The 60948-nt window shown below is 40.8% G+C and overlaps 1 protein-coding gene across 1 annotated transcript; it reads right to left on the minus strand.

Annotated features, from left to right (window-relative positions):
* Nucleotides 1–24057: 24057 nt before the first annotated feature.
* On the minus strand, nt 24058–46468 carry LOC134075941 (mucin-19-like). Its single transcript, XM_062530968.1, has 11 exons — nt 46123–46468; nt 45114–45907; nt 35318–35653; nt 34766–34894; nt 33817–33899; nt 33503–33659; nt 31943–32104; nt 30861–30986; nt 30065–30285; nt 24880–29420; nt 24058–24610 (listed from the first exon to the last, which is right to left on the minus strand). The coding sequence occupies exons 1-11, from the start codon at nt 46466–46468 to the stop codon at nt 24534–24536; spliced, it is 6972 nt and encodes a 2323-aa protein (XP_062386952.1). The 3' UTR covers nt 24058–24533.
* Nucleotides 46469–60948: the final 14480 nt, after the last annotated feature.

Here is a 60948-nt window from a genome sequence, read left to right on the forward strand (position 1 = left end):
TTGTGTCTGGGTTTGAGAGAGAGAGATGAAAGCATTACTGAAAAATGAGCTGACTTCCTGTGATTATAGCACCCCCCCTAGTGGTCGAAAGAGATGACATGGGAGAGTGGGCGTGTGCAGATGGAACACCCCCCCCCCCCCCACGACCACCATAGAGGAGGGTGTGTGTGCTTGTGTCTGGGTTTGAGACAGAGAGAGAGTAGATGTGAAGAAAATAGCCAAAATTAATTTCAATTTTTTTTGTGTGTGTGTCCTTGGGATGTGTTCCTAAGTCCACTTACCAAGTTTGATTTCGATAGGTGAAAGTGTTGTTTATTATAGCGCCCCTAGTGTTCAAACGTCACCAAATTTAGTGTAGGTCCTCAGGATGTGCTCACAAGTCCACATACCAAGTTTGGTGTTGATACGAGAAAGTTTTGCTAATTATAGCGCCCCTAGTGTTCAAACGTCACCAAATTTATAGTAGGTCCTCAGGATGTGCCCACAAGTCCACGTACCAAGTTTGGTGTTGATCCGAGAAAGTTTTGCTAATTATAGCGCCCCTAGTGGTCAGAGTACGCCAAATGTATTGTGCGTCCTCAGGGTGGGGTCCCAAGTCCATATACCAAGTTTGGTTTTGATACTTGAAACCGTTGCTGAGATATGAGCCTACTTCCTGTTACTATAGCGCCCCCACAGTTGTCAAAGGGCACCAAAGTTATTGAGGCCTCTCTTAATTGGGTTCTGAGCCCATGTTCTAAGTTTGGTCTTGGTACATGAAAGCCTTGCTGAGATATAGGTTCACTTCCTGTGTGGCGGCTTCGCCGCCAATTTGGATTGGCTGTTAGAGGCGAGCACTTCCGTCAATTGTTCCACAAAGCAAGGCAATAAGAAAGCATGGTCTGAAGATGATGTGTGCAAATTTTGGTGAGAATCGGTTGAAATTTGAGACCTGGGAAACTTTTTGGAAGTTTTGACCTTGGTCTGTTGGTGGCGCTACAGCAATCATGGAAAAGTCTTGTTAATTGGTGGGTGGGGCCTTGACTTTTGCCTTAATACACTGAGCAAGTTTCAGCTTGATAGGTTCAAGCATAGCAGAGATATTTGCATTAATGTTGTTGCTTGGCTCCCAATAAACTCTTTGGGAGGGATTTACCCACAATGCTCAGCTCCCACCGTCGCAGAGAAAACTGTGGCGAGAGTGGGCTATATATAGAGAATGAACCAGCAGGATGTTTAACAGTGAGTAAGTCCCTCTATCCCTTTCGAGGCTGTGGCATTGCTAAGATTCACATGGCCTCCGGCTTAGGCACAGCAGCGGAAAATCCCAGGTGTCTTACCACCCGGTAGGTGGAAAGACGTAGTGGTCATCCAGGAAGTCCATGGGAAAATGTGGGAAAGCTACCCCCCCCCCCCCCCCCCATATCCACCATAGAGGAAAGTGTGTGTGCTTGTGTCTGGGTTTGAGAGTGTGAGATGAAAGCATTAATGACAAATGAGCTAACTTCCGATGAAAGCATTAATGAAAAATGAGCTGAGTTACTGTGAATATAATGCCCCCCCTAGTGGTCAAAACACATGAAATGGAAGAGTAGGCATGTGCAAATGGAACCCCTGCCCCCCACAACCACCATAGAGGAGAGTGTGTGTGCTTTTGTCTGGGTTTGGGACAGAGAGAGAGTGGATGTTAAGAAAATAGCCCAAATTAATTTCTAATTTTTTTTTTTTTGTGTGTGTGTGTCCTTGGGATGTGTTCCCAAGTCTTGATACGTGAAAGCCTTGCTGAGATGTAGGTTCACTTCCTGTGTGGCGGCTTCGCAGCCAATTTGGATTGGCTGTTAGAGGCGAGCACTTCTGTCAATTGTTCCAAAAAGCAATGCAATAAGAAGGCATGGTCTGTAGATGGTGTGTGCAAATTTTGGTGAGAATCGGATGAAATTTGTGACCTGTGAAACTTTTTGAAAGTTCTGATCTTGGTCTGTTGGTGGCGCTACAGCGTTTGTTGAAAAGTCTTGTTAATTGGTGGGTGGGGCTATACCTTTTGCGTTAATACACTGAGCAAGTTTCAGCTTGATAAGTCTAAGCATTTTAGAGTTATTTGCATTAATGTTGTTGAGAAATTGATGAATTTTGACCTGTTGGTGGCGCTACAGGTTTGAGGTTAAGAGTCTGTATATTGGGGAAAGTGGTCATTGGCCATAGAGGAATATGTATGTTGAATTTCAAAACGTTTAACTGTATGGTTCTATGGCTTCCATAGAGATTTAAGATTAATGTCTGTGTGGCGGCTTCGCCGCCGATTTTGATTGGCTGTTAAGGGCAAATAATTTTGTCAATTCTTCCAAAAAGCAATGCAATAAGAAGGCATGGTCTGAAGATAGTGTGTGCAAATTTTGGTGAGAATCGGATGAAACTTGTTACCTGTGAAACTTTTTGAAAGTTCTGATCTTGGTCTGTTGGTGGCGCTACAGCGTTAAAGGAAAAGTCTTGTTAATTGGTGGGTGGGGCCATACCTTTTGCCTTAATACACTGAGCAAGTTTCAGCTTGAATGGTCTAAGCATTTTAGAGTTATTTGCATTAATGTTGTTGAAAAATTGATGAATTTTGACCTGTTGGTGGCGCTGCAGTTTTGGGCTCTGGGGTCTGAAAATTGGGGTAAGTGGTCATTGGCTCAGGGAGAATACGTGTACCAAATTTCCCAACTTTTTACTGTATGGTTCTTTGGTTACATAGAGATATAGGTTCACATGCTGTTTTTTGCTGCGTTTTAAACTTCGATTGGCTGTGACAGGCAAACGCTTTTGAATATTTATTAACAGAGTGATAAGTCTTGAGTGGCCTTGTCTGAAGGTCACGTGTGACAAGTTTGGTAAGAAATGGACAAAATTTGAGACCTGGGTAACTTTTAGAAAAATTCAGCCTGACCTGTTGGTGGCGCTGGAGTTTTGGGGTTTGTTGTCTATAAATTTAATAGATTCGGGCAAATTTGAAGTTGAATGAGTGTGCCAAATTTCAGAACTCTGGAGTGTATGGTTGGCTGGGAAATGGGCAATGTGTAATAATAATAATAATAATAATAATAATAAGAATACGTACAATCACTATGGGTTGCCTCGCAGCTTCGCTGCTTGGCCCCCAATAATAAGAATACGTACAATCACTATGGGTTGCCTCGCAGCTTCGCTGCTTGGCCCCCAATAATAAGAATACGTACAATCACTATGGGTTGCCTCGCAGCTTCGCTGCTTGGCCCCCAATAATAAGAATACGTACAATCACTATGGGTTGCCTCGCAGCTTCGCTGCTTGGCCCCCAATAATAATAATAATAATAATAATAATAATAATAATAAGAAGAAAACTAACAAACACAATGGGGTCTGCGCAGCTTCGCTGCTTGGCCCCCAAATATAGCTGCAAGCAGCAATGAGGGGGCCAAGCAGTAGGCCGGAGTAACTACGGCAACTCGACACTGTTGGCTCAATGCCGCAATGAGACATATGGCCGTAAGCAGTCAGAACAAGTTTCATGTCTAACACGTCAAAAGTTACAAGCGAACTTGCATTTTTGCTAATTGAAGCTATCCTAAAGGTCAAAGGTCACCAATTTTCTTGAGAGTCCTCGCGATCTGGTCACGAGCCCATGCACTAAGTTTGGTTTTGATAGATTCAAAGGTTGCTGAGATATGAGCTCACTTCCTGTTTGGCGGCTTCACACCCTAGAGGTCAAAGGTCACCAAATGTATTGGGTGTCATCCCGATTAGGTCACAAGCCCATATATTAAGTTTGGTGTTGATAGATGCAAAGGCTGCTAAGATATGGGCTCACTTCCTGTTTGCCGGCTTCGCCGCGAATTTCGATTGGCTGCGACGGGCAAACGCTTCTGTCAATTGTTACAGAAATCAGAACACTAACAAGGCATGGTCTGAAGATGGTCTGTGCCAATTTTGGTGAGGATCAGTTGAAATTTGTGACCTAGGGAAATTTGTTAGTGTTTTTGATTAAATCCAATATGGCGGCCGAATCAATTACGTTGATGTCACAAGTTGTCATCTGTCAACATAAGTATCTTCCAAAGTATTACTAGACATCACTAGTACATTGTAATTCTAAGCACAACAGCAGTTATAGGCCAAAAAGCCTGTTTTTGAATAACAGCGCCCCCTAGAGGTCAAAGGTCACCAAATTTCTTGAGGGTCCTCCAGATGGGGTTATGAGTCCACGTACTAAGTTTAGTTTTGATGCGTGAAAGGGTTGCTGAAATATGAGCCCACTTCCTGTTTGGCGGCCTTGCCGCGAATTTCGATTCGCTGTTTTGGGCGAACGGTAATACTTCCGAAGACAAAAAGCAATGCGTTGGTAAGGCATCATCTGAGGATGCTCCATGTAAAGTTTGGTGTCGGTCGGACAAAATTTGTGACCCCTGATACATTTTGAGTGTTTTTGACAAAATCCAAAATGGCGGGAAATCCATCATGGCGGAAAATGACGTCACAGGGTGCGTTTAACTCGGGCTGGTCCAAGGATTCTAACGATACTTGACTTTTGAAAATCGGACCAACGAGTCAAAAGTTACGTGTGTGAACGCACGTCCAACTTTGACCTGTTGGTGGCGCTAGAGCGTATGAGGTGCCGACATGAAACTTGGTCACATGAATCAATTGACTGTTCCCAATCAGTGTGCCAAATTCCACAACTTTTCACCAGTCGGTTCTATGGGCTGCCATTGACTCCCATGACAGAGGAATAATAATAAGAAAACTAACAAACACAATAGGTGCCTTCGCAGCTTCGCTGCTTGGCCCCTAATAATAATAGTAAGAAAACAGAGTAACACAATGGGGTCCTCGCAGCTTCGCTGCTTGGCCCCCAATAAAGCGTTGAATAAAATATGCCTCACATCTGTTCAGTTCTGTAGGAGTTGACAGCACATGTGCCAGACCCTGTGGTTATTCTCTCAGACGCACTGCATGCACATCATCTTGGAAGATAGAAGATCAGATCTTGGCGCTAGACTAGACGCTATACATTCCTGGGGCCTTCAGGCTGATTATTTTGTGCTTCAACAGCCAAAGAATGTTATTTTGTGCTTCAACAGCCAAAGAATGCCTTTAGGTTTAGCAGGCCTTGGGGAAGTGCTGAGACAATGATTTTTAGATATCACCCCCTCAAACAGCAGAAAATGCTGCCCTGGTAGAAGGGCTTAAAAACATGTTCCGCAAGCAGGAAGAGTACGAGGCACAAGTGAGGGGAAAGACATGTACCCTCTGGAGTAGACTAGACCATAGGTGTGAGTGCCACGCCCACATCAACTAGTTCAGACAGGTACCCTCTCAGTGGTTCTCAAACTCCTACCACCTTAGAGAACAGATGGCTCTCCAAGTACCATCATTATGATCAGCATTAAAATACGGTAGTGTAGGCCAGTTTAAATAGTTTGTCTTGCGGGGGGGGGGGGGGTTATCCAGAAAGATAGAAACTAGTTTAAATATAGCCTATAGTCAGTATATATTTCAGGATATAGAAATATATATAATTTGAAGTGATTATTTTGTAGACATGAAATAAAACATCTTGGGGACTCCCAGAGTACCACAACAGAGTGTCTGCGTACCACCAGTACCCGTACCACCGTTTGAGAACGACTGTACTAGACCATCAGTGTGAGTGCCACGCCCACATCAAGTTCAGACAGGTAGCGCCATTAAACAATCGGCCATGTTGCCTCACACACTTGGGATGTCATCCTGCATGCGTGCCATGCCACACCATCTTCTTGGCTTCCATCTGGGGATTAAGACACCAAAGAAATACATTAGAGTGTGTGTGTGTGTGTCCACGTGTGTGTATGGGGAAGCGCCGTGGCATGTCACTTAGCAAGTAACGTTAGGTTTGTTTACACAACAATTGGTTGCCTACAGCAGTTCGTTGCCATGGCAACCCCATCACAACATCCCAACAAACCTGCAAACCTGTCAGCCCTCTGCCAGTGCCCTGATAACCTTTTTACTGCGTCCCCTGCACTCAGGGGTTTATGGCTTTATTGGATACACGGTGGAGGCACTGGTGTAGGCCTGTGTGTGTGTGTGTGTGTGTGTGTGTGTGTGTGTGTGTGTGTGTGTGTGTGTGTGTGTGTGTGTGTTTGTGTGTGTGTGTGTGTGTGTGTTGGGGGGGGGGGGATAGATTAACACCCTTGACAAGAGAAAACCTTCCACAAACAGGCCCACACACCTCAAAGTCCACCGATATACTGTATATGTCTGTGTGTGTGTGTGTGTGTGTGTGTGTGTGTGTGTGAATTCACGGATGAATGGCAGCGACCACCCACTGACCGGCGCTGAGTGGAACGCTAGATTGAGTGAAATGAGTGTTTAGCAAGCATATCCTACCTTGTCCTGCATCTGCTCAAGGTCACAGCCTGCCCCATGCCAAGAGCCACAGCTGAGTACAGCGGGGGCTGTGTCTGTAACCTGGGTAAAATGGCCTCCTCCTCACACCACAAATGCAGCCTTCTGAATAATTCAAGGCAAGGTTATGATTCAATGTTCTTTACTGCAACAAAAGCAAAGAACAATCATTAATAAATGCATAAAAGGACAATCGTTAGGTAACTTAGTTAACTAAAGTTTTCAGAGAGCATCTGTGGGATATAAAAAATGAAACCAATTTCAAGGTTGAATGTGGTCCATTTCATCTTAAAAACTGATAAGCTATGGGATGTTAATTGGCTTGTAGGCAAGGATGCATGTCCCACACATTGCACAATGTGTCAGTTTTAAAGTAATAGGGAAAAGGTCGTTTGTACCTCCTTCAGCACAACTGCATCTTTATTTGCCCTCACAAATGATCTGAACTAAACATTTAGTGGCCTGTACATTTCATGTGGTGATAATTTGTATTTGTCAAGGGGTGGAATAAACAATTATTATCACATATAACATGACTTTTATTACACACACATACACACACAAAAACACACACACACACACACACACAGAGAGAGAGAGAGAGACTCCCACCTGGCACCTCCCACCTGCATCCCAGGCACATATCTTCTTTACGAGATCACAGGTCGTTGGGGTCATAGAGAGGGAAAGCTGGTGGGTGTTGTAGGCTGTACCAGGAACGTTTGATAGTCTGAGTGACGCAACAGCCTGTAGTGGGATGGGTAACTCAGGCTCTGATGGTGTTGTACTTCTTTTCATCATCTAATAATTCTGCCAATTAATTCACATAGAACTCTGTTTCTCATTTTTAAAAACGTTTTTACCGGAGATTTACTGTATGTGGAAAATCACAGGGTATTCCTGGAATTCCTACAACTCGCAAGCTATACTGTGTCTAGGAAGCAAACACCACCAAGAGACCAGCAGACACATAACAAAAGTAAATCAGGTTTCTATTTGTGTATAAGGAATTTGGTCTCTGCATTTATCCCATACGGGAATTAGTGAATACACACAGCACACAGTGAACACACAGTGAGGTGAAGCACACCCTAACCCGAAGCAATGAGCCGCCTTGCTACAGCGGAGATGGGTGAGCAGTGAGGGGTTAGCCTACAGTAGGAGCCTTGCTCAAGGGCACTTCAGCAGTGGATGTGGGCATGGGCGTGTGTGTATGCTCAGGTGTGTGCATATGGGTGAAACTATGTGTGTGCATGTGTCTCTGCTCATTTTTGCATGTATAGTGCTACTTTACATGTTCTCTGTTCTCTAGTAGGATTGTGTTGGTCATATGCATGTATTTCCATAATATGTATTTCCACCAAACATCAGTGCTCTGCCATTAACTTAAGTGAAGAAGACAACATTTAAACATTTAAACTAAAGTTAAGCTGCGTGGAAAAAAAAAAGGATACCAGCGTCCATAATTAGTCTATCACTGGATATTTTATGGTGCATTTCAAACCTTGACAGATGCTGGTTAACTTCCTGAGTTTGCCTCAGGCATGCTATGAGCAGGCTATGTGCTTTAACAAACAAAGAATGTTCTTTAGGGTTTTCAAACCTCGAGATGGCATCGAGCCAAAGCTGACATCATTTAGACATCACCATGTAACAGTGGAATTTTTTACCCTGTTAGAGGGCTTTAAAAACATTTAGCAAGTTGTCACATCGATTAATCCATAAATATTGCATGCACATTAGCCGCTATGGTTAGTGTAGGGTAGCCAGTACTATCATGCTATCGCTATCAAAACATCTAATTCTAAGTTTCTTTGCCTGAGCACCTTATCTTCAAAGTGACACTCACAGAGGTCTGTATCAGCCATGATTATCTGGCCCTGCTGATACGCCTGCTCCTGCACCAGTCCGTTTATCGCAGGTGAGGTGATGAAGTGGTAGGCTACGTGAAGACACCTGGCTCTCTTCGCTGACAATTGGGTAGGAACAACATGTCATCGGTAGGGTAAAACTAAGCTGTCTCACGCGACCTGTCTAATCCCAGCTTGCGTTCCCTATAGTGGGTGAACAGTCCAACGCTTGTGAATCGAGTGTTTACATGCACTCTAAAAAAAAACGGATTAGGTCTATACTGGCTATGATCGGTTAACTGGAATAATCTGTTTGAGGTTTGTATACATGTCTTGAAGAAATCAGAATATTGACAGAAACCTGTGTTTCTGACAGATATTTCGTAAACCGATGAATATCGGTTTATTTCGTTTACACAAGCACTTGAATTACCAGCAAACTACAAAACCCCAATAATAATCAGGTTTTAAGTGTGCAGGTAGACGCGGAAGAGCTTATATGAGGTCGGGATGGAAATAGAACAAGCAGTGTAATAGACATTCCCCTAAATATACTGTAAACCAGATGCAGGCCATGACATCTGATGTGTTGTGCCAAGACTACTGCCTACAGTATATATCATTTTTAGTCTGTAAATCCAGACTTTGTGGAGTTTAAACTGAGCAAGAGTAAATACAACATTGTTCTGACTTTTTCCGTGCAGTGTTGGCCTGTTATTCTCCCCTGCTCAAACCAGCAGCTACATACCGGTTCTAATGGGAACACATCAATCACAAGAGAACTGAATAGTTCACTGATGTTTGCTAGAACAACACTTTTATTGCATACCGGGAGACCATTGAACAGTAGGTAATGTATTCAGAGCTAGGAACCGGTGTACGGAACCTTTTATTGCATGCAGGGAGACCATGGGGCAGTAGGAAATGTAGTCAGAGCTAGGACCCGGTGTACGGAACCTCAAGATATTTTCTTAGTGCACATCCAGAAATTGTGCGCTAAATTGTACTCAACTTTTACTAAATTCTTATGAAATTCCAACCTTCATTGAAATTTGTGTGAGACCATCTAATTACCTCCACCAAGGAGGAAATGTTTTCACCTGGGTTTGTTTGTTTGTTTGTCTGTCTGTCTGTTTGTTCGCAAGATAACTGAAAAGTTCTGGATGGATTTCGACGAAATGCTCAGGGAATGGGAGCACTCGAAGTGCTTTTCTAGTTTGCACTGTTTTTATTGCATGTGATAACCAAATTAGAGTGAACGGCAGAGGGGGCCAATCTTTTGCTGAAATCTTATACTGTATAGTATGCTGATCTAGCTGGGTGGTTGAAGCGCAACATCCGGCACACACCCAGACCCCTCTGTTTCACATGAAGAGAGGGTGTGTCTGCTCAGCGTCAGTTGGGCAACAGCTTCAAGGTCTCCTCAAGGCCAACATACTTCACTCATATTTGCTCTCTCTCACAATTACTATAACTTCTTCTCCTTCTCCTGCTCTCTCCCTCCCTCTCTCTCTCTCTCTCTCTCTCTCTCTCTCTCTCTCTCTCTCTCTCTCTCTCTCTCTCTCTCTTTATTGGTATGACAAGTACAGGCAAGTATGCTAGGAGGTTTATCTACCTAGCCCCCATCAATCAATTAATCACTCTTTCAATAAGTAAATAAATCAATGTCTTTAAAGTATGTGAACTATCTGCTCGGGAAGGTTAGTATCTGACATCCTCATGTGGTTCTTATATTTATTGCAGTAACTCACTCGAAACTTCAACAAACACTCTGCAGTGATATTCAACATGCAGTGCCATTCATCTGAAAAACTATTTATTCGTATTTTGGCTGTGAAGTGACAGTTGCCACAGAAATTCCTCACTGATTCAGCTGTTGAATACAGGAGGGGCAGACATTCTGCAAAGCTTACAGGGCCTCAGAGATGGTTCCAGAACAGACAAGCCAGAGAAAGTTCCAGCCCTTGATTTCGAAAAAAAAAAAAAACAGAAGAGAAAAAAAAGAAAAAAGCAGGTGCCCTAAAGCGAGTGCCGAGTATCTGTTTTGACACGGCTGCATGCTCGCCATTCAGGTGAAGGGCGTGTCATGACTCGCGTCTCCTCCTTGGCCTCAGGGAGGCTGTCACATGTGTCACTCACTGCAGGGCTTTTCATGTCAAGCCTGTGACGCTACGCTAGCTGTTCAACCCAAAATATCAGCTCTCTATTGTCACTCACTTTCTGCAGGGTGGGGCCGGATCCTTCTCACATTACTATCTTACAGTTTATAACTATTAGAGAGCACTGCAAAGCTATAAAGGCATTCATTATGTCAACATGAATTGCTCAGTCATTGTCTTCATCTGATGATCTTTCCAAAGTCCAGTTAAAAGTATACCCTACATGAGAGGAGTACAGTATATCAGAGAGAGATATGATTCATCCCATTTAATGCGGCATTGATACCATTTTAATGATCATTCAAGCTTTCTGTAGGTGAAGGGGCAGGTTTTTCACAGCAAAACAACAAGGTTACCATTATTCCAGTGCATTACGTAAGGGATATACAGTAAGGGATCTGTTGTTCTCAATATAGGAAACTAAATCCTGCTGGGTGGATGGTGCCCCATGCGCATAAGAAGAGTTTTTAAACAAATTTGCAACTGTGTCCTGGCTTCTGCTGAGATAAAAAAAATAAATAATAATAATGCTAAAAGAAGGTTTGAGGTCTTGCATATCAGGGAAATATCAGGCCTCCTTGACTTTGAAGGGCATTCAGGTCATGGAATGTCCTGCAGCATTCTGAAGTGCCATTTTATAAGGCGAAGAAGTATATTATAGGCTGTCAGCTGAATCATCTGTGTGATACTGGTGCTGTTACAAATAATAAGTTATCATTTAAGAATTCACAATGTTGCTTTAGTTGTGCACATGTCTAACCTTATGCTTGTAGTTATGCCACATGTATTAAAGCAGCAATTTTGGTTTGGAGCCAAAGCATAATTACCTCACGAATATGCAAAACCTGGCCAGTTGGAACCAATAGCATACAGTAATTACCAACATTAGCTTAATTACCTCATAGCCAAAACTTAGCCATGCTTGTTGGCGCACTAGTGGTTAAGCTGCACTTATTTTATATGGGGAAAGTGGTGAAACAGCCCAACAGATGTTACAGACGAATCCTGCTGGAAAAAAATAGCTAGAAAGCAGCTTGTGCTGGTAACTGGTTTTACCTGGTTTTAGCTAGTCTTTTCTGAGTTCTTTTCCAGCTCTCGTTGGTCTTTGCTAGCTGGTTGGGCAACCAGTTGGTCATGCTGGCGTGACCATCAGAGCAAGCTGGTGATGCTGGCGTGAACAGCCTGCCATGTGAGATACAGCTGGTGTAAGAAGGCTATGCTGGTGACCAGCCTGCCATGCTTGACATTGTTTGTGTAAGATGGTCATGCTGGTTTGCCAGAATTACCAACATAAGCTGGCATGGCCAGCTATCAGCAACACCAGTTAAAATGACCAGCTTGGGGTGGTACGACAAGCAAAACCATCTGAATTACCATCATAACCTGGGTAAACCATCTGAAGATATCACAAGGATTTTGCTGGTCTAGCATGTCCACTATCATGGATGGTCAAACAAGCTGGTAAACAGGCTAACATACACCTCCCATCCCTTCCTCCTCTTTCTTCTAGCATGTGCTCCCTCAACTACACTTGTACTTGTATAGTACTTCACCTCTGCACTCTGATCTTCTGCTAATAGTATTTATTGCTGTCGTATTGCGTGTTATCTACGGTCTCCTCTGGCTTGTACAGTAGCTTCCTCATTTAGTCGTGTTATACAGTAATTTCCTGTGTATTAGCTGCATTGTGTATAAGCCGCAGGACAGTATTTTATGCAAGTTAAAAGAAACAAAACCATATTAATTGCCCCCATGAATAAATTGAGCAAAATCACTGTATAAACCACGGTTAATAGCAGGGAAATTACGGTAGCCTAAGTTGCTTTGGATAAGAGCTCCTGCTTAAAGAATGAATGTCAATGCAAATTAATCTGACCAATGTGCTGCATAGTGTGTATCCTACTGTATGCGGCTAGTGGAGACTACAGGTGTGTTGCATTCTTGTAAACTGCTGCTTTTGGGAAATGCTCCAAAACTCTAAGATCACCATTCACCATTCATCAAAAGGGGGATTTCACGCTGCTTAAGCTCACAATCCTCTCCGGAGACTCAGCCCTAGCTTTTTATTCTCCCTGCCTGGCTATACGCCCTCAGTCACATCGGAGGGAGGTGCACAGCGTTGCACTATTACATAATCCTCCATAGACCTTTTTCACTGCAGCCATTTTGTGAATAATTTGAAATAGAAGGGCAAGCACAGGTGTTACTAAGTACATCAGTGTAATTGTTCAGTTCTGTTCAGTTTCAATGGAGCAGAATCAGAACCTTTATTACTGTCAGTTCTAACACCTGAAACATTCCTACATGCATGTCAAAATGGCTGCTGTGAAAATGGTCCATTGCCTCCAAAGTGGGGCTCAAAAATCCCATTCTTCATTTGATGTGCTTCTTTTAGGGAGATCGTCAAGGGCTTTTATGAGCACCAGCGTGGGACAGTTTGAGTCTCACATCAGACACTATCACAGATTTCACTTTGTGACTAGCTCGAGGCCAGAAACCGGTTTCAGGAACTCGGCATGTCTACAGTTACGTTCTCAAGCACATTGCCAACACATTTTTTTTTTAGATTTTTCTTTGTGAGTGGGAAACAATGCACACACAGTTTTTTATATATATATAAATCCCTGTTTCATAGCCACTGAACAGTACTTTGTGATGCAGATGAAGAAGTGCCATTTTTTTTAATCAGAAACGTACATTCCTAAACATCCCAAAGATTACTGTAGAATGGAGCACACAAACGCTCAGTGTGCGCTTACTGTCAGAGAAAACATACATAAAACAAATAGGTAAATAACGAGGTAATTAGTTTCCTTAAACATTTTTTGAGTTCACTCAACTTGTCGGGTATGGTGCACTTTTATCAACTTTAAAATGGCCCTTTTTATTCCCTGCCATTAAATTAAATTAAATTAAATAGTTGAATAGTTAAATAGTTAAATAGAAACTTGTGGGTGATTTGTGGGACACAAATGAGTTCACTGGAAAATATTGCCAGATTGTTCATAATGTCGCTAAAGGCAAACGTCTAGCAAAGTTCTAGCAACAATGAAAAGTTTGCCTCGAGTGGCAGGGGTGTTTGCCAGTGATTTGCCACTTAGCCAATAAAGGCAATGTTCTTGTGAACTTCTGTTGACAAACATAATTTGCATATGGGGTTGTTGCAAATTTGCCGCAACTGTTCGCCAGAAATCGCATATTAATAATCGTATATTATGTGTACCTATAAAATACCTGCACATAAAGTAGCAGTAGCACAACATGGCCAACTAGCATGTAGACCGTAAACTACATCTAGGGACGTCCTCTGCATGCTTAGACCTAATAACTGATCAGTATCAGTTCATATATAAATCATATTGGCTGCATTTCCCAGATTCGGTAAGAAGCTCTTAAGTGCTAAGGACATCTTAGGAGCGTTCTTAGAGCGCACCTAAGAAGTTCTTAGCACTCAAGAGCTTCTTAACGAATCTGGGAAACCCAGCCATTGTTGTTAATGACTTTCTGCTTCTACAGTAGTTATTATTCCTGCATGTCTTTATGGATCTTCCTCGACGCACCAAGAGAAAATGGTTTATATTTCTCAGTGTGCCAACTGCTCCGGTCTCCAACTGTCTCCAGCTTTCTCAGAAGTTATGCAATCTGGATCAGGCCATAGCATGTCTGAGCTGCAGCCCCAAAGGGGGAATGTGAATAGCAGGGGAGAGGGCAGCCAGGGCAAGGTATGAGATATACAACCCTGCCATGGAAGATGTCTGAGGGTTTAATGTTGCTGCGTGTCTAAAAAGTGTTATGAGTTGTTAAAAGTCGTTGGGGCAATTGCTCTGTTGCTAGTTTGGAGTTTAAAACGGTTTTAAGCTGGAGTTGGAGTTGGAAGTTGGAGTTTAAAAACATGTTAAACTCCAAACTAGCGACAGCAATTGCCCCATAATGATTATTCATGTTCCTTCAGTAAAGGAGTTTGTGTATTCTTTGACTAGTAACCAAACCAAAAGAAACTAAACAAACTTTCTGATCTCAATACATACTGTATAAAGGTGGAATCAGTTGTCATGATTGCTATAGATCTCTAATGTTTGCCTATAAAAAGCTACCATCTTTGCCCAAATAAAGAGATCCGGTATCTTGAGATTTATTTATTTATTTTTTTTTTAAAGAACAGGAGGATTTTGAATTATCGCCCCTGTTAAACTCTCACAAAGACGAAGAAATTGTAAATGCAGACGTTTTGCTCTACACAGTTTTATCCTCTGCCTTCCTGTTTTATCCTCTGCGATCCTGTGATCTTCGGTATGTGAAGACGGCACACTTTGATATTTGCTACCCCAAAGCTAACTTACAGTACAATGCAACTTGCCATAGGTAGTTAGCTTCAATGAACACCACACTTTGGTTCCTTTTTAGCGAACTTCAGAGGCCTATTGCCACTTGTCTCCAGGACCACAATGATATGTTATCTGATCAACTGAACATGGATTTAGATTTTTTTTTTAAAAATAGCTCAGACACAAATATAGCCCCACTTTCAGTCATCAAAATGTGAAACATCAAAGAGGCCTGCAGTATACTGCACTGTATGTGTAGGGAGATACCTTGACGTTACATGGAGATAGCCGGAGGTTAAGCTGCCATTAACTCCTGATGCATACATGCAGGCAGGCACCTGTGAAGCAGACAGACCTGTTCTCCATTTCATAAGCTCGTAACGCTGCCAAGTTGTATGGGAAGATTTAAATGAGTGATTTATGTGAGTGTACAATTTTGCTTTTTCAAACACCCACAGCCACACACACAAACAGTACACCCACCACATGCACACACGTATACACGCACACACACACACACACACACACACACACACACACACACACACACACACACACACACCAACACACACATATTCATAGTCACAAACACAGACATACTGTATGATCACACACATCCACACTCAAACACAAACACCCACACACTCTCCCTCTCTCTCTCTCTCTCTCTCTCTCTCTCTCTCTCACACACACACACACACACACACACACACACTCACACACAGACTCACATACTGTATGCATTCTGACAAATACACACACACACACACACACACACACATCACTCTCTTGCACACTCTGTTCTCAGCATATTTTCTTTCCTAATCAGCCACACCTAGCCCTCTCCTTTCAGCAAGCACAAAGAGACCATTGTGGTCATTTACAGTAATGATCGCCTGAGCGGCGACATGAGAAATCAGAAAGTCCAGCAGAGGACAAGAACCTGACCTAATTAACCCACGCTGGTTCGTTCTTGATAAGGTAGTCATTGTGAGAGGACAAGAACCTGACCTAATTAACCCACGCTGGTTCGTTCTTGATAAGGTAGTCATTGTGAGAGGACAAGAACCTGACCTAATTAACCCACGCTGGTTCGTTATTGATAAGGTAGTCATTGTGAGAGGACAAGAACCTGACCTAATTAACCCACGCTGGTTCGTTATTGATAAGGTAGTCATTGTGAGAGGACAAGAACCTGACCTAATTAACCCACGCTGGTTCGTTATTGATAAGGTAGTCATTGTGAGTTCCATAGACAAGAACCTGACCTAATTAACCCACGCTGGTTCGTTATTGATAAGGTAGTCATTGTGAGAGGACAAGAACCTGACCGAATTAACCCACGCTGGATCATTATTGATAAGGTAGTCATTGTGAGTTCCATAGACAAGAATCTGACCGAATTAACCCAAGCTGGTTTGTTATTGATAAGGTAGTCATTGTGAGAGGACAAGAACCTGATCTAATTAACCCACGCTGGTTCGTCATTGATAAGGTAGTCATTGTGAGTTCCATAGACAAGAACCTGACCTAATTAACCCACGCTGGTTCGTCATTGATAAGGTAGTCATTGTGAGTTCCATAGACAAGAACCTGACCTAATTAACCCACGCTGGTTCGTTATTGATAAGGTAGTCATTGTGAGTTCCATAGACTTTCCTAATTAACCCATGCACGCTGGTTCGTTCTTGATAAGGTAGTCATTGTGAGTTCCATAGACAAGAACCTGACCTAATTAACCCACGCTGGTTCGTTATTGATAAGGTAGTCATTGTGAGTTCTATGAACCCACGCTGGTTCGTTATTGATAAGGTAGTCATTGTGAGTTCTACTGTAATTAACCCACGCTGGATCGTTATAGATAAGGTAGTCATTGTGAGTTCCATAGACTTTCCTTATCAGAATGAATCTGTGTGCACAAATACTACTGCATGCGCACGCATTCTCTCTCTCTATCTCTTTCGAAACCATGGGTAAACCACAAACACACACACACACACACACACTAATATATACAGTATATATATATATATATATATATATATATATATATATATACTATATATATATATACTATATGTATATATTCAAAATCATTCCGGTACCACGCACTGCCTGATAAGGTGCGGGTAGATTGCAGGAACGTGTAAATTATATCAAAAAAGAATCGCTCTACCGCACACTAACTTTTTACTCACATTTCATTCAGAGCGAACCTGAGGACGCTTTGTGTGAAACGTGTTGTTCGCTCTGAATAAAATGTGAGTAAAAAGTCAGTGTGCGGTAGAGCGATTCCTTTTTTGTTATATATATATACTGTATATATATATATATATATATACAGTATGATTATGATTACAGAAACCATGGGTAAACCACAAAAACACACACTTGCACACGCCCACACATTCCACACTCTGGAGGTTCTGAGATTGTGCAAACACATCCCCGACTCAGAGGCACAGTCACGGATAGACGAGTGCAGATAGGAGCCGTGCACTGCATGGGCCTTAGCCAGAGAGGAGCGATGAGCAGAGATCTAGCAGCAAATTGCATACAGTAGGGCAAGGGTGGTGCATCCTGCATGCCACAACGCTACATTACACAATTGCGGTATACAGTATAGTAAAGCTATTTCAATTTGAATGTCAGTTTTATTTCACTTGTAGAGCACCAAAACATTACACCTGTCTCATGGCGCTTTGCAGAGTGTTAAACATTCATAGAGGGCCCTTGAGTAACAGGGACGAGGATTGGAGATACAAATAGGAAGAAGACTCGGACAGATCCACGACTCATCTGCCAATGAAAGGAGTTTGGCGACTTGCCTTTGTGACCTCTGAGTACACTCAGAAAAAAATAAAGGTGCTCAAATGGTTCTTTACATCTCTGGATGGTTCCGTGGAGAGTCAGAACTCTGTGTTGAACCATTACATCAGGCAAAAAGGTTCTTCACATTGGTTATGGTTCTTCAGAGCCTCAGATCATAATGGGCTAGGCCTATTATGGCATGTCATGTTGCCATTCACTAAATGATTCTTTTAAGAACTGTTGCCTCGATGGTTCTTTGAAGCACTGAAATAGGGTCTTCTATGGCATCACTATCTGCGAAAAACAGACTGTTCAGTACTGAGTGTCCTGCTCTATCTGGTGGTCTTGGCCCTGCTTTACTGCCTTAGTCTGGTATGTGGAGGCAAGGCACTCATAGCCAGCTTAGGGAGAGGTGTGGAAAAGCAAACATGAACGTCAGAGACCCACCTCAATATAACTGCCTCCACCCTCCATTTTACAACTCGCCATGCTGTCGACAATTTCACAAGCAAGATAAGTGACTCATTTTGGCATGGGGATTTAATAATAGACGAGACACAAGATGCTGGTGCCTCAGAAGGTTGCAACATATTGACAGATAACATGCATGACACACACACACACACACACACCCACACACACAACCACACCCACACACACACACACACACACACACCCACACCCACACACACACACACACACACACACACACACACACACTAGGTAAGCTATGTGTTACTCTGTGATAGCCACAGAGTTCGGGGTCGACAGCCCCTTGTAATGATAATTAGGCCCTAAAACCTTCATTTATGAGGACAACACACATTCTTTAAAATGTCTGTAAAATGTGCCAGTCTTCTGCCAATATAGCCAGTCGGCTAATTTTCAACTGTTGTCCCTCAAAATTAATAGACAGCATTTCCACGTCTTATCTAAAGGGATCTCAGACCAAACAGGTTATGGTGTGCCAAGCTGACAGTGCACATTACTATAAAACAATGAACATCATTATCAAAGACACACAAGACCTATCATCACACCTGTGGTAGAGGTTTCCTAAGCCAAGTATCAACATTCAAGAAACTCAGCCGTCTCGTTCATTTCCGTCCGATGGGCCACACGTCCCTAACCTTACAGGGAGGTGCTGTGGGGTTTGTGTTGAGCAAACTGGATAGAATCTCAGCAGACCTGTTTCTACTCTCATGGTTGTCAGTCCCTTGTTTCCACAGAACTCATCTGGTCAGAGAGAGAGAGAGAGACAGAGAGGGAGAGAGAGACACACACACAGAGAGGGAGAGAGAGAGAGAGAGGGTGTTAGCCGAGACTCAACTGTGCCAGAGGCCTTGGCAGGTACAGTAGCCTGTCAGAGCATCTGAAAAATGAACCTGTTTTTGTTCATTCATCCATCCATCCATCCACCCATCTATTCATCCATCCATCCATCCATCCATCCATCCATCCATCCATCCATCCATCTCTCTCTCTGTTGTGTCTCCACATGACCTCTGTGTCATGGTAACAACAGGATTCAATTAACGTACAGAGGACAGCAACAGCAATAGCATCCCATTATCCCAGCAGTGACATAGTAAAATAGCTTAGCATGGTTTTTAGCATGTTAGTAGAATAACCTAGCATGGTTTTTAGCATGTTAGTAAAATAGCTTAGCATGTTTTTCAGCATGTTAGTAAAATAGCCTAGCATGTTTTTATGGTGACAGAAAAGCACCCTTGTCATCATCAATAACGTCCCAATGAATACAAGTCTCATTTGAATAGTTATCTTTTATCAGACACTACTAGGTCAAAGGTCAGTCACATTGCTGGGGTTGCTCTATAGTGTATTTACCTATGAGCCCCACATTGGTGCTGTGAGCCAGCATTGAGAGGGATGTGTCAGGCCTGGGTGGAGTTGGACACCTGGGGGCAAACCTCACTCCTGCCACCAGGGGGCAGACATCAAAGCCACCTGTGGGGATTCAAACTCATCTGGCTCTAGTCCTTTGACCTATGCGTAAAGCCTACCTTACACTGAGTCTGACAGACTTTAATAAGATTCTTGAAAGATTGTAGTCTTTTAACTAATGCTCCTCATTCAAGCTTTACTCAAAAGACTACAATCTTTCAAGAATCTTTCCCAAATCTTGTCAAAATCTGTCAGTGTAAGGTAGGCTTTAGACTTAAAGGAAAACTCCGGCCATTTTTCATACAGATCCCTATTTCTGGTTGCCCAATAACAAGAGCAGCCAGGCAGCTCTACAGTGCTCTCAGTACAGTACACTTTGGGCGCATCTTTAAAATCAAGTGTTTTTTGTACCAACAGTACTCTGTGACCTTGAGAAACCGCTAGATGTGAAAAAATGCCATGCATAGGGATGAGGAAACACACTTGATAGAGTAACACTCTCTAATACCTCTCTAACAATGAACTGCTTGTCTTCTCTGCCATGAACCCGTACATCACAACATCAACATCAAACCTGACTCCCTCTCTCTTGTTCCCACCAAAGTTGCAAGAAACGTAGGCGTCATGATTGATGACTAGCTAACCTTCTCTGACCATGTGTGGGCTGTTTCGCTACTCAATATGAGGGCAATCAGACCACACCTAACCCAAAATGCCACTTCACACTATTCAATATAAGGGCAATCAGACCACACCTAACCCAATATGCCACTCAGCTCCTGGTGTAGACCATGGTCATTTCACGCCTTGACTACTGCAACCCCTCCTCATGGGCACTTCCAGCTAGTGTGGTGAGACCACTGCAGATGGTTTAGAATGCTGCAGTGAATCTGGTCTTCAGTCAGCCGAAAAGGTCACATGTTACCCTGCTGTTCATTGACCTCCACTGGCTCCCCTCAGCTGCCCACATCAAATCAGGCCACTGATGCTCGCTGTGTCTGCACCCACTTACTTTTAGCGCTCTCAGAATACACTTATGTTACCCCCTCGCCGCAGTGCTCCTCCAGGGAGCGTTGTCTGTCACTGCCACTTCTACACCCACGGCAATCTAGACTGTTTTCCTCTGTGGTCCCCCAATGGTAGAATGACCTGCCAAGTGATGCTCTTGAAGACCCAATTCTTCCAAGGATACATCCTCTCTTAACACTTCTAACAACACGTACCTAACACATGCCCACCATGCTCTTCCCTCTCTTTCCTCCTCTAACCCCTTCTGCCACTTTGTCCTCCCACCACAGCTTGACTAGCACTCTCAATGTCTGCCAAATGAATACATGTAAATGTAAGCGCTTCAGTGTTCAGTGAGGAGCACATGTTCTGTGTCTCCACCTACTGGCTAAACAATAAAAATGCACCACTTTTGCGCCATTTTGGTTGGGTTTCCATTGCTTGTCAGGGATGTAAGGATTTAAATATTCATGTTTGAAGAAATGGACCAACTTTCATTTTGACTAATTAGACCAAGGCACTCAAACAAGTTAGCTCGCCAGCTATCAGTAGCTCCTCACCTGCCTCTGAATAGCTCTCCAAAGTGTTCAAGGAAAATATTCTTAAATCTGCATCTTACAGTAAATCTGCAAATACCACAGTCACTATACAAATGTGCGCACACAGCTGTCTTGAATCTCCCCTTGGGGATCCATAAAGTATCTATCTATCTATCTTTGGGTGGAGATCAGCGATGTGACTACATTCTGCCACTAATACAAAACATCAGTGGCTCTTGGCCATAAGGCTATTCATATTGTCAAAGTAGCTAAGGAAAAAAGTTTGGAGACTTCTGAATTAGACCATTTTCAAACACTTTGCCCTTACTGCTTTCTGAAAAGTCTGCACACACAGAGAAAACATCAGAACAGATGAAGTGATAGTTGCAGTCACTTCACTAAAGACTCTCACAAGTGCCATCTGGTGTCCCTTGTTTTGTATTTCAGTTAGGCATTTATCTGCAGCATCTCTCTTTTAGTGACTGACTTGCTCCCTCTAGTTGTTAATTTCCACTCTGCAGTTGGCTTTCACCAGCAGCCAGCCAGTGGTCTCGCTGTGTGCAAATTGATGTACATAGACTGTGGGAGAAGAGGTACTCCTGCACGTCTAAACACATAGAAATTAAATACTGTTCCACAGTGAACTTTGAAAAAGCAAACATTCATGCAGCAGTGTTACGATCTGAGCATCTGACTCCTGATGGATGTCTGGCAGATGTCCACCTCACTGAGCTTGTTCTCATGCTCCACGGAGATTAAATTCAGAGCCATCTGAGTCATCTCGGGGAGAGGTAGAAGTTTCATTTATTTTGCCAAAGAACAGATACATTGTCTGTTCCAGGCATTTAGGCCTGCTATGGATTCCTTAGCAAGCCCCACTGGATAGGCTACTGGCTATTCTTGCTTCCATGTGTAACAAGGAAATGCAACAGACATCCCATGAGCAAAAGTGATAGTGTAATCGATTGTTTCTTTACTGTAAACACAGTATTAGTGGTATTCTACAGAGTAATGATAACAATTTCAGCGAGTAGTGAATGAGTCACTTTTGGGTTTCATAGAGTCAGTCAGCTGGCTAATACAAAACTCTTATCTTATCTTATGATTGGTCTGATATTAAGAAACATAGCATTATTTCCTTTCAGTATTGGCCAGATGAAAATGATTAAACCATGGGGAAAGATATACTCAGAAGAAGTGTATGATACTGATGATTGGAAGTGTACTTGAATCTATGCAGTTGCGACATTATAGGCTACCAGCAGCTGGCAGCACCTTTTGAGATACTGTATGTAGGTACTGTATGTGTCAGTCCCAGTAACACCATCACCTGTCCATGGTGGACCAATCAGAGGCCCAACACAGTTTTTCACAACTGCTGTGATGCATTTCTCAGATTATAATTAAAATTCTCAAACCTGTTTGTTCAAACTACTGTACATATCATCCTCTCACTTGTGCACATCATAAAGGCAATTTCTCATTTCTGTGAACAAACAGCAAATATTTTAATATATCTATACAACTGATTGTGTACAAATGTCTGAGTTTTTTTTACATTTGTACTAATGCCATGTTGGTCAAAATGTATTGATGTAATGGTTCAACTTAAAGGGATAATCCGGAGTGAAATGCACTTTAGATAAATTTTTCGGACTATTGGGAGTACATATGTTGAGTTGACACCAAAATCATGTCATTCGGATGTATTTTGAGAAAGTTCGAGCTCACCGTTTTTAGCCAAAACTCGTTAGCCTGGAAGTGACGCGGGCATGTCCTTTCGCCGCTACAAAACACTATTTTTATACCTCTTCTACTGTTCCAACCAACACTACACTTACGTGGTAGTGAGTAGAGGGTCCCTAAAGCCAAACCGAAGTATCCCCACGTCTTTATGTGGTCGGATAGAGAGTCCAGAATGAATTTAATCGAGTCCGTACCTTTCCGGAAATGTTATTAAAATGTTGATAACGCGTTGCTAGATGCAGCAGTGACATTTCCGGAAAGGTACTGACTCGATTAAATTCATTCTGGACTCTCTATCCGACCACATAAAGACGTGGGGATACTTCGGTTTGGCTTTAGGGACCCTCTACTCACTACCACGTAAGTGTAGTGTTGGTTGGAACAGTAGAAGAGGTATAAAAATAGCGTTTTGTAGCGGCGAAAGGACTTGCCCCGGTCACTTCCAGGCTAACGAGTTTTGGCTAAAAACGGTGAACTCGAACTTTCTCAAAATACATCCGAATGACATGATTTTGGTGTCAACTCAACGTGTGTACTCCCAATAGTCCGAAAAATTGATCTAAAGTGCATTTCACCCCGGATTATCCCTTTAACTGGTTCAATGCTGAATACTCTTAGCAAATAGGCCTCATTTCATTGCTTGAGGTATCATAACTGGTTGTATAATCTGTCAAGCATATTTTATGTGACCCGACAGACAGGGGCGTCAGGATGTATGGAAAGATGTACAGTACCTGCAGTATACAGTAAATCTGTCTTACTGCTGTGCACAGCTCTGCCCGAGGGGAGTTCCCCACGTGAGACACAAACTAAGCATTTTGAGCAAGATACATGCTTTTGCAGGTAATCCACTGCGCAAAAGCTGTTGTGCAAACATTAACGATGATTTGAGAAATGCACTGAAGTGACTGAGAACAACTGTAATCGTGTCAGAGTGTAATCGACGCTCTGTCCAGTACTGGACTTAGACCTGCAGGCTTGGGCACTAGACAATATAAACCTTGAGTGCTAGTAGGAGTCAAAGGAGCAGATGAAATGTCATGGTGCAAGGTTTATACAGGCCTGGACCTGCAAGCCAAATTTACATATTACACTCTGTTGCTGAGAGCACTTTTATAAGGTCAGTCTCCAGTGTTTTGAGACACACAAGTACCAGGCTGGGCATAAATGGGCAGTGTTGAGAATGGGAGCCAGGTGGACAGGCAAGCATCGATAATAAACAACCCTGAGGTACTAGCATGAGGTGGGGGGACCTAATTATGTATCCAGTTACAACGATGAGCGGACATGCTATGTCTTGAAGTATAAGGTTCTTGTTGAGACATGAAAGCAGTTAATATTCCAACTTTATTTTAAGACAATTCCACACTTACAATATTATAGGATTTGTATGTTTCAGCCATGCAACAGTAACAGTAATTGTGACCCTGAAATGCCCTATGTCTGAAAATATCATCAATTACATTATATGGTTAACCAAACTGTACATTACTTGTCTTATCCATTGACCTTTAGTCAATTTAAGATTAACGTTTTAAAGCAATGGATATATAGAAAACAAAAACATAATAAGACTCTCATCTATATCAAATATATAAAGGTATTAAGAACAAAGCAGTGCAGTATATATAAAAAACATGACATAAAGCTTATGATTGACAGTCTTCACAACAGATTTGTGTTCTAGAAAACAAAAACTACACTGACACACAATCCAATATCCATGAAGTCACATTCACATTTCGTTATAGTAAGTAGTCATGTGCGGAATAATAATTAACAGACAAATGCGACCTCCTAAGTCTTATGGAACAGCTGGTATGTTCAGCTCCTCATCTGGATCAATTGTTTCCAGGCTCCCCAACTTCAACTGCAGCAGACCTAGGGGTTGGAGGAGGAGCAATAAGTACAACATGAAAATCATGCAGCCAACTGGTGAATCCTCATACAAATGTGTTCTTCCTGGTACATGTAGCTTAGTTAAGTGTAATTTAAAAATATATACAGTATACAGTATACTGTTTTAATGAAACTACTTCTAGAAGGTGAATTTTATGTTTAACCTGTATTCTGGATTTAGCTCTTGATCAGGTTTCCACACACACTGTGAAGGTGATCAGTATTTCAATGGTTTGTCTCCTGTAACTTACCCTGGCTCTCCATGGTTTTCTCCTTTACTGCAGCCGCTTTGGAGAGGGCGGCCATCTTGCAGACACTGATTCGGTCTCGGTTGCTCCCTCCGCCAGAGCTGCCGGTGCTGCGGATGACCGTCCTGTTGGCCGAGCTGCCCATGGGAGTGCCGCTGCTGATCCTGGTGTTCCCAGTGCCAGCACTGCTGATCCTGCCACCACTTCCTGCACTGCTGATTCTATTACCACTTCCTGCGCTGCTGATTCTATTTCCACTTCCTGCACTGCTGATTCTATTTCCACTTCCTGCACTGCTGATCCTCCCTCCACTTCCTGAGCTACTGATCCTCCCTCCACTTCCTGCATAGCTGATTCTATTCCCACTTCCTGCGTAGCTGATTTTATTCCCACTTCCAGAATTGCTGATCCTCCCACCACTCCCTGTGCTGATTCTATTTCCGCTTCCTGTGGTGCTGATTCTGCCTGAGCTCATTCCGCTCCCATAGGTGGTAATCTTATCCCCACTGCCTCTGCTTCTGGTGCTGATGGTGTATGGACTATCATTATCTGAGCTCATGATCCAGACACCAGTGCCGGCGCTAGTGGCCACTCCGGGCTTGGCGGGACTGGAGAAGCTGCCCAACCCTATACTGCCTATTCCCGAGTCCGACCCCACGCTGCCAGTGCTATTCAACCTCGTTCGCTGAGAGCCTGGACTGCTATACACATTTCTGTTGGGACTAGTTTTTCTCTGGCGAGTCATTCCCTGTTCTCTACTTGGACTGATGCTTTTGCCCTTGGCTCTTCCCTCTGTGTTGGTTGTCTTTCGCGGCTGACTGATCCTGGCTTCTCGTTGGGAACTGCCAATAATGACTTGACTGCTTCTACCACTATTGCGAGGCACGCCATCCAAGGTTAACCCCTCAGTACCTTCACCAACAATGGGCATATCAGTATGTCCTGCGGAAGCTGACTGATTGAGGTATGGATTCTGTCTTGTTGTACTCGCACCTGACCCTACATACAGGAGCTCAAACCTGTTCTTGGTTCCATTGGACAACCGATTGTCTCTATTGCTGAGATTCTGACTATTCACTGCATTTTTCGCAGTGGCTAAGGCCTCAACACTGCCACTCTGAGAAATATTCAACTGAGCAGCAGGATCAGGGATGCTCACCTCAGCTATGCTCTCCAGTACACGGCCTTCGGCCATCGTGGTATTTAGTAGAGTGTCTGGACTACCAGAGTCACCTACTATTCCGGTGGCCTTGCTCTCTGGTGCAACCACCTCATCTGTCTGGACTGTTGATACGCTTTCAGTGTTTGTAGTCTCGATCATCTTTTCACTTGTCTTTACTTCCATTGTGCTTCCAGAAGTGGCCACCTCAGCTACAATCTGAAGTTTAGCCGACTCTACCACACCCTCAGAAATGCTTGTCTTCTTATCAACTACATCTTCAGGCACAGGCATCAAAACTACACCCTGAACCGTGCTATTTTCATTTTTAGTAGTCTTAACCTCAACACTGCTTTCAGGAGCTGATGTCTCAACTTCACCTTGGACGATGTTAGACAAAACAGCACTAGTAGCTATGCCAGCATTCAGCAAACTTTCCATAGCACTTGTACCAACTGTAAATCTACTGGTGTTCACCTCAACTGTGTTTTCAGGAGCTGATGTCTCAACTTGACTTTGAACAATGCTAGTCTCAACAGCACTAGCAGCATTGCCAGCATTCAGCAAACTTTCCATAGCACTTGTACCAGCTACTGTTCTAGCAGTCTTAACCTCAACACTGCTATCAGGAGCTGATATCTCAACTTGACTTTGGACAACATTAGACTCGACACCACTAGTAGCAATGCCAGCATTCAGCAAACTTTCCATAGCACTTGTACCAACAACACTTCTAGTAGTCGCAACCTCAACTGTGCTTTCAGGAGCTGATGTTTCAACTTCACCTTGGACGATGTTAGACAAAACGGCACTAGTGGCAATGCCAGTATTCAGTAAACTTTCCATGGGACTTGTACCAACTATTGTCCTAGTAGTCTTAACTTCAACAGTGCTTTCAGGAGCTGATATCTCAACTTGACTTTGGACAGTGTTAGACTCGACAACACTAGTGGCAATGCCAGTATTCAGCAGACTTTCCATAGGACTTGCCCCAATTACTGTTCTAGTAGTCTTAACCTCAACACTGCTTTCAGGAGCTGAAATCTCAACTTGATCTTGGACGATGTTAGACAAAGCGGCACTAGTGGCAATGCCAGTATTCAGTAAACTTTCCATGGCACTTGTACCAACAACACTTCTGGTAGTTGCAACCTCAACTGTGTTTTCAGGAGCTGATATCTCAACCTGACCTCGGACAACATTAGACTCGACAACACTAGTAGCAATGCCAGTATTCAGTAAACTTTCCATGGCACTTGTATCAACTATTGTTCTAGTAGTCTTAACTTCAACACTGCTTTCAGGAGCTGATGTCTCAACTTGACCTTGGACGATGTTAGACAAAGCGGCACTGGTAGCAATGCCAGCATTCAGCAGACTTTCCATAGCACTTGTACCAACAACACTTCTGGTAGTCGCAACCTCAACTGTGCTTTCAGGAGCTGATATCTCAAGTTGACTTTGGACAACATTAGACTCGACACCACTAGCAGCAATGCCAGTATTCAGAAGACTTTCCATAGGACTTGCCACAATTACTGTTCTAGTAGTCTTAACCTCAACACTGCTGTCAGGAGCTGATGTTTCAACTTCACCTTGGACGATGTTAGACAAAGCGGCACTGGTAGCAATGCCAGCATTCAGCAGACTTTCCATAGCACTTGTACCAACAACACTTCTGGTAGTCGCAACCTCAACTGTGCTTTCAGGAGCTGATATCTCAACTTGACTTTGGACGATGTTAGACAAAGCGGCACTAGTAGTAATGCCAGTATTCAGTAAACTTTCCATGGGACTTGTACCAACTATTGTTCTAGTAGTCTTAACTTCAACAGTGCTTTCAGGAGCTGATATCTCAACTTGACTCTGGACAATGTTGGACTCGACAGCAATAGTAGCAATGCCAGCATTCAGAAGACTTTCCATAGGACTTGCCACAATTACTGTTCTAGTATTAACCTCAACACTGCTTTCAGGAGCTGATGTTTCAATTTCACCTTGGACGATGTTAGACAAAACGGCACTAGTGGCAATGCCAGTATTCAGTAAACTTTCCATGGCACTTGTACCAACAACACTTCTGGTAGTCGCAACCTCAACAGTGCTTTCAGGAGCTGATATCTCAACTTGACTTTGGACAACATTAGACTCGACAGCACTAGTAGCAATGCCAGTATTCAGTAAACTTTCCATGGCACTTGTATCAACAACACTTCTGGTAGCCGCAACCTCAACTGTGCTTTCAGGAGCTGATATCTCAACTTGACTTTGGACAACATTAGACTTGACAGCACTAGTATCAATGCCAGTATTCAGTAAACTTTCCATAGCACTTCTACCAACAACACTTCTAGTAGTCTTAACCTCAACACTGCTTTCAGGAGCTGATGTTTCAATTTCACCTTGGACGATGTTAGACAAAACGGCACTAGTGGCAATGCCAGTATTCAGTAAACTTTCCATGGCACTTGTACCAACTATTGTTCTAGTAGTCTTAACCTCAACAGTGCTTTCAGGAGCTGATATCTCAACATGACTTTGGACAATGTTAGACTCAACAACACCAGTACCAATGGCAGTATTCAGTAGACTGCCCATGCCACTAGAAACAACATTTTTAGTGGACTTTACCTCAACGGTGCTTTCTGGGGCTAACACCCCAATGTCCCTCTCTTCTATGTTCATATCTGCCAGATCTTGTGGAGCATTCCACGCCATGACCTTTTCAAAAATGCTTGTCTTTGTTCGTTTTTCAGGAGTGTTCTTTCCTGATTTAACGACCTGTTTTCCAGTAGTAGCCAGGTTTGCTTGTGTCTCTGATACTGACTTAACTTCAACGGATGTCCCTTCAGGCTTAGCATCAGCTACATGAGCAGTATTCTTGATCTCTACAGTCTTAGTGGTGTGAATGCTGATAGCAGCATCTTTTGCTTGACCAATTTGGTCAGACAAGCTTTTAGAAACCTTAGATTCTGCGCTGGCCTGACTGTCAACATGACTGGTCTGAGATGTGGTTGTTGCTGTGTTATAAAGGTCACTAATGGTAGATTTTTGGACACTAGAGGCACTTTTTGTAAGTCCTGATTGTTCCCTCTCACTGGCAACTGGTCTGTTCTGTTTTGAAATAATGATCTGTTCTTGCACCACCAAAGTGCCAGTTGACCCTTCACCCAGGAAGCGGCTTTGAATGATCTCTCTTCTCGTCTTTCCTGTCCGTTCCTCGACAAGGGAGGAGACCACCTGTGCTGAGCTAGATGTCTGTTTGTGGTCATGTGAGCCATTTGTTAAAGCACTGTAGGCTGTGGTACTGGCTTTAAAACCGGTCTCGATGCTGGAGGTGTGCTTAGAGGTGACAGCACTGATGTTTGAGCTGGAAACATATTCACTAATGGAAGAGAAAGATAAAATAAACATATTTGTTAATTACATTATAGAAATATAAACAAAAGCTGTTGTTAGTATATATCTATTTTTCTGCATTAACATGTATTATTTCTAGTATACTTTGCTATTTTTAGGCTTTAGGCTTTTAGCATTCAAAGATGGAGATACGGATTTTACGCAATTTCAAGCCCATAGTATGGGCTTCAGAAATAATCTCCTAGTGACCCATTCCATGATCACACTGTAAAAACAACCCAATCTCTGTAGGCAGGCCCTGCTCCAAAGATTGGGTACAGACAAAGTGGGGACAGCCTGTCCCCCAAGCAAAAACTAAACCCTGCGTGGAGTTTCTCTGAGAATACTGAAGGTATAGGGTGAGCTACTCTTTGGTGTGTTTTGTTTGGTCCTTGGTTAAAAAAGAATATATGTTTTTTTTGCACAAAAGCATCTGCAAATACATTTTTAAATATAAACATAAACACAAACAAACAAACAAACACAACTTCTTGAACAACCCCTAAATGCACCTTTAAATTAAGATTCCAAAAGAGTGTTTTTTCTTCTATATAAAATGTAAATTTAAACATTGACTGTGTAAAAAAAAAACCGATAGGCACCATATCTGTTATTTGCCTGTGTGGTTACCTGATGCCCTCTCCATCCAGGGTCTTCTTATATTGCGCAATCTCTTGTTCCAGGTGAGTCTTGATGTCAAGCAGCTGCTGGTATAACGCCCCCTGCTGGCTGATGTCTGAGCGAAGCCTTCGAAGCTCATATTCCACGCTGTTCACCCTCATCTGATACTGAATGAGACACTGGCTATACCTGGTGGTCCTCTCCATCTTGTTCTGCTCTAGGATCGACATCTGTGCGGGGGGGGGGGGGGGGGGGGGGGGGGGGTTAATGAAGAGAGAAACGGGAGATGCAGCTGAAGATAAGGACTCAGGGCACAACGGACCACCCCCCGCCCCAGCCCCTGCCCCAACCACGCACACACACACACACTTACAACTACTACTGTAACCAATACTAAATAGGCAACAGAAAGAAAACCAATACTAAATAGGCAACAGAAAAGAAAACAGCTTTTTGCAACTTTGCAACTTTGTGAAAATTAAGAAATGCAAGTATGAAAAGGAACAGTGGTATGTCCCTTGTACCCATTTACATTTACAGGAGAAGGCTCAATCACAATCATAATGGCAAGCAACATTGTTAGACTACTCCCGATGGTAATCAGACCAAAGTCAAGACAATCATGCACTTCAGCAGCAACATATCAGGTTTAACCTGAGTAAAACAGTCATGTTCTTTTGAGCAGTTCATAGTTGCGTTGCATAGTTTCTGAAATGTCTTGGGCCTCGAGGTCAGACAGCCAACTTTGCTGTGAGGGACAATTACGCAACATGGGTTCCTGGGGAAGTGATATATGACATTTTACCTGTAAGTGCAGCTGTTGCAGCTCAATGGATAGATTCTGGAAGGTTTGCTTGAGCTCACTCAGACCAGTTGTGCTGGATTCAGTCTCTGTGGAGTGGTGCGTCTCTTGGGCCTGAAGCTCAGTCATCTTCAAAGGCAATTAAGTTCAAATGAATATTGCACTCTGCATGCATGCATGTTGTGAAACACAGATTGAGGCATAATCGCACACTTGACTCAGACCCAAAGCCTACAGCATGGGAGGTGAGCATTCTACCCAAAGTGCAAAAACACATGGCAGCTAGATGCTGGCACATCTCTACAGTATGCCATCTCTATCTATCTATCTCTCTATCTCTCTATCTATCTATCTCTATCTATCTATTCATCTATCATCTCTATCTATCTATCTATCTCTCTCTCTCTATCTATCTCTCTATCTATCTATTCTTTTATCTATCTATCATCTCTATCTATCTATCTATCTATCTCTCTCTCTCTATCTACTGTATCTATCTATCTATCTATCTATCTATCTATCTATCTATCTGCACAATACACAGCAAAGTATTCATTAGCTTCCACTTGCTGGACCTTTACTATGTCCTTAATAACAGTACTCAAATTGGACCTGAATCTTCAGATGTGTTTTTGTTTCAAATAAATAACTCAATAACTCATCTCTAATACTTCCCCCTGCTAAAACCTTCACAGGCTTGTGAATCATGCACATTCCAAATCATGCAACATTTCAAATCAGAGCCATATAAAGAGAGAGTTGCGACAACTCCATTGACACTAATGTTCCATATTTTCTCAACAATAGTTCCCGGAAGTTAGGATCGAACACTAATAGCGTTCTCGTTAACAGACAGTAAAAGACGGTTATTCTAACGAACAGTCAATCGCTTCCGGGAACTATTTTGAACTATTTGAAGTTACACGAACCACGTCACAGACAAAATTTTCTGTACCCGGGTTGTCGCAACTCTCTCTTTATATGGCTCTGTTTCAAATCATGCAACATTTCAAATCATGCACATTCCAAATCATGCAACATTTCAAAGTATGCAATATTTCAAAAGTCGATTAGCTATGACCCACCTTCTTGTCAAACCATTTCTCGACTTCCTGTTGGTTTTTCTGGACCACAGCCATACACTCCTCTCTGATCCGATGAATCTCCTGAATCAAATCTGCAGACCCTTTGGTGACTAGTTCCACATTCACAGAACCAGACTCCAGTGAGCGGACTTCAAGAAGTCTCTGTGAAGAGTAAACGAGAGTAACATAATAAGAAAAATAACAAGAAAAACTAGATGTACTGCAAAGCGGTACAGCATATGCCCGCCGCTCAGACCTGCACATTCTCTCTGAAAAGAGAGCTTGTCGAGAGAAACGCTTTTCAATTCATCTTCATCTCTTACTCTTGCAGCTTTTGTGTATAAAAGTGTACATGCAGTGTGTGTTTTTGTGTACATGTGTGCCTCTCTGTATGTATTCACTTGGGAGTGTGTGTGGGTAAGGGGGTGTGCGTGTGTGTGTTTACAGTATGTGTGTGTGTGTTTATGTGTGTGTGCATGCGTGTGAGTATGTTTATGTGTGTGTGTGTGTGTGTGTATGTGTGTGTGTATGTGTGTTTATGTGTGTTTATGTGTATGTGTGTTTATGTGTGTGTGTGTGTGTGTGTGCGGCGAGTGGACGATGGATCAAAACGAATGGCCATTGACCAAACACAATGGCTCCGTGTCATCCTCACGGGGCTACATGCCAACCAAGTTTCATGCATCCCGGTCTTTCAGTGTCCTGGCAATCATTGACACAAATTTACTGAAGAAATGAAAAAGAAAAAGACATCCGGAAGAAAATAAAAACTGATTAAACCTATATGACCGCTGTGATGAACACGCAGGGTGTTACAGCAGAGTCTTAAACTGCTATGCTAGCTAGCACTTAGCACAAACACAGCCTCTATGCAACTCCATTTTGGATTCACTTATAAACACTTCCTGTTTACGCTGCACACAGTTAGCTATGACAGAAAATTACAGATAGGCTATTGCTAGTTGAACAAAATAGCTATAGTTATCTAACCAGCTCAGTAACATCAGTTGCTTGGTTAAAGTTAAGAACATTTTAAACCCTTTGCCCGTTTGCTGGAGGGAGTGGCACACAACATTTCCATAAAGTCAGTCTTCATTACTGAGACAAGGTCTTGAAGACAGTGACTATAGAAAAGAGCCATATCTGCCAATGCATTCATGTAAACAGGAAGTTGATATGCCAGTATAAGCGAACCCAAAATGGAGTCGTGCATAGAATAAGCTGTTGTGAACACTATCACAAGCCAGTTTTCCTAGCTTCGTGTCTCCAGTTGACCCCATAGAGGGGGCAGATGTTGTACTGTAGTGTGTAAGAAAGAATGGACAGCTATCTGTAATCACAGACTCCTTGGGTATGGTCTAAGTTAGTGTCTGATCCGACAGGAAGAGAATCAGAGAGAGAGAGAGAGAGAGAGAGAGAGAGAGAGAGAGAGAGAGACACACACACACACACACAGGGAGCGTCAGATAGAGAGGGAGAGAGACAGAGAGAGAGAGACAGGGAGAGAGATAGAGAGGGAGAGGGAGGGAGAGAGAGCGCTACTGATAATGGTAACCTCACCTCCTGGTGCTCTGTACTAAGGTAGGCCATCTCCTCTTCTTTCTGACTGAGCTCAAACTCCAGCTCTGCCTTCTGGGCCTCTCCGTGCCTCTGGAGTTCCTGCAGCATGCGGACCTCCATCTCAGAGGACAGGCCCATCTTGGCCTCCTCCTCAGTCCTGCAGGACACACACACACACACATGGGTCAGTGTGTACAGTGTATCTGCATGTTGCATGTTGTCTTATTCATGATTTTTGAATAAGAACATTTGTGAAATAGGACATTGTGTGTCTGTGTGTTTGTTTGCGCACAAGAGTGTAAGAGTGCACTGACTTGATCTGATAGTCTTGAGATTCAAACTGGGCATGTTGAATCTGCAGATTTAACTTCGTAATTGTACAGAAGTAGTCACCGATCTGTATCGAGAGAGAGAGAGAGAGAGAGAGAGAGAGAGAGTGTAATGACACAGGGGTTAACTTAACAAATGATAACAAAACCAACCATACCACACACAGCAACAAATACAACGAATAGCACGCTTAACATTTGAAAGACAGTAACAATATTATAGGTACAATGTTAAATAGGGGGACAGTCAGGGCTGTCCTATTGATGAAACCACATCATGATAGAATTGCAAAAACCAGTAATTTTTTTTGTAAACAACATCATTATGTTCAATCTGACTGTCCGTTTCCCTGCACTTATCTGAATGGAATCAAGTTAAATATACATGGCAGGTGCTTGTATAAAATAACTTACATTATAATAACAGTAAACTATAACAGTTATGAGTTAAGTTATTAAGTATTTGGTAAACCGCTGAAAGCATAAACAAAGAACAACAAATTCCAAAGTTGGGGTGTTGCCTTGAATGATGTCCAACAACATGTCAAGGGGATTTAAGTGGCGTTCTCTTCCCGTAACACATGACGTTGCCCGGTGGGCTGCTTTAATCTGGGTGCAGTGGGCCCAGCCCTGACTTGCAATCTGCTCTTGGGTGTTAGGCTACTGACCTACATCTGGGAGGCACGTTCTGCGCAAGTTTTGAACAGGTCATATCCGAATAGGTTAAAATGTAGGGTATATGCACATATTTGTCACATGACTACTACCTGGTTCATTTGGCTTTTCACTGTCTGGTACAACTCACACTGCCTGTTACTGATGTTTTCACATTCAAACAGTATTTTCATGATTTTCTAGACACTGACAGCTGAGAGTTAGACAGCCTAATAGTTTTATTTGTAAAGTCACCCATTGACAGACAGGGCTACTGTACCTGCTGGCGAAGCTCACTGATGGTTTGAAATTTTGCCGTGAAGTTTCGGTGCTCCTCAGGTGCCTTCTGGTTGAGATACTCGTGGATCTGATGCTCAAGTTTCTGGTTTGATGCCTCTAACTCGGACACCTTTTTTTAGAACACACACACACACACACACACACACACACACACACACACACACACACACACACACACACACACACATATATATAGAACTTGAAGAATTAATTTTAACCTGCTGAATCTCAAACAGAAAATAAAAATGGACTACAGATTCATTGAAAGGGGGTAATTGTTTGGGTTGCAGATTATGGTTGTCAACACAGAGCAAACATGTAGGTATTACACCTGTCTTGTCAAACTCAGTGTTTTCTGCTGACTGATATCTTACAGATTTGTAAACATTAAAAGGTCAGCTTTGCTATAAAGTTTACTTAGCATAGCCTAATACAAGCCAAGATATGACATGAGGCTATCGACTTTATGATTATCTCTCTATCATTACGGTAGTCTTACATCTTATGCATTTTCCCCCAGTCCGGTTCTTACCTTGTCCAAATACGAGGCTAGGCGCTCGTTTAGATTTTGCATGGTGTCCTTCCCTCTGCTCTCCGCAGAGAACTGACGCGCAGCAACTGTGGGGACTGCTGTCGGAATGTACGGACGAGCTGAGTAGAAAGCGCCGCCCGAAGCGTTCCTGAAACGTCGCGACCACCATCCCTGCGAAGAAACGTGGCCGCGGCGCCAGATTTGGTTAGGAAACATGCCGCTGCTCGCACGCAGCGATTTTCGCTGCTCGGAACGACCGACGCGGTGCGAGAAGTGCCAGTGGTAACGGAGTGGTGATGCTCTTGCCCACGGTGTCACCAAGTCAACAATTAAGATCTTCACAAGGCGTAGAAAAAATCTGATAGGTCTAGGTTGAAATGTGTCACCAAACCGTCCCAAAGATAATCTCCTGCAAAGCCGGTTCAGCTGACATATATTTTGAAGTTCAATTACATAGCAAAACCGTTCCCATTTAAATATGCACACGCAAACTATGCTGACATATTCCCCAGCGTTTGTGCGCATTCACAACATCTGGGTCAGGTATGTCAGTAAACACTTAAGATGTAGCCTATATATTTTAAATCCACAGATAGAGTGAAGCTCAATAGCTCAATAGCTCACAATAGTAAAGGTCTGGTGTCTACTCAATCATATGCAAACAAACTAATTCAACCAAATCTACATCCATTTCAAAATGTTTTCACTGTGTTGTCATCATACCTCAGATATAGCCTAATGACCTACATCAACTTTCTTTGTTTACTTATTTTCTAGGGATGGTATGGACATACATGCAATAAACCATATAAAAACCAACAACATATTTATATTATATATATATTAGGCTATATTTTATTTTCCTTTTCTTTTTTTAAGTTGAGGTACATCTAGAAAAGTGAAAATGAAGTGGAGTGAATTTGATAGGCTGAATAACTCAACCTGAAAAGGTATTTTTAAGTTGAAGCCAAAAGATTCTTTCGTTGATTCTCATACATTATCCACAGCACCGAAAAATTTTGTAGGCTTACACACAGTGTGTAATGTATACAGCATTAGTCCAAGTCACTTTGGATAAAAGCGTCTGTTAAATGATTAAATGGAAATGCATAAGAACAATTTTGATACAATGATTTGAGGATTATGTTAAACATGTACAGTATGTAAAGACACAAACTATCTATCTATCTATCTATCTATCATCTATGATAATATAACATTCGCCTACCTATAACAAATGTAATATAGATAGATAGATAGATAGATAGATATACTTTAAATACTTTATAAAGACCCTGTATACAGTATTTGAAAGGCATTATGTTCCAGCTCCCAACAAACAATTCTCTGGCCATGTGCATGGATATATCATCGTTAGTAAAGACATGCTGAAAGTATAGCAATTGTTTATTGCTTGGAAGTTCACTTTTGCCGCAACCATTAAAAATGTTGAGAAATTGAGAAAATGTTAAAAAAGCCTATATGCATTGTATGCTTGTTTGCATGTATACCCAGTTCAGTTAGGCAGTCAATCAGTACTAATGTGAATGAGTGTAATGAGAGCATAAGTATTTGTTCATGGATGACACGGTGGTGTGACTCTTCCGTTTATATGACACGGCACATCAGCTATGCAATAACAACATGGCCACACCTGTGGCTTTGCCATTTGTCTTCCTTTCATATAATGGCAGAGTTTGCTCTAATCTCTTCTAATTGTTTTGAAATGTCAAGGTGACCTTTAGGAGATGAACGGGCTGTTAGTCGCTCTCCTGTTCCCATCCTCATCTGGAACTCAGTCACCTTTCTTTTCTTTTCAGTTGAGTTTTCATGACTTTTTCAGAGCTGAGAGTAAACAAACAGTGATTCTGGTAAAAGGGCTAAAGGATTTGAGTTCACAGTGTGAACTCAAATCCTTTAGCCCTTTTACCAGAATCACTCCCTGCTCCTGAGTAATGTCTGAAATAGTGTATGGGCGCTTTGCTTGTTTCCCATTCACAGAAGAGGATAGTAGAAGAGAATATACAGTAGCCCATGATTATAGCCTTTATTATTTACAGAAGTGGATAGTAGAATAGCCCTTGATTATAGCCTTTATTATTCACAGAAGAGGATAAGATAGGATTGCGTATGATTAGCCTCTACTTTCTGTGTTTATCCCTCACTGAATGTGTTAGCTTACCCCTTGTTGTCGTCAATGAGATTTTTTCAAGGCACTCAGAGGAGCACATAGTCATCTGGTCCACATGCACACACATGCAAACTACAGTTGGTCTTCATATTCACAACTAACATACATTCATCTTTTTCGTTACCATATTCCCTACAACAACCACACACCCTCTCCACATGCGCCCCTCCTCCGGACATACATGACATGGTATTGCACAGTCGTCACTTTGGGGCGCACACGGACAGGACTACAAGGAACAACCTGCTGAGCTTGAACAAAATTGGAATCAAGGACTCCACCTTTAAATACACTCTTACAGGGGAGCTACACGAGGCGCGTGTAACTGAAGCGTTCTGTTCTTGGCGCGTATGCTGCAGCAGTTAATAATCACTGTAATCAATGGAAGTAGCTACACCAGACGGGACAGTGGGGCGTATACGTTCTAAAAAAAATAGAGCAGTCTTGTAAAAGGGATTTTACGCGTCGCAAACGAAACGCTTCAGTTACGCGCCTGGTGTAGCTCCTCTGTTGGACAAAAAGTTGCCATATGAACAATTTTGAAGGGTCCATGAAAGGAACCCCTAAGGGTTCTTGAAAGCGTGCCTGGTTCTATATAAAACCCCAAGAACCTTTTTTTTTCTTTAAGTGTGGAAAAGGAGCACTGACGGCGGAGTGGTAGACTAGGACACAAGCTATAAATGGCATGTTGAGCCTGTTGACAGAAGTGTGTCCTAACTGGGCAAGCACAGGCAACAGGTCATGGCTGTACGCCTTGCTGCTTGGTATCTTCTTTATGGTTTAAAGCAAAGAATTGATCCTGTTTACACAACAAGGTTCACATTTAGAACTTCAAAAGTCTTAAGTTATACATTTAAAAAGACTGCAGGGAACATTTTGTCGCATTTGAACGCACATCAGGTTTTATGCTTAACATACCACTTATCACACACACACCACTATCACCTGGAGGGTCTCTGACATTCCAGTCTTTGAGTGGCCCCCTCTCTCCCCCTTACATAACAAGATGAGTGAATCATCTTCACTGTACATATGCATGCTGTGAGTGTACCTCTGAACCATGCGTGTAGGGGGTGCACCTGTGAACCATGCATGCAGTGAGTGCACCTCTGAACCATGCGTGTAGGGAGTGCACCTCTGAACCATGCGTGTACTGTAGGGGGTGTTCTTACCATTAACGATGAAAGTACTAACTGAATGAAGGAGGCAGTGGAAAATACCTACCTCACAGAAATGTAATTACATCTGCGCGCTGTGAAAGACACACGCCGTCCCACCCTGGACTCCAGCGTGGGAGCCTCGGACACAGGAAGTAGGAGGTCTATAGATCAGGCTAAACCCAGGTGTGTAAGCGGATGTCATCAGAGCCTCTCTTCAAGGCGTAGTTCTAATCCTGGGGAATTACAGTTGTTTTTTGAACTCAGTATCCAATCAAAGATCTCCTTTCCTCCAGTGCGTACATAAACACTGTTATTGATTGGTTGGAATATCATTATTGGCGACAGCCAATTTGTCTCATTTAGAGAGCCAGGACTGTGCATAAACACCTGTGGTTTTACTATGATTTTGTTTTCATGAGCACACACGCACATAACTAAGAGCTCGTCAACAGTGAGGCGAGATTTGGTGAATTGGATAAAAACTCAATTTGATCAGAAGGTAACTACTTCATGTCTTCAGCTCTGGACCAGTTAGTCATCATTACATACTGTATGCTCAACTTGTCCCAGTGCCCTCTACTTATGAAAAGAAAAACCCAATGACACTTATTTGGGCAGACATCTACTAATGTCTCCACTTGCTTCATCTGGAACAGTGAGCAGTGTTCAGTGCTTAGAGAGGATAAAAAATAGCAACTCAAGTTTAATGCAAAAACAACAAGGCGCTAGGTTAGGTGTGTATGAATAAGAAACAAAAATGCAACATGAGTGTTTTTCTGAACACTTTTAAAATCAAAATCAAATCAAAAAGGAGACGCTGTAATGAGAATGGTGCCACTCACAAGCCTGCACTTTGTTCTAGAGAAGACAAGACCGGATTTTACACATAGGTGTACGTTAAATGTCAAACAGCACCAGAGGCAAAGGGCTCAGCTTTTTTATCCTTACGCTAAATGCCACTTTCTCACATGTCGAAACCACGGCTGAGGGAACTGAAGAATGACTGGCCTTGGCCTAAACTTGTTTCAACTCCTGACTGCGGATTTGCATTGAGCCCTCTCTGCTCAGTTAAAGGTCAAATACAAGTGGATTAGTCCCTGTTAGAAGGAGCTGCTTTAGTTCAAACCGCAAACTGCCTGTCAATGATTTGCATATAAATGTGATGTTCTGAGCGGCTCTTGAGGGATACAAAACGTATATATCACGTGTACAGCACATCAGCCTAGTCATTGTCAGATTGTTAAAGTGAATTCCTTTTTTAAGGACCCTACTCAGCCCTCAGACCCCAGGGCTCAGTCCACTGTGTAGGGATATGAGAACGCAATACTAAGCAAACATTTGAGGATGCACTGAAGAGAAGGAAAGAGACATTTAATCTTAAAGTAACTCATTAAATAACTAACTACCAGCCGACTGACTTGATGCATTTTGGTTATGGATTTGAAGAAACATTTAAAATATATTCTTCATGTATAAAGCACAAAGCAACTTTGTGAACTGCCTGCATGTCTGTGTCAAGGGCTTACAGTAGGTCCTTTCCATGACATACTGTATACCATCAAAACAAATGTGCTGATGTCATGCAACAAAATACCTTAAAAAGCAGTAAGGACCTGAATAACGTCACCTTCATTTATATCATATGTTACAAAGGCAACACTGCAGTGAAATAAACAAACCTTGCTTAAGCCTGAAAATAGTGATCTTACGGAACTTGCATAACTATATTTTTGCATATCTATACCTAACAATGAAGTGATCACTTTTGTTAAGGATACTTTGGGTCTTGGGTTGAGACTTCCCCTAAAGACGTTGTAAGATAACTAACTCCCATCTTCTGTCTGGGACAGGACTGCAAATAAGCTCTCTTTAGAAGTATGTCCAGTGCAACACAATCATAGCCTGACAAGCCAGACAACCACATCGAGATGTACGGTCTGGGAACTCACAGGGCACAATCGGAGGGGTGGGATAAACGGTCGTCTTTCAAATTCCCTCTCCACGCAATAGGAGAGTGCCAGCTAATTTAACAGGAAGTCGCTGTTCCCAAACTCTGTTTGTGTGCACATGTGGGTGGATGTGTTGTGTGGATTTCATAAAGGTAGCAGATTGCCCTGTTTTAATTACACTTTAGGAAGCACAACAATGGCCAAGTGATATAGCTCTGGGGGTAATAGGATTAAAGCAAACAGTTATTTCGAAAAACCAGTTTGATAAACAAGAGTCTTATTGGATGCAACCTAAAGGTGTGCCTCACTTGTGTCAAGTTTGGCACCAGGTTTGGCCTAGTATAACAAATATGACTGCCTACTGTAACATTCATTATTGTCATGATTGGAGGAAGCAAAAGCAAGATGACCGTTTAAAACTGGAGGGCCTACTGCTCTGGACTGCAAGCCTCAGGTAAAAATCCAAATGTGTCCGTCAGATTAGGGTTTATAAGGTACTGCTTTAGTTCAAACTGCAAGCGTCCATTATCTGCATATAAATGTGATGGTTTGGAGCAGCTCTTGAGGCATTCAGCACGTCAGCCATAATCACCATCAGATTATTGTCAAAGTGAAATCCCCTTTTATTAGGAATTGAAGAAACCAGAGGAGGAATAATTAGGAGGAGTGTTTGTCTTAAAATAGGAAACAAACTAAATAACTAACTAACTAACAGCCAGCCAGCCGATTTGATATACTGTTTGTTGGTGATATATTTGGTAACATATTTAAAATTAATTTCGGGAAAAAAGCAACATTGCAAATAGCCCGAAATGGCTATGGGGGATATGGGTATAGGTCCTTTACATGACATATACCATCAAAAAGATTGTGTGGATGTCAGCAAAATACCTTGAAATGCGGACCTGCATACTGGCAGCTTCATTTATATCACACGGCGGCAACAAGAGAAACATGGAGCCTGTAAGTCAACACACATCCAGGGACATAGTGACACCTCTAAATTTATGTGTATAATCTATTTGTGTATATGGTATTGCAGCAGTTTTTTTGTAATGCACTTCAATTTGACCAACTGTTTGTAATACATATTTTTTTAAATAAATTATTTGTAATGTTCCTTTCTCTGCTTATTTGTAAAGCACGTTGTATTACCACGGTGTATGGTGTGTGAAATAAATGAACTTGAAAAATAATGATCTAGATTTTTTTTTTCCAGTATTATATGTTTATATTCACTGGCAATATACTGATGTGTGTGTGTGTGTGTGTGTGTGTGTGTGTGTGTGTGTGTGTGTGTGTGTGTGTGTGTGTGTGTGTGTGTGTGTGTGTGTGTGTGTGTGTGTGTGTGTGTGTGTGTGTGTGTGTGTGTGTGTGTGTGTGTGTGTATGTGTGTGTGTGTGTGTGTATAAATACTGCTTTTGTGGATAGCCTACTTTGGGTCATGGGTTGCTGACTCAAAATCACACATCTTAAATATATTGAGGATGCTAAAAGTGCTTTCTAGAGACAATAGAACCCATAAAACAAAAATATATCCTCAATGACAAATAGTAAGAAGCTCCCCCTAAAGGTTAAATTGGGCATTAAACTCCTATTTCCTGTTTCAGATGGGATTGCAAATAGGCTTTCCCTTCAGTGGTATGTTCAGTGCAACTAATTGACTCATCCTAGATGATGCTAACATCACCAGTTATGTAAACCCTACAGTATACTACATACCTCTGTTCCCAAATGGCTGTGTTCTGTAGCTTTAATAAAGATGTCCTGTTTTAATTATGCTTTAGGAAGCACAACAATTGTCAAATGACTAGATTTGGGTAAAATACTATGACTGAGTATTACTGTAAAGCAAACAGTTCCTTGATAAACTCTTTTTTTTTTGCTTATTATAGTACACATTGTGCTGCCTACTGTAACATATTCAGTGCTGTTAAAGAAGGTTAGAAGAAGCAAAAAGCAAGATGGTTATTTACAACTGGATGACCTACTCCAATGAATTGTCCATGAAGCCCCAGGTAAAAATCAATGTTTCCACCAGGTTAGAGCTTTTCATACCTGTACAGGATCATCCCCAAGTATCTCTCGTAGTTGCAGGATGCAGAAGTCACTCTGGTTCAACAGAAAGCGGAAGGATGTGCTACAAAACATGCATTGATCGCCCCCTGCTGTATGTTGAGGGAAATTACATCCTTGCAGAAAACAGGGATCAGAATGAGGCAGGTGGCTGTTGGTGCTTGTGTATGTGGTGAGTTTAGGTGCCTCTTTATGCATGTGTGTCCATGTTCGTCAGCGCAAAGCTTCACACCAAACGATTTTCCTGGTGTTTTAAATGAGGTATTGAATCATTCCATGTCTTTTTTGCTCATCATCTTATTTTACTGTACATTGAATTGTGATACATGGAAGTTTTTATATAGTGTATTACTTTACTCACACTATGCTGTTATTCTCATGCGTAAGTAATGTTTTCACTCTTAATTTCACATTTGAGTTAGTACAGGTACACTATAGGGGGAGGTCTAAGTGCCCGGTACTCTGGCTGGACTTTATGCTGAGGTAAACTACTGTATAGAGAGAGGTCTGGGTGTCCAGGACACAGGTTGGACTCCATGCTGAGGTAATTTCCTGATCTCGACCTCATTGTCCTTCCCACACAAATGTGAAAGGTGCCCTGACCCACAGAAAGGCAATGCAATGCTGATGTAAAGTCTCCAGTTTAATAGATTCTGATGTTTTCACAGATGAAGGACTTCCAGATAATGGAGTGCAGAGAGAGGCCTAGATTGAACCCTACACTAATCTACTACATAAAAAACATTTAATAGTTCATCTACTACAGAAAGAAATATGATAATGAATCTATTACATAAAGAAATGTGATCATTAATATACTACATAAAAAGTTGATCATCAATCTACTGCTTAAAGATGTGATAAAATATCTACTACAGAAATGTATGTGATAATTAGTCTAGAAATGGGATAACAAGTCCACCATGGTTTGCTGTGTCATTTTGCTACTAGTCTTCTGATCATTGTAGCAGCAGGAATCAAGAGACTAGATTGTACATTAAAGAAGCGGATTGAATCTACTACAGCAGAATGAATCTACTACATAAAGCTATGTGATAATTAATCCACTACATAGAAACATCTGATAATAAATCTAAATAAATGTGATAATCAATCTAAACAAATATGTGAAAATTAGTGAATTAGTCTCGAAGAAATGTGATCATTATTCTACTACATAACGAAATGTGATAATTAATCTACTACATAAAACATTTGATAATGAATCTAAAGAAATTTGATCATTAATCTGCTAAATAAAGAGACGTTATAGCTAATCTACTGAATAAAGAAATGTGATAATTATTCTACTACATAATGAAATGTGATTATTAATCTATTACAAACCAACATTTCATAAATCATCTAATACATAAAGAAATTTGATAATTAATTTAGTAGGCTATATAAAGAAATGTGATAACTTATTCTACTACATAATGACATGTGATCATATCTACTACAGAAAGAAATGTGATAATTATTCTACAACAAGGACATGGGATAACCAGCCTGCATTGTGTGCCATTGTGCTTCTTCTGTCTTCTGCTCATCATGGCAGCAGGAATCAAGAGACAGTTTTATTAGCACATTAACTGGATGTTGATTATTTCTGTAGTTCACTGCATAGAATACACGGACAATACTTGGTTAGGAAAACATTTCAGGCAGACGATCATAATCAGAGGATGACACAGCTCTTGGACTCTTTTTTCAGATTTTTAATTTCTTCCTGATGCTTTTTCTTCAGTTTTTCTATTTCTTCTTTGTTGAGGTTTAAGCATTCTTTTTCATGGGCCTCTTTCATTTTTCTCATAACTTCTTCCTTCATTCGTTCAATTTCCTCCATGTGTTCATTTACCATACTGTAGCTGCAAAATCTTCAGTGTATTTTTCTTTGAATTCATTAAGTTTTTCAGCTTGTTTTCTGGCCTCCTCTTCAAATTTCTGCTTCTCCATTTCAATTTCTTTGAGTTTTGTCTGATGTCTTTCCACTAAATCTTTTTTCTCTTTTTCCTCTTGCTCCACTCTGATTCGATCTTCTTTTCTTTTGTTTTCATGTTGGAGTCGTTCTTGCTTATAGTCATCTTGAAGCTTTTTCATTTTTCTTCTTCTGTCTTTAGTCTTGCTTCATCTTCTTGACTTCGATTGTCCCACCATTGTCTTTGTTTCTTCTCCCAGGCTTCTCGTTTTCTCATCTCTTCTCTGATCTGCTCCAGTTCCCTGTCAATGTTTTCTTTTTCCACTGATTCACATTCTATTTTTTTCTCCGAAGCAGACAGTTTTTGTTCCCACTCCTGACGCTTGTGTTCTTCCTGTTCTTTTCTCTTCCTGTCCTCTTCTTCTCTCTTTTCTTTCTCTTTCTCTTTTTCCATTCGCTCCTTTTTAATGTTTTCTTCCTTTTCCTGAAGTTGTTTGACTCTCAGCTCTTTCTCGTGCTCAGTTTTTGCACTCTGTTCTTCTAGTCTTGTTTGTATTGCTTCCATCTCCTCCTGATGTTTCCTCTCAAGTTCCTCTCTCTCTCTCTGCATCTGTTCTTCCTTCTCTTGTAAGATCTTCTCCATTTTCTTCTGTATCGCAGCCTCAGCCTCCTTAAACATCTCATTGCTGTAGCAACTGCCTCCATTGTTCTTCACCATAGTCTCAATCTTGGCTATCAGCTCACTCACTTGCTTACGGTTCCCTTCATCATAGTTATTGAACACATGGCACCGTCCTCCACAGTCAGCAACAAGCTTTCTGCAGGAATCATCACTTCTGTTTTTAATGTATTCTTCAATGGTCAGCTTCTCACGCTGAAGTGTATCTCCTCTTGTAAAAAGAATGATGGTGAATATTTCAGAATTCTTTCCAAATATTTCCTTAATTAGTTGTAATGTTTCCTTCTCCTCTTTTGTGAATCGCCCAATATGCAACACAAAGAGGAAAACATGTGGTCCTGGAGACAAAAGACCGATACACTTTACCAACTCTTCAATGACTTCATCCTGAGTCAAACTATTGTCAAACAGTCCAGGAGTATCAACAACAACAACTGAACGACCGTCGACTTCACACTGTGCTTTCTGACAACATTTTGTGACGGATGTTTGATTAGATTCAGCTTTAAACTCATCTCTTCCTAGAATGGTGTTTCCTGAAGAGCTCTTCCCATTTCCAGTCTTCCCAATCAGCACAATCCGGAGACAATCTGAGGTCTGTTTCACATCCTCACCTGGTTAACCAAAACAGCAGAAGTTATTTAAAGTATTAACTTAATCAGAAATCAGCTAAAAATGAAAATTGTAACACTAGAATAGTGAAATACTTGCCAGTAACTATTTGTTTTTGTCAGGTTTTCAATTTCAGCTTGTTGTTTGGTGATGACAATCTCCTGCTGTATCACCTTTTCTATTTGGGCGCGTGTAAATGCGTCACTTGTATAGCTACATGGTCTGTCTTTGAGGGATCTCATTCGATCAACATTATCAAACAACTCAAGGATCTGCTGTTGGTCCTTGATGTTGAGAACAACTTGTCTTCCTCCACAGCTCTGAGACAGTTTTTCTATGTCCTCAGTTCCTGTCACAAAGTTAGCAACAGCTGGAGCGGTAGGATCTGACTCTGTAGTGAACAAAATCATGGTGAAGTCATTGACTTGAGAGCCAAACGTTTTCTGGATGGTCTGCAACTCTCCCTTATCGTCATCAGTGAGGGAAGCTACAGGTAGGACCAGGATGAAGGCATGGATGCCCTCAGGATCACAGAGGGAGATACACTTAAGTGATTCCTCCATCATTGCTGACTGAGGTTTCCCATATAAGGCTGGCAGCTCCACCAGGGAAACCCAACGCTCACACACCTCTCCCTGATATTTATGACATACTAGTGAGCTGGAGACTGAAGGTAGCTCTGTCTGGTCTAAGATGGCTTTGGCTGCAGAGGTCTTCTCTGTTCCTCTCCTCCCACACAAAACCAGGTTTAAGGCTGGTTTGATCTGTTCAGATTTAAGACTCCTGGTCTCTTGAGTGGAGGTGAATATATTGTTTTCAGACACAATATTCAAAATCTTCTCCATTAACTGTTCACGATTATTCTTAGATATGTCATAGCGTCTTCCTCCACATTTTATAAGCAGCTGACTCACATGAGTTGTTTCATTTTCATTGTGTGTTATGATGACCATTGTGTATTTCAAACTATCTGGAACAAAGAAACTCAAGATCAAGTTCAGTTTGTCTTTGTCCTTGGCATGGAACTCTGAAGGTTTCACTAACAGCAGTAGAACATTTGGTCCAGGATGACACAAATGTCTACATCTTTTAACCTCTGTTGTTACTGAATGCTCAGGTAAACTGAAGAAGTCAGGTGTTTGTACTATTGTGACAGATCTGTCTCTCCATTCTCCACAGACTGATAGATAGATAGATAGATAGATAGATACTTTATTGATCCCCAAGGGGAAATTCAAGGTCCCAGCAGCTTAAGACACCACACACAACATACAGTACAATGTAAACAATGTAAACAGGAAGATTAAAAAGCAAATCAACAATCAACAATCAACAATGACTAAAGGAGCAGTAGAATACTATAGATAAGGTATGCATGAATGTACTGAGGATTGGTACTGTGATCCAGTCTGAGGTGTGTGTCAAGTTGGTAGTGCAAATAAGTCCAACAGTGCAACAGTGCAAGATAAAATTCTAGTGACCAGTAATAAATATGTACAGTACAAAATGTAAGCATAGTAATAATAATAACAGTACTAATATAAATATATGGACAATTAAAATAAACTTAACATAGTAATAATATAAGAGTTAGACATGAGGGTAGACATGTAAGTCATGCCATGTAAGTGTATAAGAGGGTGGAGGTGCAGATATACTATGCATAGAAGTCCAACTCTCCTTTTCCCTTCAGTGAAGCATTGTACAGTTGAATGGCCCTGGGTACAAATGACTTTCTCAGTCTGTCTGTTGTGCATGTCATGGAGCGTAGTCTCCAGCTGATCAAGCTCTTCTGCTGTATGATAATGCTGTAGAGTGGATGACAGTCATTGTCCAGGATGCTGTGTAGCTTGTTCAGGGTCCTTTTGTCTGATACTGAAGTGATGCACTCCAGATCAGCTCCCACAACAGAGCCAGCCTTCCTTACCAGCCTGTCTAGTCGCCCAGCATCCCTCTTCCTAGTGCTTCCTCCCCAGCATGCCACAGCATAGAAGAGGACGCTGGCAACAACAGACTGGTAAAACATCCAGAGGAGCTTGCTGCAGACATTGAAGGAGCGCAGCCTCCTCCTGCTCGACATTCTTGAGAAAAGAATGTGATTCTCCAGTGATGAAGTTAGCAAGTTTTATTTTTTTATCTTCACTTTTCCCAAGCAGCACAATTCTGGGTTCAAACACTAATAGATCAATGAGGGGGGGGGGGGACATAACATGTAATCAGTTTCAAATGTAGCCACTATAGAACAAAGATTGTGATAATGAATGTGACTACAAGCATTAATCTGTATAAACTGTTATTATATAATGTTATTATAATATTAATGTTACTACTGTATATATAACATACTGCGTCATGATTGAAGAATCACACAGATTAACACTGTTGGTTGTTTGAATATTTTAAATGATTTGTATTGCTCTTTATATTGTTCTTCTTTCAGAATAAATGTGCTTCCCTTCAAGGTTGCATGTTCCTTCATCACCAGGAGTGCCAACATATGTGGAGGGGGCTGTAAATAAAACCTTGTGCAGGTTCTCATTCATACTCACAGTTAGGGCGATCAATAGCAGGGCTGTGGCTGCGCTGCTGGTACTTTAGATTGCCTTCATCCCCTGCAAAAATAGGGAAAAACGAATCAGCTGTACATGTATATATTGTGGTGTTCTTTAGTTGTGACTCCACATTTGGGTTCTGTTCAATAAGTTTAAAAAAATAAGGAACAACGGTCACGGAACTCACCAATACCTGCTGTTGCCATATTGTCCTCTGCTGCAAACAGCAAGCTAGTTCACCTGAAGGGAAAAATATAAGACTTACTACTATGTCTATGTATGTCTATCTCATTCACACACTCACACAAACACACTCTCTCTCTCTCTCTCTCACACACACACACACACACACACACACACACACACACACACACACACACACACACACACACATCCACACTAAAACGTAATTTACTAGTTTTAAAAGATTCTTACACAGTTGCACTCTAGACAAGCAGAGCATGACTCAGTGTGTCACTATCCTCAGATCTACTTTAGCTGTGATGCTGCTAGTTATTGTGCAACGTCTGCTGCTATTACTCAATTCAATAGTATTTATACGGTCTAAACATAAACAAAATGTTTTGCACATGGATGAAATGTACTCAAGTCAATGCAGAATTTCTATTACCAAGTTGAATCATGCCCTAATGACATTTGAACAAATAATTCCAAAGAAATAGTTGAATTTACATGAAATGTGTATGTCAATAATGCTGTTGTGTTATATAACATAGTGAAAATAGGCATAGCCTACCATAAGATACATCTCCACACCAAAATTCCATGTATCTAATAATATCATCATCAACATTAACAAACACAAAATGAAAAACGTTGGCACCCCTGATACTGTAGCTGCATGCTTATACTGTATCAGTGTTCTTACAAAGATCTCATGGTAACACAATGAAATGGTGGCAACAAGTTCCCCAGGGACCCAATGTGTTAAATTCCCTTCATGGTTCCAAGACAAACGTGTTTCACTTTCATCTTACGTGTTTCTGTTGGATAAATTCATTACTGTGGTGACAACCTGATGTTCAACATAATAACCAATAAGATCATATAGAGAGCTACACGTAATAACGGGACAAAACGCTGGTACTGGCCGCTGCTATGGCTGCTGTAGCAATTTAATTTAATTTGGGCTATAGAAGAATAGCACATTGAACACTCCCATGATACTGTTGGTCAGTGGCATCCTGCTCATTTAAGTGTTGTATATCTATCAATTGTTTTGTTTCAGTTATTTACCAATTTATTCATCAATATACATGATTACAGTGCATGAAAATGCACTGTACTGTTCTTCCTAGGCTTCTTCTTCTTCTTATTACAGTGCATGAAAATGCACTGTACTGTTCTTCCTAGGCTTCTTCTTCTTATTACAGTGCATGAAAATGCACTGTACTGTTCTTCCTAGACTTCTTATTACAGTGCATGAAAATGCACTGTACTGTTCTTCCTAGTCTTCTTATTATTACAGTGCATGAAAATGCACTGTACTGTTCTTCCTAGTCTTCTTATTATTACAGTGCATGAAAATGCACTGTACTGTTCTTCCTAGGCTTCAACTTCTTATTATTCTTCTTCTAACGCACGCAATTCAGCTTCAACCGCTTAACGTAGAAACTCCATTCAAACTATGTCGCGTAGGTCTTACTTACGCGATGTGTGCTTTGTATTTTTCAACTTTGTAACTTTTATACTTTTTAAACTATTAGTTAAAAACTATTACCATTTCCCCCATAGACTTAACATTGCTCATTATGACATCACGGCAGCAATTAGAATCTTATGCCAGGTGGCCGGCCACCTGGGCACCAACTGTCAGTTTCTCTCAGGCTCCTCTCTGAAGACTACATATTCTGTTCCCCTGTATCCTCTGCGCACAACAGTATCAAAATAAGTCCTCCTAATTCCATCCAACTTTATATCCATTCATCTTCTTCAAACCATTCACTCATCCACCCATTCTAAACAGTCTGCCTATCAACAACATCAATTAGACGCTCTACATTGAACTTTTAAACAATCTACTCTGTCTCAGGCTGGCTCTCTTGAGACTAGCCAGTTAAATTGATTACACCTGTATCTGTATCCACTACTCTCAGTAGAGAGCTGTGTCTCTCCATTCTACAAGAATATAAGGCACATTCCATCCAACATTCTATCCATTCATCTTCTTCAGACCATTCACTCATCCACCCATTAAACTGTCTATCAACATCTATTAAACAATCTGTCTATCAACATCCATTAAACTCTCTGTCTATCAACATTAATTAGACTATCTACATTCAACTTTTTAATTATTTACTCTGTCTCAGGCTTTAAGAGTACTCTGGCTCTCTTAAGACTAGCCAGTTAAATTGATTACACCTGTGTCAACTACTCTCAGAGAGCTGTATCAGTGTCTCTCTTAACAAGAATGTAAGGCACATTCCATCCAACCTTCTATCCATTCATCTTCTTCAGACCATTCACTCATCCACCCATTAAACTGTCAATCAATATCTATTAAACAATCTGCCTATCAACATCCATTAAACATTCTGTCTATCAACATTAATTAGACTATCTACATAAAACTTTTAAAGTATTTACTGTGGGTCCCTCTCAAGCACCGTTTATATGTCCTCCCTCGCTCCTCAATAATCTACATGAAGAAAGATAGAAGAAGGGCTAAACTATCCCATTGTTGCCGCTCCATCATTCTTTATGTAGATCAGTAAGGAGCGAGAGAGGACGCGTAAACGCTATGAGAGGCACCTTCTGTCTCAGGCTTTAAGCATACAATCTCATTAAGACTACAGATCCTGTTTCACTACTTCCTCTGTCCACAACTGTTTCAAAATAAAGGTCCTCACTGCAATAATACACTATTAAATCATTTAACCATTGAAACTACTCAACTATTGAACTGTTCAACCATTCCAACTGTCAGTTATCATCCACTATGCCTCCAGTCAACTACATGAAACCTCCATGTACCTAGCAACCAACATAGCAACCATTAAAATTAAGTGTTTATGACCGTTTCCATAGCAACCAACATGATTATACTGCAGTAACTTCTTGCTTCCTGATAGTGGCCACCATGGATACCCTAGCAACAAATGTTTCAAAATAAAAGTCCTTACTAGCAAGTTAGCATGGTTAGCATAGTTAGCATTGTTAGCATAGTTAGCATTTTTAGCATGACTGCAAAAAATCATCAACTAAGTTAGCTAATCAACCTGGTTAACTTTGTTGCGTAGGTCTTGCTTATGCCATATGTGCTTTGTATTTTTCAACTTTGTAACTTTTATACTTTTTAAACTATTAGTTAAAAACTATCACCATTTCCCCCATAGACTTAACATTGCTCATTATGACATCACGGCAGCAATTAGAATGTTACCCCAGCTGGTCAGCCACCTGGGCACCAACTGTCAGTTTCTCTCAGGCTCCTCTCTGAAGACTACATATTCTGTTCCCCTGTATCCTCTGTGCACAACAGTATCAAAATAAGTCCTCCTAATTCCATCCAACTTTATATCCATTCATCTTCTTCAAACCATTCACTCATCCACCCATTCTAAACAGTCTGCCTATCAACAACATCAATTAGACGCTCTACATTGAACTTTTAAACAATCTACTCTGTCTCAGGCTGGCTCTCTTAAGACTAGCCAGTTAAATTGATTACACCTGTATCTGTATCCACTACTCTCAGTAGAGAGCTGTGTCTCTCCATTCTACAAGAATATAAGGCACATTCCATCCAACATTCTATCCATTCATCTTCTTCAGACCATTCACTCATCCACCCATTAAACTGTCTATCAACATCTATTAAACAATCTGTCTATCAACATCCATTAAACTCTCTGTCTATCAACATTAATTAGACTATCTACATTCAACTTTTAAATTATTTACTCTGTCTCAGGCTTTAAGAGTACTCTGGCTCTCTTAAGACTAGTTAAATTGATTACACCTGTGTCAACTACTCTCAGAGAGCTGTATCAGTGTCTCTCTTAACAAGAATATAAGGCACATTCCATCCAACCTTCTATCCATTCATCTTCTTCAGACCATTCACTCATCCACCATTAAACTGTCAATCAATATCTATTAAACAATCTGCCTATCAACATCCATTAAACATTCTGTCTATCAACATTAATTAGACTATCTACATACAACTTTTAAAGTATTTACTGTGGGTCCCTCTCAAGCAGCGTTTATATGTCCTCCCTCGCTCCTCGATCCTCAATGATCTACATAAAGAAAGATAGAAGAAGGGCTAGACTATCCCATTGTTGCCGCTCCATCATTCTTTATGTAGATCAGTGAGGAGCGAGAGAGGACGCGTAAACGCTATATGAGAGGCACCTTCTGTCTCAGGCTTTAAGCATACAATCTCATTAAGACTACAGATCCTGTTTCACTACTTCCTCTGTCCACAACTGTTTCAAAATAAAAGTCCTCACTGCAATAATACACTATTCAATCATTTGACCATTGGAACTACTCAACTATTTAACTGTTCAACCATTCCAACTGTCAGTTATCATCAACTATGCCTCCAGTCAACTACATGAAACCTCCATGTACCTAGCAACCAACATAGCAACCATTAAAATTAAGCGTTTATGACCGTTTCCATAGCAACCAACATGATTATACTGCAGTAACTTCTTGTTTCCTGATAGTGCCCACCATGGATACCCTAGCAACAAATGTTTCAAAATAAAAGTCCTCACTAGCAAGTTATCTAGTTAGCATGGTTAGCTTTGTTAGCATAGCTAGCATTTTTAGCATAACTGCAAAAAATCATCAACTAAGTTAGCTAATCAACCTGGTTAGCATTGTTAGCAAATCTAGCATTGTTAGCATAGTTAGCATTTTTAGCATTACTGCTAGAAATCATCGGTTAAGTTAGCTAATCAACCTGGTTAGCATTGTTAGTAAAGTTAGCATTGCTAACATAATTAGCATTTTTAGCACAACTGCTAGAAATCATTAGCTAAGTTAGCTAATCAACATTTTAACATGAATAGAAATCATTAGTTAAGTTAGAACTGGAATGTTTCAGCTTTAAACTGTCTACCTTCACACTATCAACTCTCTGTAAACGATGCAACCACCATGTTTACCCTAGCTACACCTTAGTAACCATATCTACATTATCTATCTTTTTTTGCATTTTCATGCACTGGTAATTCCTTGGAATTGCATTTCTAGTTATTATTAAACTTCTTCTTCTAACGCTCGCAATTCAGCTTCAACCGTTTAACGTAGAAACTTCATTCAAACTTTGTTGCGTAGGTCTTGCTTATGCCATATGTGCTTTATATTTTTCAACTTTGTAACTTTTATACTTTTTAAACTATTAGTTAAAAACTATCACCATTTCCCCCATAGACTTAACATTGCTCATTATGACATCACGGCAGCAATTAGAATGTTACCCCAGCTGGTCAGCCACCTGGGCACCAACTGTCAGTTTCTCTCAGGCTCCTCTCTGAAGACTACATATTCTGTTCCCCTGTATCCTCTGCGCACAACAGTATCAAAATAAGTCCTCCTAATTCCATCCAACTTTATATCCATTCATCTTCTTCAAACCATTCACTCATCCACCCATTCTAAACAGTCTGCCTATCAACAACATCAATTAGACGCTCTACATTGAACTTTTAAACAATCTACTCTGTCTCAGGCTGGCTCTCTTAAGACTAGCCAGTTAAATTGATTACACCTGTATCTGTATCCACTACTCTTAGTAGAGAGCTGTGTCTCTCCATTCTACAAGAATATAAGGCACATTCCATCCAACATTCTATCCATTCATCTTCTTCAGACCATTCACTCATCCACCCATTAAACTGTCTATCAACATCTATTAAACAATCTGTCTATCAACATCCATTAAACTTTAAATTAAACATTAATTAGACTATCTACATTCAACTTTTAAATTATTTACTCTGTCTCAGGCTTTAAGAGTACTCTGGCACTCTTAAGACTAGCCAGTTAAATTGATTACACCTGTGTCAACTACTCTCAGAGAGCTGTATCAGTGTCTCTCTTAACAAGAATATAAGGCACATTCCATCCAACCTTCTATCCACTCATCTTCTTCAGACCATTCACTCATCCACCCATTAAACTGTCAATCAATATCTATTAAACAATCTGCCTATCAACATCCATTAAACATTCTGTCTATCAACATTAATTAGACTATCTACATACAACTTTTAAAGTATTTACTGTGGGTCCCTCTCAAGCAGCGTTTATATGTCCTCCCTCGCTCCTCGATCCTCAATGATCTACATAAAGAAAGATAGAAGAAGGGCTAGACTATCCCATTGTTGCCGCTCCATCATTCTTTATGTAGATCAGTGAGGAGCGAGAGAGGACGCGTAAACGCTATGAGAGGCACCTTCTGTCTCAGGCTTTAAGCATACAATCTCATTAAGACTACAGATCCTGTTTCACTACTTCCTCTGTCTACAACTGTTTCAAAATAAAGGTCCTCACTGCAATTATACACTATTAAATCATTTAACCATTGAAACTACTCAACTATTGAAATGTTCAACCATTCCAACTGTCAGTTATCATCAACTATGCCTCCAGTCAACTACATGAAACCTCCATGTACCTAGCAACCAACATAGCAACCATTAAAATTAAGTGTTTATAACCGTTTCCATAGCAACCAACATGATTATACTGCAGTAACTTCTTGTTTCCTGATAGTGGCCACCATGGATACCCTAGCAACAAATGTTTCAAAATAAAAGTCCTCACTAGCAAGTTAGCTAGTTAGCATAGTTAACATTGTTAACATAGTTAGCATTTTTAGCATAACTGCAAAAAATCATCAACTAAGTTAGCTAATCAACCTGGTTAGCATTGTCAGCAAATTTAGCATTGTTAGCATAGTTAGCATTTTTAACATTACTGCTAGAAATCATCGATAAGTTAGCTAATCAACCTGGTTAGCATTGTTAGTAAAGTTAGCATTGCTAGCTTAATTAGCATTTTTAGCTTAACTGCTAGAAATCATTAGCTAAGTTAGCTAATCAACATTTTAACATGAATAGAAATCATTAGTTAAGTTAGAACTGGAATGTTTCATCTTTAAACTGTCTACCTTCACACTATCAACTCTCTGTAAACTATGCAACCACCATGTTTACCCTAGCTACACCTTAGTAACCATATCTACATTATCTATCTTTTTTAGCATTTTCATGCACTGGTAATTCCTTGGAATTGCATTTCTAGTTTTCTTTATTATTATTCCGCTGACAGCTTTTTCTAACCGCAATTTCTCTTCAACCGTTTAACTTAGAAACTTCATTCAAACTTTGTAACGTAGGTATTCTAATGGATCGGGTTGCTATGACTTTTCAACTTTGTAACTTTTATACTTTTTGAACTATAAATTAAAAACTATTCAAAATTTCCCCATAGACTTAACATTGGCCTCTATGACATCACAATCGGGTCGTTGAGCAATTAGAATCTTATGCCAGGTGGCCAGCCCCACCTGCAGCAGCCCTCTCTCTCTCAGGCTTTAAGCATACAATCTCTCTGTGAAGACTACATATCCTGTTAACTGTTTCCTCTGTCCACAACTGTTTCAAAATAAAAGTCCTCACTGCAATAATACACTATTAAATCATTTAACCACTGAAACTACTCAACTATTTAACTGTTCAGCCATTCCAACTGTCAGTTATCATCAACTATGCCTCCAGTCAACTAAATGAAACCTCCATGTACCTAGCAACCAACATAGCAACCATTAAAATTAAGCGTTTTTGACAGTTTCCATAGCAACCAACATGATAATACTACAGTAACTTCTTTATTCCTGATAGTGGGCACCATAGATACCCTAGCAACTACTGTTTCAAAATAAAGGTCCTCACTAGCAAGTTAGCATTGTTAACATGGTTAGCATACTTAGCATAGTTAGCATTTTAGCATAACTGCTAAAAATGATTAGCTAAGTTAGCTAATCAACCTGGTTAGCATTGTTAGCATAGTTAGCATTGTTAGCATAGTTAGCATTTTTAACACAACTGCTAAAATGATTAGCTAAGTTAGCTAATCAATGTGGTTCGCATTGTTAACATAGTTAGCAATGTTAACATAGTTAGCATTTTTAGCATTACTGCTAAAAATCATCAGCTAAGTTAACTTATCAACCTGGTTAGCATTGTTAGCATAGTTAACATTTTAGAATACCTGTTAGAAATTATTAGTTAAGTTAGAACAGGAATGTTTAAGCTTTAAAATGTCTACCTTAAAGGAATACGCCACCCAAAAATGAAATTAAGCTAGTCTCGGTCACCCCCAGAGTTAGAACAGTGAAAAAAACCCGGTTAAAATCCGTCCGGGCATTCTCCTGCTTTGGGAGCAGCGATGTTAGCTTTAGCTTAGAACAGTTGCTGTAGATGAAGGGTGTCAGTGAGCACGTCCTCCAAAAAAGTGACCGAGACGTCTACATTTTTTTCTAAATATATTTTGGGAGCCGTGTGTTCAAAACGAGTACAAATCATAATGCAAAATCGAACGAGACTATTACCTGGGCAGATCTTTACTTGGAACTATTTTCAGCCTCATCGCCGACGAAGCACCGCTAGCTAGGCGCAAAGTTCTCACGTAGCAGTCTTGTAAACTCCCAACTAGCTTCGACTGGAACTTCACAAGTGGTGCTACGTGAGAACTTTGCGCCTAGCTAGCGGTGCTTCGTCGGCGATGAGGCTGAAAATAGTTCCAAGTAAAGATCTGCCCAGGTAATAGTCTCGTTCGATTTTGCATTATGATTTGTACTCGTTTTGAACACACGGCTCCCAAGATATATTTAGAAAAAAATTTAGACGTCTCGGTCACTTTTTGGAGGACGTGCTCACTGACACCCTTCAACTACAGCAACTGTTCTAAGCTAAAGCTAACATCGCTGCTCCCAAAGCAGGAGAATGCCCGGACGGATTTTAACCGGGTTTTTTTCACTGTTCTAACTCTGGGGGTGACCGAGACTAGCTTAATTTCATTTTTGGGTGGCGTATTCCTTTAACACTATCAACTCTCTTTAAACTATGCAACCACCATGTTTACCCTAGCTACACCTTAGTAGCCATATCTACATTTTTTTTGCATTTTCATGCACTGGTAATTCCTTGGAATTGCATTTCTAGTTATTATATTTATTATTATTCCGCTTACCACTTTTTCTGACCGCAATTTCTCTTCAACCGTTTAACTTAGAAACTTCATTCAAACTTTGTAACGTAGGTATTCTAATGGATCGGGTTGCTATGATTTTTCAACTTTGTAACTTTTATACTTTTTGAACTATTAAATAAAAACTATTCAAAATTTCCCCATAGACTTAACATTGGCCTCTATGACATCACAATCGGGTCGTTGAGCAATTAGAATCTTATGCCAGGTGGCCAGCCCCACCTGCAGCAGCCCTCTCTCTCTCAGGCTTTAAGCATACAATCTCTCTGTGAAGACTACATATCCTGTTAACTGTTTCCTCTTTCCACAACTGTTTCAAAATAAAAGTCCTCACTGCAATAATACACTATTAAATCATTTAACCACTGAAACTACTAAACTATTTAACTGTTCAACCATTCCAACTGTCAGTTATCATCAACTATGCCTCCAGTCAACTAAATGAAACCTCCATGTACCTAGCAACCAACATAGCAACCATTAAAACTAAGCGTTTTTGACAGTTTCCATAGCAACCAACATGATTATACTACAGTAACTTCTTTATTCCTGATAGTGGGCACCATGGATACCCTAGCAACTACTGTTTCAAAATAAAAGTCCTCACTAGCAAGTTAGCATTGTTAGCATGGTTAGCATTGTTAGCATTTTTTAGCATAACTGCTAAAAATGATTAGCTAAGTTAGCTAATCAACCTGGTTAGCATTGATAACATAGTTAGCAATGTTAGCATAGTTAGCATTTTTAGCATTACTGCTAGAAATCATCAGCTAAGTTAACTTATCAACCTGGTTAGCATTGTTAGCATAGTTAACATTTTAGAACACCTGTTAGAAATCATTAGTTAAGTTAGAACAGGAATGTTCAAGCTTTAAAATGTCTACCTTAACACTTTCAACTCTCTTTAAACTATGCAACCACCATGTTTACCCTAGCTACACCTTAGTAACCATATCTACATTTTTTTGCATTTTCATGCACTGGTAATTCCTTGGAATTGCATTTCTAGTTATTATTATTCCGCTTACCAAATTCATTTTTTCTATTCAGCTTGAACCGTTTAACTTAGAAACTTCATTCAAACGTCGCAACATAGGTCTTAAATAGGGGAATGCTGCTAAGTATTTTTCAACTTTGTAACTTTTATACTTTTTAAACTATAAATTAAAAACTATTAAAAATGTCCCCATAGACTTAACATTGGCCTCTATGACATCACAATCGGATCATTAAGCAATTAGAATCTTATGCCAGGTGGCCAGCTCCACCTGCAGCAGCTCTCTCTCTCAGGCTTTAAGCATACAATCTCTCTGTGAAGACTACATATCCTGTTGAACTCTCGTTCCACAACTGTTTCAAAATAAAAGTCCTCACTGCAATAATACACTATTAAATCATTTAACCATTGAAACTACTCAACTATTTAACTGTTCAACCATTCCAACTGTCGGTTATCTTCAACTATGCCTTCAGTCAACTACATGAGACCTCCATGTACATAGCAACCATTAAAATTAAGCGTTTATGACCGTTTCCATAGCAACCAACATTATTTTACTATAGTAACTTCTTTATTCCTGATAGTGGCAGCCATGGAAACCCTATCAACAAATGTTTCAAAATAGAAGTCCTCAGTAGCAAGTTAGCTAGTTAGCATGGTTAGCATAGTTAGCATTGTTAGCATTTTTTTAGCATAGCTGCTAGAAATGATTCGCTAAGTTAGCTAATCAACCTAGTTAGCATTGTTGACATAGTTAGCATAGTTAGCATTTTTAGCATAACTGCTAGAAATCATCAACTAAGTCAGCTAATCAACCTGGTTAGCATAGTTAGCATGGTTAGCATTGTTAACATTACTGCTAGAAATCATTAGCTAAGTTAGCTAATCAACCTGGTTAGCATTGTTAACATAGTTAGCAGTGCTAACATTGTTAGCATTTTTACCATAACTGCTAGAAATCATTAGCTAAGTTAATGATTACCATAACTTAGCTAATGATAACCAATGGTTATCATTGTTAGCATAGTTAACATCTGTTTACAGCATCTGTTTCTAACATTTGTTAGAAATCATTAGTTAGGTTAGAACTGGAATGTTTAAGCTTTAAACTGTCTACCTTCACACTATCAGCTTTCTTTAAACTCTGCAACCACCATGTTTACCCTAGCTACACCTTAGTAACCATATCTACATTATCTATCTATATTTTTTTTTGCATTTTCATGCACTGGTAATTCCTTGGAATTGCATTTCTAGTTATTATTCCGCTTACCAAATTCATTTTTTCTATTCAGCTTGAACCGTTTAACCTAGAAACTTCATTCAAACGTTGTAACGTAGGTCTTCAATAGGGGCATGCTGCTAAGTATTTTTCAACTTTGTAACTTTTATACTTTTTAAACTATAAATTAAAAACTATTAAAAATTTCCCCATAGACTTAACATTGGCCTCTATGACATCACAGTCGGGCCGTTAAGCAATTAGAATCTTATGCCAGGTGGCCAGCCCCACCTGCAGCAGCTCTCTCTCTCTCTCAGGCTTTAAGCATACAACTCTCTGTGAAGACTACATATCCTGTTAACCTGTTTCGTCTTTCCACAACCGTTTCAAAATAAAAGTCCTCACTGCAATAATACACTATTAAATCATTTAACCATTGAAACTACTCAACTATTTAACTGTTCAACCATTCCAACTGTCAGTTATCATCAACTATGCCTCCAGTCAACTACATGAGACCTCCATGTACCTGGCAACCAACATAGCAACCATCAAAATTAAGCGTTTATGACCGTTTCCATAGCAACCAACATGATTTTACTACAGTAACTTCTTTATTCCTGATAGTGGCAGCCATGGATACCCTATCAACAAATGTTTCAAAATAAAAGTCCTCAGTAGCAAGTTAGCTAGTTAGCATGGTTAGCATAGTTAGCATCGTTAGCATTTTTAGCATAGCTGCTAGAAATGATTAGCTAAGTTAGCTAATCAACCTAGTTAGCATTGCTAACATAGTTAGCATTGTTAGCATAGTTAGCATTTTTAGCATAACTGCTAGAAATGATTAGCTAAGTTAGCTAATCAACCTGGTTGGCATTGTTAGCATAGTTGACATTGTTAACGTAGTTAGCATTTCTAACATAACTGCTAGAAATGATTAGCTAAGTTAGCTAATCAACCTGGTTAGCATAGTTAGCATTGTTAGCATAGTTAGCATTTTTAGCATTACTG

Source organism: Sardina pilchardus, chromosome 3 (genome assembly GCF_963854185.1).
Source record: "Sardina pilchardus chromosome 3, fSarPil1.1, whole genome shotgun sequence".
Lineage (NCBI taxonomy): Eukaryota > Metazoa > Chordata > Actinopteri > Clupeiformes > Clupeidae > Sardina > Sardina pilchardus.

What these genes read in the sequence shown, in the direction of transcription:
- LOC134075941 (XM_062530968.1), bottom strand. Translation starts at nt 46,468, where the DNA reads ATGGAGGAATCACTTAAGTGTATCTCCCTCTGTGATCCTGAGGGCATC. An exon ending in TCAGTGAGCTTCGCCAGCAG is followed by an intron (nt 33,900 to 34,765) that starts GTACAGTAGCCC and finishes CTCTCGATACAG; the next exon opens with ATCGGTGACTACTTCTGTAC. An exon ending in TTAGTACAGAGCACCAGGAG is followed by an intron (nt 32,105 to 33,502) that starts GTGAGGTTACCA and finishes TACTCTTCACAG; the next exon opens with AGACTTCTTGAAGTCCGCTC.